Source organism: Neopelma chrysocephalum, unplaced genomic scaffold (genome assembly GCF_003984885.1).
Source record: "Neopelma chrysocephalum unplaced genomic scaffold, ASM398488v2 Primary Assembly neopelma1_98, whole genome shotgun sequence".
Classification (NCBI taxonomy): Eukaryota; Metazoa; Chordata; class Aves; order Passeriformes; family Pipridae; genus Neopelma; species Neopelma chrysocephalum.
The window spans coordinates 2,554,165-2,621,815 of NW_020897761.1; the positions used below are offsets into that span (position 1 = coordinate 2,554,165).

At 46.1% G+C, this 67,651-nt stretch overlaps 5 protein-coding genes across 8 annotated transcripts; 3 read left to right on the forward strand and 2 right to left on the reverse strand.

The window, feature by feature from the left end:
* Positions 1 to 1,557: 1,557 nt before the first annotated feature.
* On the forward strand, positions 1,558 to 19,961 carry TMCO1 (transmembrane and coiled-coil domains 1). Of its 2 annotated transcripts, XM_027694550.1 has the most exons (7): positions 1,563 to 1,720; positions 3,053 to 3,130; positions 6,389 to 6,448; positions 9,638 to 9,684; positions 10,293 to 10,360; positions 13,912 to 14,056; positions 19,626 to 19,961. In XM_027694550.1, exons 1-7 carry the CDS (start codon positions 1,651 to 1,653, stop codon positions 19,722 to 19,724), a joined length of 567 nt encoding a protein of 188 aa, XP_027550351.1. In that variant the 5' UTR covers positions 1,563 to 1,650; the 3' UTR covers positions 19,725 to 19,961. The 2 variants fall into 2 exon arrangements, with proteins under 2 accessions (XP_027550352.1, XP_027550351.1); XM_027694551.1 differs by lacking the exon at positions 13,912 to 14,056 and having other exon boundaries at positions 1,558 to 1,720.
* A 129-nt stretch (positions 19,962 to 20,090) lies between these two features.
* On the forward strand, positions 20,091 to 27,990 carry ALDH9A1 (aldehyde dehydrogenase 9 family member A1). Its single transcript, XM_027694548.1, has 11 exons — positions 20,091 to 20,307; positions 21,009 to 21,154; positions 22,251 to 22,380; positions 22,674 to 22,808; positions 23,284 to 23,480; positions 24,282 to 24,422; positions 25,132 to 25,320; positions 25,803 to 25,890; positions 26,248 to 26,389; positions 26,911 to 27,023; positions 27,128 to 27,990. Exons 1-11 carry the CDS (start codon positions 20,127 to 20,129, stop codon positions 27,220 to 27,222), a joined length of 1,557 nt encoding a protein of 518 aa, XP_027550349.1. The 5' UTR covers positions 20,091 to 20,126; the 3' UTR covers positions 27,223 to 27,990.
* A 205-nt stretch (positions 27,991 to 28,195) lies between these two features.
* Positions 28,196 to 33,910, reverse strand: MGST3 (microsomal glutathione S-transferase 3). Its single transcript, XM_027694552.1, has 6 exons — positions 33,820 to 33,910; positions 31,150 to 31,273; positions 30,184 to 30,257; positions 29,496 to 29,553; positions 28,756 to 28,828; positions 28,196 to 28,420 (listed from the first exon to the last, which is right to left on the reverse strand). The coding sequence occupies exons 2-6, from the start codon at positions 31,264 to 31,266 to the stop codon at positions 28,293 to 28,295; spliced, it is 450 nt and encodes a 149-aa protein (XP_027550353.1). The 5' UTR covers positions 31,267 to 31,273; positions 33,820 to 33,910; the 3' UTR covers positions 28,196 to 28,292.
* A 111-nt stretch (positions 33,911 to 34,021) lies between these two features.
* On the reverse strand, positions 34,022 to 39,163 carry LRRC52 (leucine rich repeat containing 52). The gene is made up of 2 exons (XM_027694549.1): positions 37,707 to 39,163; positions 34,022 to 35,384 (listed from the first exon to the last, which is right to left on the reverse strand). Exons 1-2 carry the CDS (start codon positions 38,341 to 38,343, stop codon positions 35,134 to 35,136), a joined length of 888 nt encoding a protein of 295 aa, XP_027550350.1. The 5' UTR covers positions 38,344 to 39,163; the 3' UTR covers positions 34,022 to 35,133.
* Positions 39,164 to 39,580: 417 nt separating this feature from the next.
* Positions 39,581 to 53,315, forward strand: NUF2 (NDC80 kinetochore complex component NUF2). Of its 3 annotated transcripts, none has more exons than XM_027694841.1 (13): positions 39,581 to 39,776; positions 40,713 to 40,806; positions 42,176 to 42,252; positions 42,900 to 42,961; positions 43,868 to 43,965; positions 44,381 to 44,454; positions 45,657 to 45,753; positions 46,658 to 46,720; positions 47,502 to 47,639; positions 48,548 to 48,688; positions 49,466 to 49,641; positions 51,637 to 51,772; positions 52,439 to 53,315. In XM_027694841.1, exons 2-13 carry the CDS (start codon positions 40,759 to 40,761, stop codon positions 52,586 to 52,588), a joined length of 1,260 nt encoding a protein of 419 aa, XP_027550642.1. In that variant the 5' UTR covers positions 39,581 to 39,776; positions 40,713 to 40,758; the 3' UTR covers positions 52,589 to 53,315. The 3 variants fall into 3 exon arrangements, with proteins under 3 accessions (XP_027550642.1, XP_027550641.1, XP_027550643.1); XM_027694840.1 differs by having other exon boundaries at positions 40,713 to 40,787; XM_027694842.1 differs by lacking the exon at positions 42,900 to 42,961 and having other exon boundaries at positions 40,713 to 40,787; positions 42,176 to 42,198; positions 43,923 to 43,965.
* The last annotated feature ends 14,336 nt before the right edge of the window (positions 53,316 to 67,651 follow it).

Sequence of the window (67,651 nt, forward strand, 5' to 3'; positions counted from 1 at the left end):
ACTGACGTTCAATTCTCAGTTCTCCCCTGATGTTGCAGAAAGCTCCCCGTGCCCAGGGACAGCGCTGGGACGTTCCTTGGGTGCTTATCTGCAGCTTTCAGTGACTGACTCACTGGCAAGCACCTGCACATGTGTGGCTTTCATATTTCCTCATGGGCATGTTACCAGGCTCTGGAGGGGTTGTTTTGCTGTCTAACCTCATGCTCTCACTCATTGCTTGCACTGTCTCCTCTGAACTACAGTTTCTTACTCTCCTTCTGAATGGAGTGTTTAATTTAAGGGTGATAGGCTTTTTACCTTCCCTATTTTTCACTCAGCTCTGCCTATGTAATCCCACAGCGCATCACTGTCACTGATAGCAAACTCCTCCGTTATGTAAGGACAGGCACAAACCTGCCCTTCCCTGCCTGCCCTGTTTCCTTTTCTGTATTTCTGCTTTCTAGGTCTCCTCACCCCATTAGAACCCGTGGATTTGGTCTAGTTCTGCTGCTCCAGGTGTAACCGCTGGAGCCTCAATAAAAGTCAATTAAGTCTCTCTGCCAAATCCTTGCCATTACTGCACTGTCCTTGTTAACGTTCTTCTTAGTCTCATGCCATCCATGAATATTTTACACACACAGAGCAATGGGAGATTTAATTCCCTGCTTCCAGCCCTGTGAATCAGGAAATGCTGTACTGCACTGCTGGCTGTACAGGGGACAGCAACAGCCCCTGGTATAGGGCAGATTAGAATATTCCTAAATATTTGATCACAAAAAATGCCTCCTGGTGGGCTGCCTTAACAGGATATTCATAGAATCATAGAATGGTTTGGGTTGGAAGAGTCATTAAACATCATCTTGTTCCATGGGCAGGGCCACATTCCACTAGACCAGGTTGCTCCAAGCCCCATCCAACCTGGTGATGAACACTTCCATTCATGCCACTGGCAAATTCACCCAGGGCAGAGTTTTAGAAACCAGGAAGGCTGTTCCAAGCCAAACTCTTTGCGAGGGGTACGCTGAACAAAAGCAAACGCCTTGTGCACCTTCCCCTCCGAGGCACCACATCCCACCAAGGCGCAGGGAGGGCGGCGCTGGCTGCACAAACCCGGACTTTATAGTCTCAAACTGCACCAGGGGAGGTTCAGGTTGGACATTAGGAGGGATTTCTTCACAGAAAGGGCGATAAGACGTTGGGACGGGCTGCCCAGGGAGGCGGCGGAATCACCGTCCCGAAGGCGCTTAAGGAAAGACTGGACGCGGGTCTAGTTGACAAGGTGGTGTTGGGTGGTGACAGGCTCGGCTCGATGATCTCGGAGGTCTATTCCAACCAAACTGATTCTGTGTTTCTATGACCCCCACCCCACCGCGGGCACCACCACGCCCCGGTGAGCGGGACTCGGGGAGCGCTGGGGCAGAATCACACCCACACCGCCCCCGCCGCCATCACAGAGGAGCTCCCTCACCCACCGGGGGCGGGGCCCGCGATGTGATTGACAGCAGCCTCAGCCAATCGGGCAGCGCCATCCCGAGCTTCCCCCGCCCCTCACCCTACCCGGAAAAGCGGATGGACATTTCCGGTGGTTGCTAGGCAACGCGGAGGGGCAGCTTCCGGGTGTCGGGTGCACTTCCGGGTGCGCGGCGGCGCTGCCGGGGCGGGGGCATCACCATGAGCACCATGTTCGCTGACACCCTTCTCATCGTCTTCATCTCCGTGTGCACCGCGCTGCTGGCCGAGGGTGAGCCGCGGAGCCCGCGGGAGCGGCTTCCCGAGCGCCGGGAGGGAGCGGCTGGAGGGGGGCGGTTGGGGGCGCCGGGGCTCAGGGACTCGGGGCCACCTGAACCTCACGGGCACCCTGGAGGACAGCGGTGAATGAACCCCGAACAGCGCTGGGTTGTGGTGCAGAGGAGTTGGGTTTTTTCCCTCTCGCAGGAGGCGGGAAGGATGAAGGAGGACACGGTGGTTTTCCACCGTAGCTCTTGTGGGAAGGATGTGAAGAAACCACCTGAGCGTGCGACGGTGGTGGCTTAGGCTGCTTGAAAGGACTTTTTGTCTTTAAATGGTTGAAATAGGTGCAGCTTTTTAAGGATGAGTCGGATAGGTGCCTGTTTGGGGTAGTCACAAGCCAGAGGCCCCTTTCCTGATGCTGAGCTGTATCCCTAAATCCCCTTTATCCCCTCTACCCCCAAACCTTCATCCCAGAGCTGCAAGACACCACCTTTGTGCATCCCAAGGGAGAGTCCCCAGAGGAATATGGCACTGGCCCTCTGGGAGCCCTCCTGGCACTAGGGGTTGCATTGTGTACACGTCCTCTGCCTTTCACAGCACGGAGCTGTGTTGACCTGGGAAGTGTTTACAGGGTTCCCTTCCCTGCAGCTCGTGATTCCAGGGACTCAGCAGCACAGCCCTGCTGCCAAGACAAAGCCAGAAAAAAAAGGGGCCAAGAGTTTTATGTAGGGGCTGATATTGAGCTGCTCACAAACCACTTGTGGCCTCAACTTCTTTTTATCATGTTTAAGTGCAAGAAATTTAGACTGGAGAAACTTTTGAGGTCTCTTCTAGTCTAGTCTAATATCTTAATTTGCCTTTTCAAAATGTGATGATGCTAATGGACAGATGCTGGTAGGAGCAGGAATTATTCCTCAGGCCTTAATTAGGTGGTGTGAAAAAGCAGAACACAAACATGTTTATTTCCTTAATCAATTGCCTTTGATTTTTAAGGTGAGCAACAGCTGGTAAATATGAGCATTAGGGAACTGAAGCTGGTCAATTTCTGAAGACATTTATATGTAGTTCACATATAAAATTAAGAACTAAACAAGTTTTTTTTAGTTTTATATATAGCTTATTTCATAGTTTATTTTACAGTTCTATTTTACGTGAAACATGAGAAGGGGATATGAAGGAAAGGGATGATACCTCTTGCTGGTGCTTTGTGCTGCCTTGGCTATGCTGTGACGTGGTTTTGTAGACATAGTGTTTAATTTTTGCACGTGCATTTGCTCACTTGTGTCACTGTTATTGCAGGAGGCCTTTGCTTACCTGGTTACTTGCTGAGTGTTTGTTTCAGGTATCACTTGGGTGCTGGTTTACCGGACAGACAAATACAAGAGATTAAAGGCTGAAGTGGAAAAGCAGAGCAAGAAATGTAAGTACCCTTCAGACATCAGAGAACGTGTCCTGCTGCTCCTGCTTTAGCAGGTGTCAGACTGAGTAATGGCTGTGCTCTGAGAAATTTCTGCAGGAGGTGAGAACTTTCTGCAGCTTGGATTTCATAGGAGCCAAATTCTACAAGTTACATAAATCTATAGTGAAGGGACTTGTTTCTGTCCTTAATTCTTGTCTTTTGCTGGAGGAAGCTCAGCACAAAGACCTGTTGCCTTGTCTGAATTGCCCTTCCTGTTAACGGAGTAAGAGATTGGTACTGGCATCTTTTTCTGAACAGGAGTGGCTAATGTCTGAAATAAATGCCTGAAGTGTGTTCAAAGATGCAATTTCTGCCTTTCAGGGGTGAAAAGGTGAATTTGAGGTCTGTTGTGAGAAAGTTCTGGGGTTGAGTAATGAATAACAAGAGAGGAAAGCATTATGTGTGAAGATTAGGAGTCATAATTAATGATGGGGGATGAGTAAAGGCCAAGTCATCATAGAAGGTCTGAGCTGTCAGCTGATGTAAAAATAAGTTATACTAATGTAAACTGAAAACTAACAGAATTAATTAAGGAAATAAGCTCCATTTTCATTCCATAGGGAGGACATCAGAGAGACCTGGGAGCAGTTGAGCAAAGGACAAGGGAGGAAAGGGAAAAAGGAGCTGAGGGTGAGCAGTCAGAAGATGTGCTTTGGATATTAAGAGGAATGGTAAAGGAGAGGGGCTGATCGTGGAGTGTTTCAATGGACCTGTCTGTATTGGAACCAAGGAGCAGAGGAGAAATTCATCTGACCTTTCAAACTCAACTATGTGAACCCTACACAGGTTAGAGCAGTAGGAGACACCACACAACAACTGGAGCCAAAATAGAGCTGGTTTTACCTTAAAAATATTTCACTGGGGTGTGAGTGCTCCTAATGCACGAGAGAACAATATTATCACTTATTGCTCTTGCCAGTCCAGCTCATTCCAGCCTTTCCCGGGGCAAAATAAACTGAGGAGTTCAAGTGTAGTCAGGCTTGTATCACAGCTCCTGCATTAGGGGCTTTTGTCACCACGGCAGCAGCAGACAAGGATTGCACCTCTGCCTGCCTCACTTTAATCCCACTTGTCCTATGTGTACGATGGAATTAGCCCCAAAAGAGCGAGTTAGAGAACTAGCTGAAACCCAGCTGAAAACTTGTCCTTGTGTGTTTGTGCTGTTCAATTCCGAGGGCAGTTAGCAGGGCTTAATCTCTGGGCCTTAATGACTGCTGTAAGAGTTTAATGCTGTTTGTTTTTATAGCTCTCCTGGTATCTAGGCTATCATCTGTGAAGGGAAAGACGTGAGGTTCATGCATCTCAATTAGTTTCTGATCTCCTTGTTCGTTTCCCCACCCCCAACAAAAAAAAAAGGTAAAGCTAAATAAGGAGTCACTAAAAATTCAGCTTTGCTTTTCTTTTTCCTTCCCCTCCTGTTCTGAGGACAGCTGGCTGACCTGGTGGCTTACAACTTGCTAAGTGGACCACTTGAGCCACACCTTTCAGCTGTTATCTAACACATCTGAAACAGGAAAAAACACATTTGAGATCTTTAAGCTCTCCCATGAGAGTCCTAGTGATCCTTAGCATTTGCAAAAACAAAGGGGCCCGAGTAATGTGCTTAAGGAGACATTGTTACTCCTTAGTTTCATCTCTTCCTGTCCTCCTAGGGAGGAGGCACAGTTGTCTGAGGCTGCTGCAGAGGTTGTAGTCAGTGTTCTGGGGGTAAATTTACAAGGCTGGAGGCCATCCCTGGAATTTCTGCTGTGTTGTCATGTATGTTCCCATGTCTTTAGAGACTGCTTGACACTCTTTGTTCTGCTGGAACCATAGGGGAATTGGGGCTGTTCCTTTGGGTTGGCATAAGGTGTCTCGAGTTTAGAGTCGGGGGCCGTGGGGTTATGTGGACCAGGGTAGGGGTGGACTGATCAGGTTTCCCCAGCTGGCAAAAGGAAAGTTATGGAGAGAGCTTTCTGTGACTGCTGGGTGTGTTGAGTCATCTGGCACCTCTCTCCAGTATTCCCTAGAGCTCAAGCTCCCTGTTTTTCCCCTTGTTTCAGCCTGCCTTTCAGAGATACACTTTTTCTTAGGAAAAAGCAGTTGTCTCAATACATTGCCGTGGAAGAGATGATGTTCAGGTAACTTGTCTGGGCCAGAGTGGTTTTCTGAGCAGTTGTGACTGACTCACAGGCATTGAGTAGGGCAGCTCTGCAAATCCTTGTGTGGTTTGGAAGTCTGGTTGGTCTTTATTTCCTTTGTGCTTTGAAATCAGGGCTAGAAGGTCTGTGCTGGTCCTTCATATGGGAGGACAGTCCTAGTGCTCAGATATCTGTGAGCTAACAATGATCCAAATCTCTGTTGGTAAGGTAGATGTGGTAGATGCAGTTTACATAGATAGAGTAAAAAAAGGGCTGCTATCTGTTGCTAGATCATGGTCATGCTTTATCATCCTCACTTCTTGTAGTACTTTTGTTATAGTTCTTGAATTAAAATGTCTCTTACTTCCTGGAGAAACCTTCTTGCTGTCAGCAGAACATTTGCAGATGAGCAGCACATTTACCATGTTACAAGTGCACTGTGCTGACTCTGTGTGAGCCTTGCTTGCTGCAGTGGTTGGTAGTGGGTTGCAGATGCCTGGTGAGCGTCTGATTTGGGGTTTTATACCTTTGAGCTTAGGCTCCTACTTTAAAATATTGCAAATACTTCAGTACTAATTAATTGAAGAATGGAGAGGCTGTGGCTGACTGCTTGGGCAGCGTTTCCCCTGAGAATGCCGGCCTGTGGAGAAGGGATGTGCGAGAACACAGGCTGTCCTGTATTCTGCTTCCCACTGCAGATAATTGTGAGCAGAGCTGGCCACAAAGCTCTTTTCATTGCACTTGCTGAATCAAAAGTACTGTCTAGTACTAATGACAAATCAGCAAGGGTCACTTGAGCCAAAATTGTCCCCAGACTGCTCAGTCTACAATGTAATGGGCTCTTGACAGGGTTCTAAATTAACCCTTTAAATATGTTGATATCTTATCCAGGGTTTTGAATTTATTAATTATTGTTTTTAATTGATTGGTGTAATCATCCCTGATAGTTGATAACTTACTGATTCTGAGTATGTTCTTAGTCATACCTAGTTGCTTTGTGCCCCACTTCTCTATAGGAATAAAACATTTTGTTTGGTGTGTGGAAAAGGAGTGGTGGTATCCCTGTGTAGAAATGATGGAATATCTTTTCATTTGGCAGTGGAAAAGAAGAAGGAAACGATAACTGAATCAGCAGGACGACAGCAGAAAAAGAAGATAGGTAAGACTGGTGCCTCAGAAATGGGGGAAAGCTGAGAAACTTATGTCATGATCCTTTCAAAAATATTTACTTATTTGCCTTGCTCTTCCAAGGCAGGAGACATCCAGCCTTCTGATGGCTTTGGTCACATGGGCAGATCACTGAGAGGAGCAGCACCACTTGCTGAACTCATTGACTTTCTCTCCCATTTTAGCCATGATTGTTATTAATTTCTCTTGTCAAAGCTCTTTGCAATGCACTGGCAACTTGCAATAGCTGTAGGACTCTATGATTGTAATTTTTGGATCTTTTTTTCCTCATTTGAACACTTCAGAGCTGAAGGCGTTTATGTTGACTGTAACTGTCCTTAGATTTATTTCAAATTTGATAAACTAGTTTTGCTCAATTTTAGGCAGTGATTTATTTTTCCATTCTTTTTCATTGTCAATAAGCTGAAGTCTTCCTGGGTGAAGGTAACTCTTTAAGTACTGAACTAAGCAAGAACAAGGTGAATAGATGTTAAAGGGATGTGAGCTTTAGGAAGTTCTGTTATCTGCAGGACTTGCAACGTGCAGCAAAGCTCAGTTAAGTTATTACAGAAATTGCGGCAGGAACACTTCTGAGAGCTCCTGGGAGTTGGTTTCCTCATTCCTCTGTAACTCCAGGTAGCTGGATTAGTCATTTGATCTGTACAAAGCTTGAGAATTATAAACACATCTTCAAACAGTTCTTCCTAGGTAGAAAACCTGTTGTCATTAGATTCCTGAAGGGACAGGAGCCAAACGCTTCCTCTCGTGCGTTTTCAGTTCTTCATCTTGAATAATCCCTGTGTGGGATGAGCACTGCCTGGTGGATAAGGCAACTTTGAAAGTGACCCTATGTAACAGCTACACATAACATTAAAAAGTGTGACAGTGGCTTTTTTTTGCAGGGCACCATCCAAGCTATGTTCCTAGCAGACAATATTGTACTTGTGCTTGGACTAAACTAATAAACAGTAGAATCTGAGGAATTCAGATGCTCCACCAATTTTTTTATACACTGAAATAATCTTGTTTTGCTGATGAAAAACAAAGCACAAAGGGACTAAGATCAGAACTTAGGAAGTGACCACTGATTTTGTTTGCTGTGATGCTTGCTGGCCAGACCTAAGATACTGAGACTGTTTTTTTTATTTTTCCAAGTGCTGCATAACTTCAGTGTCTCATTTGTTTTCAGGCAAAGCTGAATTCTTGATGTTTCTGAAAAATTAAGCCCTAAATGTCAAGCTGGACTTCCAGAAAATGACTCACAGCTGTTAACTGCTTTTGAAATCTCTGATTTCAGTAACTACTGGATGTCAAATCACTCTGCAAGATGTGGCATTGTTGTAACAGCGAATTTACTTGTGCTGGAGTGCCTCTGAATTCTACCATTTTAGTTAACGAAAAATAAATATTGACTGAGGCTTTATGGATAAGTAGCAGCTGTGGTACAGACCTGCCTCAGTTGCCATCTGTTCTGTGCACAGAATAAGACAGGAGGTGTGTGGATGATATTTCTTGGTTTCATAAGGGGTGAATCATGCATGTGCACAGGGAGGTAGGGTGAAAGTTGCAGGAGAAGGCTTAATTTGCTGCTTCCTACTTATGAAACTTCAGTTCACTTTACACTTAAAAATTTCAGTCACATTGTGTCTAAATCACCTTTTGATGCTGCTGGAACAGGACACCTTTAACATCGTGGTGTGGCTTTTTGTCATTTCATCTTAAGAAATTAATTTTTTAGCTTAAACTTTGCTACTGCTTTCTGTTTCCATGTGCCCCTGGAAGGAAAGACAGTGACATTATCAGGAATCCACGTGAGTGCTGGATGAACAGTAACACCCAGAGCCTGTTTGTTTGGAATTTGTAGAAATAGGTGACAGACAGTTCAGGTATATTGGGGGATCACGGCTGTGTTCTTTTCCCTGTGTAACCTTTAGCCCACCTAAAAAGATGGCTAGTTATGCAGGAAAAAACAAGTATTTGTGCCAAACGTGATTCCTGAAGAACTGGCTTGAGGTTGCTGAAATGTCCCAGAACAAAATTCTCCACCTGGGTCAGGAAGCAGGTGTCTGGAAAGTTCCTGCCAGAGTGGATGGTTTGTAGTTAGGAGTGACTGAAAATAGCCAAGAAAATTCTAAGAAATTGGGTAGAGGTGTTGCTGTTGCTTTTCATAACACTTACTGTGAGTCTCTGTGCTTAGAGAGAGAATTGTGGAGCTTCTGTTTCATGGGCCTCTTGTACTGAAACTTCAGTGGGATCCCTGGAAAATCACACTTGACAGTCCTTCTGCATCACTCCCTCTTCATTCATGCTGTTCTTTTGATATTTCTTCATCATCCACATCCTTACTTCAGCTGGGTGTTGCTTCCAAGCCCTGGCTGCCCCTCTAGATCCTCAGTCTGAGAGGAGCACAAGGGATGATGGGGACATGGGACAAGAAAGGTGACAGGTAGTGGATAATGCTCGAGGCCAGAGCAGTCCTCCAATGAGGGGCATGGAAAATGTCCTCTCTGATCTCTGAGTATCTTTGAAGTTTGTGGTGACTTAAGGACAGACTAAATTTCCAAAGCAGTATTTTAAAGTATTTTCTGCAAAGCACAGTAATACACACATTACTGAATTTCATGTAGGAAATCTCTTCTATCTTTGGAGAACCTCCTAGGTGTGACAAGAGTCCAAAATTCATTACTGAGACAAGCAGGATGTTGGCATTGCTGAGGTGCAGCTCTCAGCTCTTTGTATTGTTTCAAAGCCCCTTCTGACACCTCCAAAATGAAATCCTTACACAACATATTTACAGTGGTGTATGGCAAATTGAGACCACTTTCTTTGGGAACTGTGATATGAGGGCACTGTCTCTGTTCTCTGGCAATGTGTTCATGCTACTGTGTCGGTTGGTTGAGTTAGCAAATCTGACATTGGGTGCATTTCTTTCAGAAGTGCTGAATGTGTGATTCCAGCCACCTCCTCTCTTTGTGCCAGCCTTGCTGCATGTTGCTGTGGTGGAGAAATGGTTGGCTATGTACAGTTTTTCACTTTCTACTGTCTGGCAGAGAGAGCTGGGGTTGATTTTGGAAGTGTTATTTGTTTGCACAGCCAAAAAGGTTAAGTCTTCCTGGAAATGAAAACACTCTGGTTTCTAGGTTGACAGAACTGATTATAACTGTTGGTTTTGTCTTTGCAGAGAGACAAGAAGAGAAGCTGAAGAATAACAACAGGGACTTGTCAATGGTATGAAAATTAAACCCAGTTCCCAACTGCTGGGGATTTCAGTCAGTTTTCCAGCAGAAAGACTTTGTTCAATTGGCAGACATAGCTGCTTTTCTTCCTGAAAGGTCCTTCTGGGTTTTCTCTAATAATTCTCTACAGATTTTATTGTGAGCCACAGAGTTCTCCAGCAGTTCCTGCCTCATCTCTCATGCCAAACCTTAGCCATTTTCAGCTTTATAAGTCTCCATGATGTTTTCAAAGTAGAATTTGTCTGACTTCTTGTAACTTCAGTCATTGTAATGATCCCCTGCTGACTGGTTGTGTAGGCTTAAGGAAAAAAAGAGCCTGTAGAAGGTAACAGGAAAATTCTAGAGCACTTTTTGGTTTTGTCTCCCTGATGCAATTCCTCACATCAGTGGCCTATGCTGTGCCTGCCTTTGTACCCAGCTGTTGACCAGACTTATCTTTGGGAGTTCTTCAGTCACTTTTATAATCCCTCTGCCTTCTGGGTCATCATTTTACCCTGTAGATTTCGGTGATCTGTACAAAGCCTGTTCATGAGGGTGTGAGCTCATAATTCTTCAGTGTAGGCCTGTTGTTTTGATTATCTCTGACCTTTCTGCTTGCAGGTTCGAATGAAATCCATGTTTGCCATTGGCTTCTGCTTTACTGCCTTGATGGGAATGTTCAACTCCATGTAAGTATCAACTTCCTGGATTTTTTTCTTGAATTTTTATGGTGAATATATTCTCCACCTTCCCTTTATCACCTCGAGTGTTGCAGTGACAGAATCCACCCAAGAACCATAACTAATCTGTATAAAATGGATCAATATTTCATATGAAGATGGGGTGGTTTAGTCACCACATGCACGTTCTGCTCAAGAGGGAACATTGAATACTGAAGACAATCAAGCTGAATAAATTGCATTCAGTCTAGACACAGCTCTAATACCCTTTCTGTGTGGGAACATCCTGATGAGGGCAAGTTTGGGAGATGTCAGGCAAGCAGCTTCAGTCTTCAGCTACTTTGGCTTGACTATAATAGTGTGACCACAGAATTCTCTTGCAAGCAAAACTGGGTCAGCTCCCTTGTCCTTAGAAATGAGCTGTAATTGCAGAGTTTGTTGTTGCCCTACTTAAGGTGATCAGAGTCCAGATATTGGGAGGTCCAGGCATGGGCTTCAATCTCCCTTTGCTTTAAAAGTGACCTGGGATAGGTCCAGTTAAAAAGAAAAACCAACCAAAGATAAAACCCCCCAAACTGGTTTACACGGTTATAGAAAGCTTTGTTTCAGATATGCAAATCTGAAAGACTTGTGCTCGACTTTTAAAACTTGCTTCACTTAAAATGTGAACTGTTGGCTGTTAAATCTGAAGATGACATGAATATGATTAGGATAACCTTTGATTGATTGATAACCTTTGGTTGCTTGATATCTGGGCAATATGCTTGTCCTCCAAATAGGAATTTACATCGTTGGGCACCAGGGTCTTTGGCCTCTGTGCTGGCAGTCCCTAGGATACAGTCAATTGTTATTTTACTGGAGATCTGTGGGTGGATAAATTGCAAACTTGGGGTAACATAATAACAGAAGTGCCACTGTGTGGATTCTTTATTCAGCTTAGTCAGACTTCATCATCTAGCGTTCTCTGGGTACTGGGAAGCTGAGCAGAGCAACACGGCACTAAAGGACTCTAAAATTTGGGTACAGTCTTGAGTCACTGATGTCTCATTTCACTGCAGCCCTGAGCAGGGCTGGAGGTGCATCGTGAGTCATATCCCCAGCAACAAGGTGTCTGAGGGGGGATTTATAGTGCTGCACTCGAGGCCTTCAAGTGCTTGCTGTGCTATTTGGGTGCAATACAAACATCAAGACCACCCCTGCACTGAAACAAATGGAAAAACAAAATTAAAAGGCTTTACCCCACTTTCCTATAAGGGGAAGAGGCAGTTGTTCTGAGTATGCTGTGCCCAACTAGTATTACAGAACTGTAAATTTATTAAGAGCTTTAGGGAGGAACTGATTTGGGTTAAATCCTTTGTGTCTCCTCCTTCCATAGATATTAACCTTAAAAAAAAAAAAAGAAAACAAGAAATCAGCAAACTTAAAACCCACCAAGTTTATTTGTCTTGTTCCTCTTTTGAGGATTCCTGCCCACAGAGATGATGTTACTAGACAGAGGCTTTATGTGAACCTTTGGGCATATCTTTCATTTAACTGCCTCTTTCTGTAGAGGGAGCATGAACAGCAGGAGTATCCAGAGACCTCACTGATTGTTAGAGCTAGAATAACTTTCTTGCTAATAGCTGAGGCTGTTGAATTAAAATCTAAAGATTTGACTGCCTGCCCTTTGGGGCTACATAATTAAATCCTTGCTGCTGGTCTCAGTACAAAGTAGCCAGTGGACCTGAATCAAATGGCAGCTTTGGTGGGTGGTACCTGCACTGTCTGAAGCTGACAGTGGTTTGGTAGAGCTGGTTCTCATGTACTGCCAGTCTCTTGACATAGTATAAAGAGCAGCTGCTTGTTGCAGGAAGAGCAGCTCAGTTATGGATTTAGGAGGCTCCTAGACTTCCTCTTCTCTCTACTGCTGGTTCATCCATGGAGGCACTGTGGGTGTGGTACGAAAAGGAGAAAAAAGGGTGGCTGAGACTTGCAATGGCTGCAGCCACATTTACTGCTTTTCCTGGTCTTGAATGAGGTCATTGCTCCAGGGGACAAAAGGAGCAAGGAATTGTGTGGAAGCAGTATGTTGTGCCACCCTTTGGACAAGTACTATGCAAATGCTGCTACTCTGGCTGAGCACCTCACATTTGCCAAGTGCCAGCTCAGCCAAAATGGAAATTACTGGGATGAGCTGTTCTCTCTTAGCATGTCAGTAGTAATGGGGCAGCAGGTTGGACCATGCTGGAAGGAAGCGTCAAGAAGGCTGATTTAAACCCAAGGAGCAGAATGCTGTGCTCAAGACAAGCAGCTGAATGACTGTTGTGGCTTAAAAGGCAGCGAGATGTGTAGCAGTGGTGGCCTCTAAGCCACCAGGGATTTTTCCTGGGAGAGAAATTAGCTTCCGTGTGTCTCAGTTCTCTCTTGCCAGAAACTTTTTAATGCAATCAATTCTCTGCCTTACTCTAGGAGTTGTGTGTTTCAGTACCTCTTCATAACTGTGAAAACCTGCTGGAATTAAAAGCAGGTACCTCGGGGTGCTACTGCTGAAGTACTTGTCATTCTCACAGCAGGAATAACGTAGAATTTGAAGCCACTGGGGGATGTTACAGGGAGATAAACATCCGTTCCGAGCTCCTTTGCCAAACTGCCTGTGAGATGTAAACAAAGTTGGCGTGTGTTTGAGCTGTAGCTGTGTGAATGCATCTCCACAGGAAAGAAGGCTCATTTAGGATCTCTTGAAACAAGAAACACCTGTTCGAAAATCAGCACATGCAGAGAAAATAACATCCAAATATGCACATGCTGATGAGGCATCATACACACTTACTTCAAAAGATTGGGTTGACTGTCTGGCTTGGGAGAAATCTTTGCAAACTGGCCAGAATTCACACTCTGTCTGATGCCCTGGAATGTGGACCTGGAGGAATTCCAGGAGCAGGACATGCCGCTTGGAAAATGCACTATCATCCTGCCTCTGCACTGCCTGTCTTCAGAGCTAATGCAGAGAAGACTGTGGGTATTAAATGTGTTATGTTGATGGGCCTCTTGTGCTGAGGAGTGTGGTTGCTCCAGGAAAGAAAAAGGTGTCTTTTGGTTTATTTTCTGCTTAAAAAATGCTCTTTTGCTTAAAGAAAGAGTCTGTCTTGTTGCAGTAACTGCAATACAGCAGGGTGACATTCATCCATCTTCTGTTGAAGTGCTGACTGGGAACTGATCTGCTAAATTTGACTGTTCAATAAAATGCACCAGAAAACTGCAAAATACCGACCAAGATTTTATGAAACAACAGCTTGTCTAGTCCATCTTAAATCACTGTGAACTTTGACTGTGCCAAAACTGTTATTGAGGGAAGCCTCCTTACCCTGTGGATGGTTGGGTGTGGAGGGCTTGGAGAAAGAGGCGTGCTCAGTCTCCTTGGTGGAGCGTATGGAGAGGTGGGCTGGGGAGGGCAGCAAGGCTTCTTAGCCTTCCATGTGGTCTCATCTGCTCTGGTGGCCCGTTGAAGATGCTCACTTGTTCTTCCCATATCCAAATGCTCTTTTATGTCCCCAGTTGTGATCCAGTGTTCTCTTTTCCAGATTTGATGGCCGAGTGGTGGCAAAGCTTCCGTTTATCCCCCTCTCGTACATCCAAGGTCTCTCCCACCGCAACCTGCTGGGTGAGGATTACACCGACTGCTCCTTCATCTTCCTCTACATTCTCTGCACAATGTCAATCAGACAGGTGAGCACATTGCTGTCTCTCCTATGTGCCTGGAGCAGGGAAAGCACATCTCCATCCATGAAGAGGAATCTACTGCTGCAGTCCAGTATTGCACATATGATCTTTGATCTGTTGTTTGCCTCCATTCCTAGGCCTCATGTTCAAAGCAATTCTAGGTTGATAGTCAATATCCTGGACTGGCCTGGAGGACTTGACTGGAGACTTGCACCAGGACTCTAGGACAGAGTTGGCAGAAATGGATTCCTGATTTGTATGATAACTTTGTGGATTGCCATACCAAGAGATTGTCTCCATCAGAAGCCAGTCTGAATCCTACTTTTTAGTAATTATGACTTTTACAGTAATGTGTACATCTTTACAAACAGTAGCAACTTTAGGGGAAATTTCCTTGGTGACTAGTAGTTCTATAAAAGTGAGGAAAAAGTTAAACCTGCTCTTTTGGGTTTGTCCTTCCTGTTTTTGCTGGCTGCCTGATTTTTTTCAGAGTCTTAAGAACTTTACCTTGGATGTCAAGTCTCTCCCAGTGTCAGGGACTTGACAGAGACAGAGAGGGTCTGGTATGATAAGCCAAGAGTAGGATCCACACAGCTCTCCAGATTAGCTCAGTAGTCCCATCTTTTGGAAGAGGGTGAGGATATCAGTGAGGATAAGAGAAGTGCCTGTTCAGGAAGGTTCACTGGCAGCTTAAGTGGCAGAATGGCCAATGAGGATAAGAGGGCCTTCTCAGTGCAGCCAGAAGTTTACTTTGTTTTCCAGATTTTCCCAGATTAATAGACTCTAGGGGCTGGATGAATGCTGGTGCAACTAGCTGCAAATTACCTGCTCTTCTGTATTTTGTTTCCCTTTTCTTCGATTTTCTTCCTGAATTCTTGCTGCTTTCACTTGGGGGGTGGCAGGCGACTTAAAAAGACTTACAGCAGATCAGCAAAGGGAAGTGATGTGTTATGCCAGATGCTGTCAGAAGTTGGGATGAGCTTCGTGGAGCAGCTCCATAATAGAGACTTCTTTAGTCACAAAGCACATGCTAGTAAATGGAATTCTCCATAGCTTTTTGTATTGGGTGCTTGTGTTGAAATGGATCTGTGTCTGGTCCTGTGCAAAATTCTACATAACTGTAGAATAACTTCTGTTGAAATGATCACTTGGAGTTCATCTGGCCCACCCCTCACTCCAGGCAGGCGCAGCTTCAGAGTACCAAAGGCCAGGGGATTCCTGACTGTTTGCTGCAAGACAAACTTTCACTTCCCAGTCATTTGTGAACTGGAGCAGTGTTTGCTGCTTTGAAAGAAATGAGACATTTTGAGCTCTTAAGATCACCTTGCAGAATTCCTGGTATGCTGTGGTCTGATGCTGTTCCTTCAAGCAATCTTGTCTGGTGCTGCTCTGTGCTACTCACCTGTTACATGGGAAGTCGTCTCTTTGCAATGTTGCAAGTTACATGAAACTAAATAGCACTGCCAGCAAGATTTTTCTGCACCCATCTGGTTGATTGGGGAACTCCTTTGCTGAAAAATCCCCCATTTTTGTCCAGAAATATAATTCCTGTGGTTAGTTCTAGTCCTGGGAATTTCCTGCTGTTTCATATGGTGAAATTGGTGGATGGCATGAACTCAGAAATGCCGAGCTCTTTGCAGTGGTTTGGCCTTTCAAGAGAAGTTCTGGGAAAAAAATTGCCCCTGTGCTTGAGAGGTCATGCTGGAGGAGCTGTGGAGGAGGGAAGTTAGTTTATTGCTTTGGAGAAGGGTGTTTGTGCTCCAAAGTGTTAGACTGCAGTCTGCATAGTGCTGCCTTATCTACGTGATCATGGTTAGCATGGATTAACATGGATTCCTGCAGTTCTCCAGCTGTCAGGCAGTTTCTTCCTCCTTGGCACCTGGAGGGAAGGGCAGGGGCACTCTAGTTTGCTCAAAAAGTAGGAACCAAAGCAGTGATTGCTGCTGGCATCCTGCTCCTGGCTTTATTGCTATTTGAAAGAACCTAGGTGATAACAGCATTGGGAAGAGGACTTTGAAGTGCTGTGAGAGGCCAGGGGAGAGGGCATGAAAGTAATTAAGGGCTTAAAATGGTGCCAAAGACTTGCACTTAGTGCTTTTCAATGACCTTGGGGGTGAAAGTTTTGTGATCCTTTGTATTTCACTGTGTTCAGAAGGGCAAATCTTGCCGTGTTGGCTTCAAAACAGCTGGTAGCCCAAGGGAGGAGAACTAGTGTGGGAGTTGTGTCTGGCTTGATGCTGCTCACACAAGAGGAGGAGTGGAGATGTACCAAAAAGTCAGGGAACAGGTTACAAACAAACTAAGAAGATCATACATCCTTCAGCCTTCCCTGGAGCTGCCTGTGAAGGGATCAATGGCAGGGAAGAGAGATGTTCCTGTGGAGCTCAGAGGTGGAGGAACTCGTGTGTGTGTGAAAAAGCAGTGACCTGATGGGAAATGCAGGGGAGTACGTGAGGTGGTTAAACTGACATTAGTGGGACAGGCAGGAGCAGCATCAGGCACTCTCTTCATGGGGCCCTCAGGCATGTGGGGGTGATAAACTCTTCAAACACTGACTGGGAAGCTTGCTGCCTGTGACCTGGCCAGCATCTCCCAAAATAGTCACCTCACAGTGAGTAACTTCCTTTGCGCTGTTCCCAGCTCTCCCTGGCACGTAAATCCTGTCTCCTAGTTCCTCCTGCCTTCCTGTTTGGAGAGAGGAGGGTTGCTGGGAGAGGCCTTCCAAGGGTCCTTGAGCTGTTGGGTTTCAGCTGGGAAAGTCTGCTGGGCTGGGTGGGAGGTGTAATGTCAGGGTTACATCCTCTGTCTCCGCTCCTGGTTCTGAGCTCCCAGCCTTCACCTGTGCTGTTTGGGAAGAGGGATATGCTGCTGTTCCTCGGGCGTTTGCTGGTCTTCACTTCCTTTTCACACGCATCTGAACTGTAGATTAGGCTGCTTCTCACTGAAATGTGTTCCCAGTGGGAAGGGGAGCCAGCAATTATCCCTACTGCCAGGAGTGCACTTTCCCACAGAGCCTAGTCTTTAGGGCAGGGAGCCACTTGCTGCCTTGAGGCCCCTTCTGGGTTTGAAGACAAAAGCAGGAGCAGATCCTGTCCTTCCTGCAATCATTTGAGGGAAGATCAGAAGAGCTCAGATGGGGAATTTGGATTTTTGGTCTTCCCTCCCTGCTTCTGAAGGTAATGGTTGTGTTTGTGTTGGAAGTAGACTCTGCAGACTTCCTTGTGTAAGGTGTCCCACAGCAGACAGGACAAGGTTTCTGCTGAACCTTGCCCCATCCCTGGTGTTTCCAGCTGTGTAGACTTCAGGATTGCTGCCCAGAAAAACTTGCTTTGGAGCTAGTGCATGATGCTATCTGCCTTCCACAGCGTGGAGGGGACTACATGGAAGGATAATGCTGGAGACTGACTGTGGTCTGGAATTCACATACAGACTGTCATCTCCCTTCCTCTTAGAACTGTTCAAGCAGTTGGAGTAAACTTTAGCACCACAGTTCTCCTCTCCCTCTATGCTGAAAGGAACAGGTTGGAGGCAGTGCACACTTCGGTTCCATGGATGCTCTGCTAGGATCTCTTCTCCGCGGATGAGCCGGTAGGAAGATCCCACGATACTGGTCCTGCCTGCTGCTGGCTCTACAGCACCCTCTGGTGTTACTGGATCTGTCCCTCGGCTGCTCCCGTTTCCTCCTTTTTGTCCATTGCTTGACTAAGGAAGTGCCGAGGGGAGCAACCTGCAAAGGAGTTAAATGCTCTCGTATATATTCAGTTGCTGAACATCAGCCAGTGGCTGGGTTATGGACTTTTGGACCTCATGTAATTCCTCTTCAAGTGTTCCCCTCCTTTACTGTCATGCTTCTGTGTGGGCTGAAACCTTCCTTTTCATAGTCTCCACCTGGAATGATTCCTGATTGTTTTATTTTAATGTAGCTACTGTGGAATTAGAAAACTATCTGCCTTTTATTTTCTTTTTTTTTTTGTTTATTCTCCTTCCTGTCTGACATATCCTGACAGTTATTTTGCAGAGGACACTCAGGTTTGAAGAGAATCCTCCTTCCTCCTTTTGTTGTCTCAATAGCCAGGACTCAGCTGGTGACATGAGGAAGACACAGTTGTTTTCTTCTTTCCCTTGCATAAGATGTCCCTGTTGTGCCAGCACTGCAGGAGCAGCATCTTGAGCTGGAGTTCCTTACAGTGAAGCATGAAACCCAAAGAACTGGTGGCTCTTTGTAGTCACACTGTTGTGAAATTTAAAAGAAATTTCTCAAAAATCAGGAAAAACATAAAATTTAAATATTCTGCTGTGATTTTTTTTTTAAAGCTTATGCCTGGCTCTGCTAATTAATTCTTTCCCTGTTTGTTGTTTTCCACTGAAACACCCTGCTCGGATGCAGATGAGGTCATCTCCATAGTCAGGTTTTGGGGTTTGCCGCATACGTCCTGTTATCGTGCATGTCTCCACCGCCCCATTGTTCTGTCTGCAGCACTAGCATTCATGCTAATTCTGTGCCTAAGCTCCTGACTTGGGCTTGGCACACGCTGTGGTTGCCATGCTGCTGACCCAAATTCCGGCTGCATTAGGAGAGGGCCTTCCTCGCCAGCTTGCAGACCCTCTGGCTCTGAGGGCCACCATCAACAGTGCTTTCTGGAATTTGGGAAGACCAAGGGCTGTGTGGTGCTGCCCGTGAGCAGCTGTTGGGAACCTGCTCCTGAGTGTGCACTGCAGTTAAATTGCAAAGATATTGTAGGTTGATTTTAAACCAACACTGCATAAAGACACTGACAAGGCACCTGCCAGCTGACTGTGGGGTGTATAACTGCAGGTGGAAAAGAACCCTCAGCCAAAATGTGGATTTGGTAACCAGAGGCTTTTTCTGAGGTGGGGAAGAGTGGCCCAGCTCTAAATGTAGCTGTTGGGGATGGTTGTCTGGCTCTGTGCTAAGCTGGGTTGAACATACAGGGATAGAGGTCCAACATACAGTAGCCAGATGGATAAGGCTGTGTGCGTGAGAACCTGAATCTGCTGAAACTAGTCTGGAGGTTTTACTTGTACTACTGGAGAGGGTCCAGCAGAGGCCACAAAGATGATTTGGGGTCTGAAGCATCTCTCTGATGAGGAGAGACACTGTGTGGTTGGCCTGTTTAGTCTGGCAAAGAGAAGACTGAGAGGGGATCTCATTAACCCACATAAATATCTCAAAGGTGGGTGCCAAGAGGATGGTGCCAGACTCGGTTCACTGGTGCCCAGTGACAGGATGAGGAGCAGTGGATGTAAACTAAAACACAAGAAATTTCACCTCCACAGGTGGAGGAAGAACTTCTTTACATTGAGGGCAGCAGAGCACTGGAGCAGGCTGCCCAGTCTCCCTCTCTAGAGACATTCCAAACCCACCTGGATGCATCCCTATGTCACCTGCTCCAGGTGACCCTGCCTTGGCTTGGGGAGGTTGGACTGGATGATCTCCAGAGGTCCCTTCCAAACTAACAGTTCTGTGACTCTGTAAGCAGAGTTGGGATTTCTTCCTCTTTGTCTCCCTCATCATGGTCTGACACTATCCTGCTCTTTGTTCTTGTTTCCACAGAATATCCAGAAGATGCTCGGTCTTGCTCCTTCCCGAGCTGCCACCAAACAGGCAGGAGGCTTCCTTGGCCCCCCACCTCAGGCAGGGAAGTTCTCCTAAAGCACAGCCTTCATGGAAGGCCTGGCCAGTGCACTAGACTGCCTTTGGGAGGTAAAAGATGGGATTCTGCACCAGGCATCACCTGTCCAAACAAAACCAGGCTATGCAGTATTGAAATCATCATCCATTTGGAGTGTTCCACCAGCAGTTGATCGCTCATCAAACCAGGAAACATCTCTGAGAAGATAACTCGACCTTTTGTTTCTGAGAAATAAACGGCATGGGCATGTTAATTAATGAATGTGTCTTAATTGGGTGATGGAGCGCCGCCCGGAGCCGCGGGTTCGGCTCCATCCCGGCGGGCACGCCCCTGGATGGGGCGGGACCCGCGGCCCTGGCAGGGGAAAAGCGTCGGTGGAGGAGGTGGTGCCTTTCGCCGCGGCGCCTCTCGGGATCCCACCGATGTTGGCACAGACCCGGCTGCCCACCCTCCTCCCCCGGCTCTGCGCACTCGCTCCCAGCCGCGCCATGAGCAGCGCCACCGGCACCGTCACCATCCAGCAGCCCCTCAACTACCGGGCGGGCGCCCGCGTCCAGCCCGCCGACGGCGGCCAGGTGGAGGAGGTGTATGAGCCGGCCACAGGTACCGCCCGCAGCCCGCTGGGGTGGGGGTAACCCGGACCTCGAGGGGTCGGTGCACGGGAGAGCCTCCGCGGTACCTCTCTGCGAGGCCTGGGTGCGCTCTGCTTCCCCCAGCTCGCCCGGGTGCCGCCTGTGCGGGTGTCTTGCACGCCCTGCTGCTCCAGTGCCACCGTGCTTTGGTGGCCCTTCTGCCTCCGGCGTTTCCCCATCGACAGTCTTTGACAGCAGAAGCCAGCTCTCGTTGTCAGTCAGGCAAAAAGTTCAGTGGTGCTTGATCTTGGCAAAACTCCACAATTTAAATATCTCTAAAGTTATTTATTTTTAGTTATCAGTGCCTAGGATTCAGCGGAATCACTTCAAGAGTGTCTGACGACTCTGAGGAATGTGTAACAGAGTCCTGAAGATGGTGGTAGAAGTGTAACAAACGCCACTGGGAAACAGAGGAATTTTGTAACAGCTGGAGCTAATAATTAGTAACTAGAACATGGCTGCGGAGGGTGGCAACTCTTTTAATTCAGACCAGCTGAATTACAGCACTTCTTCTATAGCAAATTACAAATCAGTGGGAATCATGGGGGAAGTTGTGTACCTGGTATGGGTGGCTGGACTGAACTATTTGGGTTTTGGTGCAAGGTAAACCATGTTCTGAGCTCCTTTTCTGAGACTTCCATCTTATTTATTCCCTGTTTAAAACGTGCCCAGGTCGTGTGCTATGCAAGCTGCCCTGCTCTGGTGAGAAGGAAGTTGATCTGGCTGTGCAGAGTGCAAAGGCTGCCTTTAAAATATGGAGTCAGATGTCTGGCATGGAGCGATGCAGGGTGATGCTGGAGGCTGCCAGAATTATCCGGGTATGTCGTGGGAGACAGCTGCATTTTTTGGGAAGGGGTGGTTCTGTCTATGAGCTTCCTTGTGGGTTATTGTGGCTGTTGGGGCCTTCCAGCAGGACTTCCAGAGCTCCAGGAGAAGCTCAGGAGTTAAAACCCACCTTTGGCCAGAAGAGACAGGAGGCTCCCTTGGGCAGGGCTTTGCTCTTATCACTGAAATCAGCGCCCATTTGTGCAGCTTTGGTCTTATCACTGGATTCAAGGCCAGTGTGTGCCATCTCAGCTTAATTCTGTTGGAAGACATATAAAACTGAAGCCATCCAGTCCACATCTTGCAGAGCTTGTGCTTCTTTAAACAACTCCAGAGATTAACTGCACAAGATTTCAGAGCTAAAATTGCATAACTCACATTGTTGAACTTTTGGCTTGTTGGAGGCTGTTGTCACATGACTGGAGTGTGTGTTGGCAGTAAGAGAAAGTAGGAATACTGGCTTTTATCAGATAATACATATAGGAGAGGATACACTTAAGTGAACTTTATTATAAACTTCTTTGTGAGATAAGGTTCTTGAGCATCAAAGTTAATCTTCATCAAGGCACTGATCTGTGAGAACCCAGACCTCCTTTCCGCAGTGTGTATATGTCATGAGAAAACAGTTTTCTTTCTGCCAAATTCCTGCTCCTGCCAGACAGCAGGATAATGTTTCTGCCTGGGAGCTGGTCTGTCCCTAGCTGTGTTGCTTTGCCTGTCCTTCACTAAATCCTCTGGTTCCATCCTGATCTTGCTGTTTGCTCTTCTTCCCAATTTAGTTCTGTGAACTCTAATCGTTGTTTGCTAGCCGGTTTCTAAGTTCGTGTTTGTCCATGTCTTAGATAAACAGGGATGTTAAGCAAGACTGGACTAGCAGTGAACCCCAGCACCTTTCTCTTTGATGTTCCCCTGTGCTCAGTCACCACTGGGAAACTGATGTATAGCATTTGGGAATGTCCCTTTTGGGGATGACAGTTTCCCATGTCAGAGTCTCCTTTGGGACTCACGTGCTTGGGAAGCAGCTGTCTCCTTGTGGAGTTCTACTATGGGCTTCTCTAATGTGCTGTCTCTGTCCTATGCCTCTTACAGGAGCAGAGAGAAGAAATTGCCACCATGGAAACCATCAACAATGGCAAGTCCATCTTTGAAGCCAGAGTGGACATCGACATATCCTGGCAGTGCCTGGAGTATTACGCAGGGCTGGCAGGATCTCTGGCTGGTGAGGATGTTGCTGGAGTTTGCTCTTTGTTCTCTGTCCCACATTCCCTAATATCTCTGATGGCACAAGGCCATCTTTGCTGCTGATTTCTCTAAGAGATGGACCATTCCATTTTCTGAATATCTTTGAGAGATCTCTACCTGATGCTGCTGTGGGCACTCGCACACCTTCTGTGAGCTTGCTGGGGTAAAACTGTGTGTCTGTTCTCAGGCAAATCCAGGTCTGACCCCTAAAGCTCTGGTAAGAGAGGAAGGGCCTTTGCTCTTTTCTACCTTCTGGCTGTTTCTTTGCAGGTGAACACATCCAACTTCCTGGGGGATGCTTTGGGTATACTCGAAGAGAACCACTCGGGGTGTGTGTTGGGATTGGAGCCTGGAATTACCCTTTCCAGATTGCCTGCTGGAAGGCTGGCCCGGCCTTGGCTTGCGGTAATGGGGACCTGCCCACACAAGCATCTCTTCAAACCAACTCATCCTGTGGGGAAGAGTGATTTGGGGGATGAAGTCTAGGATGACCTTGAAGTGTTGAAGGATTAGCAGAACCTTCAGGCTGTTGCTCTGGCAGGAAGGGAAAGGAAATGAAAGCAGGAACATCTCAGATGTCAAGAGGGTGGGAGTGCATCACAAAAAATGCTGATAGCTTGGCTCTGTACCAGAAGAGGAAGCTCTCTGGAAATGTCTGCAGGGCAGGACCAGCTGTTCCATCTCCCCCAACCCTTCCCAACAGGAAGTGCACCCTTTTGCTAGTTGGCAGTGATCAGCTGAAAATGTTTCCTCCTCTTTTGGGGGAAACTTCTGGCATCTGTTGAGACAAAGTCATTGTGTGTGGTGGGGATTTGTTTTGTGTTTTACCTAAAGCATTTGGGGTGTTAATTCTATTTTGCCTCTTTCTGGCTTCCCTTAGGCAATGCAATGGTCTTCAAGCCTTCTCCCTTCACCCCCGTTTCTGTGGTGAGGTTGGCAGAGATCTTCACAGAGGCCGGGGTGCCCAAGGGGCTCTTCAATGTGGTGCAGGGTGGGGCAGCCACAGGCCAGTTCCTCTGTCATCACCCAGATGTGGCCAAAATCTCCTTCACTGGCAGTGTGCCAACGGGCATGAAGGTAAAGGCGCCTTTGCACTCGAGGACACAGGGGGCCTGTTGTCAATACTTCCTTGAGGTTTTCCAAATGAGGCTTGTAAAAAAGGGTGCAAGTTGGCATTTTTGGGACTGAGCAAGGAGATGGCACGTACAGAGTCATGCTGGGGGTCCGGTCAGCCTGCTGGTCTTGGGCATTTGATCCTTTCAGAGGAACCTCTTGGTCATTTTCACTTGTTTACCTGTGGTTGCAGTGAAGTCTCTGAGCTGCCTAAGTGGATGTTGATGTGGGGAGGAGGGTATGTAAAACAGCAGCACTGGGAAACTGCGTGAGTGTTTCTGGCAGTAATAATTCAGTTCAGCTGCATGCAACCTACTGTTTTTAAGCAAGAGGTTAATATCTGTGAATTTGTCACCCTCAATTTATTATTCAAAAATTAAAAGTCCCTGGAAGGACATCTAGAAATAAATTCTGATTTTGAAAGAGGGGAAATGTCCTTTGAATGCTCCCTACGTGTGTGCACGTGTGGGTTGCAGTGACACAGGTGCAGCTGCAGCTGCTGGCAGCTTTTGCTGAACACGAGAATTCCTGCAGATGCTTCCCCAGGTTCTGTTGGTTTTATCTTTAAAAGAACAAAACCCAGACTCTCTGAGGCTGTCCTGAGTCTGAACTAAGCACATCTAGAAACCCAGCTTACCCTTCATGCTGCTTCTCTTCTGGTGAAGGGCCCTGCATGACCTCCCCCTTTGGGTCTCTCTTGCCTCTCTCCACCAGCCTCTCCTTGGCCAGTGGGTCACTTGTTTCTTCTGTCCTTGTTTTCCTCAGATCATGGAGATGGCAGCTAAAGGGATCAAGCCAGTCACCCTGGAGCTGGGGGGCAAATCCCCCCTCATCATTTTTTCAGACTGTTCCCTGGAGAATGCTGTGAATGGAGCCCTCATGGCCAACTTCCTTACACAGGGCGAGGTGTGTATCCGTGGTGCAGGAATGGCCCTTGCCAGAGAGGCAGGGTGGTTTCACAACTGGGCACTGGAGCCAGCTCATGGTTTTCCTGGGGAGGGATGCCCTAGAGCTCCTATCTTGACACACATTTCCCAGAAGGGATTAGAAGGGATGCCCTTGCAGAAGCCAGGGCAGGGTGTACCAGCAGAGCGTGCCTTAGCCAATGCTCTGTCCTTCCCAGACCTGGAGCCTCCCTGGCATCCAGTACCCAGCTCAGCACAGCTGCTCCTGTGTCCTGGGCTCTGGTCTGGTACTGCCGGTGTCCTCTGGAGGGGCAGCAGGTTCCAGTCTGGTGTGCTGAGCTGCTACACTGTGGGGGTCTGTCCTTCCTAAATTTGGGATATCCACATGTGCTGCAGGTTTTGTGTAACCCTTTGCAAATTTGCTCAGCGAGGTCATTTCTGGGAACTGAGAAGTCAGCTCAAGGTCTCCTCTGCTGGTGACCTGATGCGTTTTTGCCACCTGGTGGCATCAGAACCACTATGTCCAACAAGGACTGCTCAGTGCAGCCCAGGGCTGCAGGATAATCTTGTGTTCCTTGTTCCCAGGGACAAGTTAACTCTTGTAGCAGCTGTGGAGGGGCTTTTCTGAGCATCTCTGTAGCAGGATCCAAACAGGGAAGGACCGTGGAGTGCTGTGTTTCCTATTCTGAGCAACCTGTCCTGTATCCCAGGTGTGCTGCAACGGCACGCGGGTGTTTGTGGAGAGGAAGATCCTGGATACCTTCACAAAGGAGGTGGTGAAACGCACCCAGAAAATCAAAATTGGAGACCCACTTCTGGAAGACACACGGATGGGAGCCCTCATCAACCGGCCCCATCTGGATCGTGTCCAGGGCTTTATCAAGCAGGCCAAGGAGCAGGTGAGGTCGTGATGCTGCCTTGACTGCCCTGAAAGCTCTCTCTCTGGTTAGACAAACAGGTTGGCAGCTGCTTTCCAGCCCCATGCTTTCCTAGTTAAGCTGTTTTTTTTGTTGATGGGTGTTTTGGGCCACTAGATACACAAGTCTGTGGGACCTGAGGATGCATCCTAGAGTCCTGAGGGAATTGGCTGATGTAGTTGCCAAGCCACTCTCCATGATACTTGAAAAGTCAGGGTGGTCAGGTCCAGAGGAGGGTCACAAAAATTATCAGAAGGCTGAGAGTTGGGGTTATTTGGCCTGGAGAAGAGAAGGCTCTGGGGACACTTGATTGCAGTGTTTCAGTTCATAAAAAGGGCTTATGAGAAAGATGGGGACAAACTTTTTTAGTGGGGCCTGTTGTGATAAGGGCCAGGCAGAGCTGCAGCAACTGGGCAGGGTGCTCCTGGGTATGCCTGCCTACCTTCCTCTTGCCTCTTTCTCAGGGGGCTGAGGTGCTGTGTGGCGGGGACCTGTACGTGCCAGATGATCCAAAGCTGAAGAATGGCTACTACATGCGACCCTGTGTGTTAGGTATGATCCCTCCTGCTCACGGTACTGTGGTCTTGCGTGTGGATGTGACTGAGTTTCTTCTAGAGAAAGCTGTGTTCAGCATAACCTGGCTCTGTGTGTGTCCCCAGTGTGGACAGGCACTTGCATGGGTGTACTAAACACCAAGAGAGGCTCCCAAGAGCTGCATCCTTCTGCTGTCAGAGGGTCTGACAGGAATTGTGCAGTTAGTGGCTTTTGAAATGCAGGATGGGACCTGCTCCTCTGCAGGGAGGCTGTGCAGTGCTGAGCACTGTCTCAAAGGCTGTGTGGGTTGTTGAATGCACAGGCTGTGCTGGTAGCTCTTCCTCCTGAGGCACATGTCCTCTGCCATGCTTCCAGGGAACTGCAAAGATGACATGACATGTGTGAAGGAAGAGATCTTTGGGCCCGTCATGTCCATCCTGCCATTTGACACGGAGGAGGAGGTTTTGGAGAGGGCCAATGCCACCAAATATGGCCTGGCAGGTGGTGTCTTCACCAGGTATGACTGGGTAGTGTTGCAGGAAGTGTTCTAGGGAGGGGAGGAGAAGGGAAATACTACAGCAACTTGATGCTGCTCTTGCAGTGCCTTGGTATGGGCATCTTCTTCCAGAAAAGCTGGAGCAACAGATTGCCAAAAGGGAAATCTGTAAATGATGTATCTCTTAGTTTTTCCTGAAGTACTGGGTGGGCCCAGCTGTCCTTTGGACTCCTCCCAGCCTGTGCTGGCGTGCTGCCAGCCTTCCTGCATCTCCAGGATGCACCAGGAGCCTGCTATGCTGCTCCTGGCCACTTGCCCTAATCCACAGTGCTGGTGCCCTTGTCCTGTCCTCGCAAATCAAACCAAATTTTAGTGTCCTTGGGAATAGGTGCTACATCCTTGGAGCAGGGAAAGACAGAATAGGGCAGGTCAGGCTCCAAACCCCACTGTGACCAGCTGGCCTTTCTCTAATGGGATGTCATCTGTCAGGGAAGGGGGGGATGAATGGGAGTGGATCCAGCTGAACTGCTCTTTTCCTGAAGGGATATCCAGAAGGCTCACAGGGTAGTGGCAGCTCTCAAGGCTGGGATGTGCTTCATCAACAACTACAATGCCAGCCCTGTGGAGCTGCCTTTTGGAGGATACAAGTCATCAGGTGAGCTCTGTCTGACCTTCCCTGGTACATACCAGTTACAGGGGCTGTGAGTGGCACCTGGCACTGCCTGGAGCCGTGTTCTCACTTCTGCCTCTTCCCTGCAGGATTTGGGAGGGAGAATGGACGGGCAGCCATCGAGTACTACTCGCAGCTGAAGACTGTCTGTGTGGAGATGGGTGATGTGGAATCGGTGTTTTAGGGGCTCTGGGTCCTGCTCAGGGGAGCATCAGCCAGGGATGTAGATCACATACCCAGCAATGAAGTACTCTCAAATTGTCAGTGCCTGGGGGGAGCAGTGCTGGAGCAGCATTTAGCCACCCTGCTCCTGCAAGGGGGAATGTACACACAGGGCTCAGTCTGGGGGCTTGCTGTGTCCTGCCTGGTGGACAATGGGAACCTTGGGACAGAAGACACCAATATGGCTTTTGGCAGCAGCTCTTGCAGCTATGTGATGTTATCAGAGGCTTATCAGTGACCAAGGCCTGGCCCAGGCTGCTTCCTGTGCTGTGTGCCTTGGTTTCCATTGCCTTCCACCCTCCGTCAACTTCAGTTTTGGCTTCTTAACAGGTTGATAATACTCTATGCACATATAAGCTCTTGGACAAATTGATATCCTGGAGCTATAGGCTCTGTCTGTTGTCTGACTACATGAAAGCCTTAGGGTAGGACTGTTTATTCCCTCTAGTTCCCTTGTAACCACAAGTTTTGTTTTTTCTATCTGTACCTTACTTACAAGTGGGACAAAATACTGTGGGAAGGGTTGGCTGATGCTGCCTGGGACAGGCATGTCCCTGAGAATCACCTCCACACAAGAGTGGTAGCAAGCTCCAGCATAGGATAATGAAAGCTATTTTACTTCCTCCCTGTAAACTTACTGTTCTTTATAGACATGATGAAGCAAGAACTTTAAATGTTTGCCTATGTCTTTTTTTAACAATCAAAATAAATACTAATCTGGAACATCTTAGCACAGAGTGACATAAATTGAGGGGTCCAGAAATGGGGCTGCTGCTGTGTGGGTTAAACAAGTTCCAAGGTGGCTTTTCAGTCACTAAAATCATAAAATCTAGAAAGAACATCTGTGCCTGACAGGCAGATTTCTGTAGTCCTGCAAAACCAGAGTCACTTTAGAATTCTGCAGAGCTTAAAGGAAACACTCTAAAACTTTAGAGTGAAAATAGAGAATTGAAAATTTCATTTTATTGAATGAGACAAGAAAAAATCTACAGGAAATGAAGTGTTTTAGAAGAAAACAGAACAAAACTCCCTTTAGCTTCTTGGGCAGCCCTGCCCTTGGCAGATCCAGCCCAGGTGCAGGCAGGCTGAATGCACTCCTGTGCCCAGTAGCCCAAGGAGTGCCACTGAGCCAATGGCCCCTCTCCTTCGGTTTTTGGGATCTGGAAAAAAGGCAGGTTTTGTCAGTTCAGCAGCCCATCACTGAGAGACCAGCCCATCCTGGAAACTGAAGGGGGAGCAGGAACTAAAGATAAATCCCGAGGCAAAACAGCAGGCACCAGCCCAGGCCATGTACCTGCCCTCATAGCATAGCTATCCCTATTGGATGAGTGTTCTTCCCAGTGTTAGCAGCCTGTGGACCTGCACCCTTTCCTCCACACCCCACTGGAAGCTTTATGCTGCCTCCCTGGTGTAAGCTGGAGCAAAGAGCCCCAAGGTCACTGTAGGAGACTTAAGGTTCCACACACCCTCTGTGTGCTACAGGGTAAAGACCTACCTCCTGTGTAGTAGCCATGGGCATAAAGCATTCTCCCGATGATCCAGGTGATGCCAAGCCCTGTGGCAACCCGCTGGAGAGAAAGGAAAAGCGTTAAAGTTTTGGAGACTTGAGCAAAGTCGTGCAGGCAGCAGGTGCCAAATCTCGTTTCACCACTGTCCAGTTGGTGAGCCAGACCAAGGGCCAGGATCTTGGAGGCAGCTGCTGCCCCAGGTCAGGAGGTGTTGCAAACTTCCACTTTGGCTCTTAATCTATAGCTGGCTCCCATTTTCCAGATGTGCCTATGCTGCTTCTTTCCCTCTCCAAAAAGGAGTATTCAGGAAGGGCCTGGTTTGTCTTTTGGGGGCAAAGATAAAGGTGTTGGCCTCTCCCACACACTTGCTTCCTCCTGAGTTGTCTCTATCTTTCAGTTAAAAATAATCCAGGCTTTTTTGACCTCCTTTGGCAGGGCTTGGAAGAACCAGGCAGGGAGGGATGGAGGGACCCTTCCCACTTGTGGACTGGAGGCTGTGAATGCTTCCCTTTTGTCCAGCAAGGCACCCTTAGGGAAAGGAAAGGGGTCTAGTAGCTGCAACAGCAGTAATGAGTTTATTAAATACCTGTGATTCCCCTGCACAAGTACATTTTTAGAGGGGGCACTGCTGTGCTGTGGCCAGTAAAGGGGCTAACTGGGCCTCCTGCCCAAGTCAGGCAGCAAGAGCAGAGTTTTGTCACACAGACCTGACCACAGTGTCACTTACCGGGTGGTAGAGTCCACCGGTGGCTAAAAAGAACAGGAAGGCGGGGTAAACTTCCAACCTGAAAATAAAAGTGAGGAGATGGTGTTTGTGCTCAAGTTGCTTACAAGGAGGACACTCCCGAAGGGCAGAAGCTGCGAACATCCCCTCCCAAGGGCTCTTTGGGCCTGTTGTGAGTCTCTGTGCTCAATGCTGTGACTGAGGAAAGAAGGGATCTGAGCATGCACAGGCTTTTAGGGACTTTCCCCAGCCTGTGCACGTCTCCAAGGCCACCCACCCACTCTTTCAATTTTGTGCCCTAAGCCACAGCTAAACGCTACCCAGGAGTTGTGTCTCCAGCACCCCTCTGATGTGCTGTTGCAGCCTCTCCACAGGAGCAGGGTTGACTTTGGCCTCTCCCCAGGGAGACCCGGGCAGGCTCTTCTGGAAACAAGATTCCTTGTGTCCTAAGATCCACCCATGGAAGCAAGTTGCTGGGAACTGGGGAAGAGGAGGCTGCTTCACAACCCATCTCACGGTTTAAGGCACGGGAAGGAGCCAGCACAGCCTTTCTGCTAAGCATTACAGGGCTGTGTGTTGTACTCTAGTGCTGAGCCTGAAACTGGAGCACATGGCAGCTGCACCTCTGTAGCTGTGGGCCCTGCCCAGAGCCCTGTGTGTCTCTAGGCCTGTGTTCATGCATGTTACTCACGTGTTCTGGTGTGCGCGCTGGATGCAGTTGAAGATATGCCCGTTTTTAGGGTCTGTGCTGTACATGGTTGGATACTGCCAAAAAAATAATACCAGCAGCAAAACATGAGCAGGCACAGTCTGGGCTTGGGAGCCTGTTCTCCAGCACAGGGAGTGTGCCCTGCAGCACCTCTCCCCAGGGCTGCCTGGGTGCTTGCTGTGGCAGGTTAGAGCCTGTCTCCTGCCCCATGGCCCACAAAAGCTGTGTTGAAGGTCACTGCCTTCCTCACCGCTGGAGCTGCTGCCTGGCTGCAGAGGCTTCCCCGAGCCTCGAATCCAGCCCTCTGTGCACCACGTGCACTGGGTACATTTGCTACAATCCTGACTTGATGTAGTAGGAGTGAGATCACCCCAACAGGCACCCGGGGCTGTCCTTGTGCCCACTCCCGCTTGCCATTTCCATGGTGAAAGAGCAAAGGAGCTCGAGGGTTTGCGCTCGAGCCAAGTGGCACAGCAGCTCTGCATGCAATCGCCCTGACTCACAATAGCACTGGCTGACCCCACCCAACCCACAGCCCTGCCTGCTTAGAGGCTCCTCAGTGGATGCTGAGGAAAGGTCACCTTGAAACACTTCCTGTGACAGGACTCACATGCTCCCCCTGAGTTTGAGAAACCCTCCTATCACTTTGTTCCACTATGACTCCTTTACCCCCCAATGCTGCCTCAGCCATATTTGCAGCCATGTGGTTTCTTGCCCACTAGTGTTGCCAAGCTGTCTCAGCTTGGTGCCAAGTGCCTGATGTCCCACATCCTGAGCTCTGTTGTGCTGTCTGGAGAGCCATGACAGCTCCATCCCTTCTGCATCTGTGTGGTGGGGCAGGAAACTTCAGCAAGTCACCCCAAAAGAAGCAAGGTATCACCTAGCCTGTCTGCAGCACCCCCAGCAGACAGGCTCCAACCTCCCCATCCCCTCAGCCTGAGCACTCACATCCACGTTGTACTTCTTGCGGGCCTTGCCCACCTTCACGGCGAGGTGCATGACCAGGACGAAGCTGGCAGCCCCAGTCAGCATGACGTAGCCATACTCCTTGGAGAGAACAGCCATCCTGGTGCTGTCAGAGAGAGGGAGCAGATTAATATTTTGGGGTGTGACTGGAGAATTGGCAGCGTGCAGCGCATGGATATGCATGCGTGGAAGAGTTGCTGAGCATGGATCCAAGACCTCCCAGCACGGGGACTGGCTGAAGGAAGAGAGAAATGGTGAGTGGGGGAACTTTCAGCTCTTGGAGCCAGCTGGGCGTTAAGTAGCACAAAAGCAAGAGCTTTCTGCACAGTTCCTGTCAAGCAAGCCTTAAAATCACCTAAGCATTGGTGGCAGGTGGTGTCTGGTGGACACTAGTCCAGCCTGTGGCTTTGAGCAGGACAACAGCCAGCAGTGTGTCCTATCAGCTCTGACTGTGCTGGTTGTGTCCCATCAGCTCACACAGCGCTGTGCTGCAGGGATACTCTGGAGGCAGGGAGAAAAAACTGATTGCTCATGAGCTAGGGGACCACCTTCCAACCTCAGAGCTGGGGGCCACCAAATGAAGTCAGGGAACAAACTGGAAACAAACCAAGACAGGTGTTTTCTCATGCAGTGGGAACCAGACCTGTGGAACTCCTCGCTAAGGCACAATGTGAATGCAGGCAGTCCTCATAAACTCAACAGGAAACTGGGCAAGCTCTGGGAACAAGAGGTAAATTGGACATTATGATACAGAGAAATACAAACTAGCTCAGAAACCCCCTGAGCTGAAAGCAGCTGGGCTACATGAATGGTTATTTTGTACCATTAAGGTGAATACTAATAAACCGCACCACAATGGCAATAGTAACCGAACCTTTTGGGTAGAGAGGCACTGGCCAGACAAGCAATGCTCGGCCCCACAGTTCCCAGGAGCCCTCTCAGTCACAAAACAGCTGCTGGCAGTTACCGACATCTGCACAAACACCTCTGTGGCAGGAGATACCAGGGCCTTTGTGGCTTTTGTTAAACAGTTCTGTGCTTCCTCAGGCAGCCTGAGACAGAATCAGAGCATGAGGAGCATCTTGCAGCCTCTGCCATGCTGCCCAGCATTGCATGTTCTCCCTGTTTCCCGCTCCCCGTCCTGCCATCAGCCTGCCCTGCTCAACACGGAGCGCTCCGGCTCTCTCCCAGTGCAAGAGAGCACAAGGGCCCTTCCCCACAACCATCTCGCACAATTCCAAACCTCAGAGGTTTTCTGGGTGACCCAAGAGGGTGCTGCATGACACAGCTCAGCAGAAGACAGAAGAGACTTCCCTTCAGCACCAAGATAATTCCCTCTCCAAACCAAACACCAGTTGGCGCCTGTCTCCAGACGGCGACTGCACGATATTGTGAGATTTTGGTGTCTTCTGCTCTCTCCCCCCAGCACAATCTGTCAGTGAGGGGGAAAACAGGCCACCTCACAGAACCAGTGCAAACAGCCTTCCTATTGCAGCAATGTCAGTGCCTCTCACAACGGATCTTCGGGGACTAGAGAGCTTTATTTCTCGTTTGCATAGAGATTATTATGGATGGAGCAAGGTGAAGACAACAGCTGGCTTTGTCCGCATGAAGTTTGGTAAAAAAATTATCAGTAAGAACATTAAAAGCCTAAAGTAATAAAGAAAAGTCAGCGGCATGCACCTGTAATTGAGGTTAGCACTTGATAGATGACACACTGAAAATAGAACATGTTCCCACCTAGTAGAGCAAGTTGATGGTCACATTTCCCCCTTCAAATTACAAGGTTGTTGGAGAACCAGGCATTTTATCTTCCAGCATTAGATTATAATCTGGGGGTTTATTCCGGGAGCAAAGAGCTCAGCAAAGCATTAAGCCAGTTGAGTCATAAAGTTGCTATTCCTACACTAGTGGTATAAAAGTGTACCTCAAGCCTTTGCACTATTGATTTGGACCCATATAGAGCACTCCAAAGTCACCCAGGACTTTCTGTCTCTCCCCCATGATCGTTTCCGGATTCTGGTGCCCGGAGCGTTTCTGAAACCTTTGTCCCCAGCTGCAAGGGCTTTGCTGACATGCACCGTCACGGGCACAGGACTCGATTTCTACTTTCCATGCAGCGATGTTTCAGGCTGGAGCCACAAGAACAAGAGATTCTGGAGCACGACAGGGCACAGAGCGGGAGCAGCAGTGCTCCCAGAGGTGCTTTTACTGCAGAATAAGGGTTCTTCCCAAGTTTACCATAACACTGCAGCTACTGTGAGTCAGCAAAGCGCATTAAGGCTCCTCGAGCAGACCCACGCGCAGATTCTGACAGGATTTCCCGTTTTAATCCCAGGCTTTCCAGGCTTTCTCTCGAGCCAGGAGAACCCCTTGTCGTCCCGTCCCCCCGTTCGCTCCCAAGGCTGAGCCCTCCCAAGCCAGGCGGGGCCAGGCTCAGCCTAACCCGCCCGTGTGGGTGGGCAGGCAGACCCCCGCGCCCCGCTCGTCCCGCAGCCACCTTCCCCCGGAACCTCCCTCGGGTGGGAGGATGTCCCCGGCGCTTCTTCCATTTTCCTCACCGTCCATCGGGATAACCTGCATAACCAAGCCCTGAGAGCATCCCCCCCGTCCCCCCGACCCCGCTGCCGGGGTGCCCGGCCCCGCACTCACCCTGGGCGCGCTGCGGGACGGAGCCGGGGACGGAGCTGGGGACTGAGCAGGAGCGGCGGCGGCAGTGGGAGCGGGGCCGGGCTGCCCGCGGCACCGCCCGCAGGCGGGGCCCGGGGCTCGGCCAGGCACGATCAGTCTCACTGCGAGAGAAGAGCGGGATAGGGATCCCTGTGGCTCTGCAGAGGGATTTGCCGTGCCGGTGTCCCCCGGCAGCTCTGCGCGTGTCCCTAGCACACGCAGACATCGTTATCCCGCAGCGCTGCCCCGCCCGCTCCTCGCCCTTTTTGCCATACCCATTAGAGCTTAGACAGATCTCAGCTCTCGTTCTGAGAGTCTGCAGTTTAATGGCTCTAAGTTTGGTAATTCGTACGGTGCTTGCTGAAATCTCCTGCTTTTCCCTTTCATTTCACCAGACCCAGCTAGTGCCGGATGGAGCAGCCAGTGTTTCACGCGTGGAGATGCCATGCTTGGTTGTGTAAGCAGGTACTTCCCCTGGCAGTTCCCAGTGCTAGTGATAAGAGGGAGCTTGCTTACATCTCATTTTATCCTGGTCTGTAGATGCAATCCTGGCATTTTGACATTGACACACAAGCCATTTCCAAGAATACTTGGAGAATGTGTAAGCAATATTTTTTACTTAAAAAAAAAATAAATCCTATTTTAGGGTTATTTGACACCAAGCCAGAGCTGGACTTTCCAGTGCTGTAAATGCACATAATTCAGCGGAGGAGGTACAGGGGGTCCGGCTGCAGAGGGACAGAGGGTTCTTCTGCTGTCACTGGTGTAATGGGAAAGAAAGTAGGAACCAGTGGGATTCTGGACCCCTAAAAGTCCTGGTTTTAACTTCTCTGCCTTTCCACAGCAGAAAGTTCTTGGATTCCCTGGGACTCCGGTAAGCTCTCTAGGCTGCTTCCAGTAAGCTCTGCTGGTCTTTCTGGCCAGGAAGAAACTGGTGACATCCCTAACTACAGCACAGTGCCAGGGCCCTTCCCGTGTTTCAGTCAAGCCAGTGCCTGTGTCCCTACTTTTCTGTGGTCTCAAGGTAAAGTAGGAGTAGAAATGCCTGGCACTGTGCACACCTCTCACTATTCCCTCCAAAATGAACATTATGCTCATGTCCTGAGTCCCAGTGGCAGAAGAAAAGTGGAGGTAGTAGCACAGCAAGTGAAAGTGAAGCACAGAGACTTCCTCCTCTTGCAGTTTTATTCCACTACCAAAAAAAAAAAAAGGCATCTAGAGTGGGACATCATGCGGGAAATCAGGCAGGAAGGGCCTGCCTTTCGTTCCCACAATGGGAGTTCAGAAGGGCTGGTCCTAAGTGGCTGTTTCTTCTTCCTCCTCTTCCTCTCCCTTTGAAGCATGGATTTTGTAGATAACAGCACAGATGCCGGCCAGCCAGGCTGTGATGGTGCCAGCAAGGAATATGCAGAAGCCAACGAGGCACAGAAAGACATAGTCTGTCTTGTGTAGCTGGGTCAGGCAGGTGAAGTGAAGCTGTGCCTCCACTGCCTGCATCCTCAGGGCTCGCAGGCCTTCTGGGGTGTAGCAGGTGATGTTGTCAGCATCTGCAGAGGGAGAAATAGAAGTAAGACTCTGCAGCCTGTGTCTAAAGCTTTAGTGAACAGGAGTCCTGCTGGAGAAATAGTGGAGGAGTTTGCTTGATGCCTGAAAAATGTATACACACTTCACACCCCTCTGTCTCCGTGGCTTGGGTGAAATCTGAACAGCCAAACCCATGCCAAACCACAATTCCTGGGTTGCCAGAATGATTTCTGTGGTGTTGCCTCCACAGGAAAATATTGCCCACTGGATTATGCCACTGCAACAGACTGCTGTCCCTGCACTGCTCATCTCTGCTGATTGAGCACTTTAATCTTCATGTGAGAGCACTTGTGTGTGTTGGTTTTCTCATTCTCAAACACATTCTCAAGTGATACAGCCTAAATTATGCCAGAATAATGAGGCTGCTGCTCATTTGACAACTAGGGTGGTTTGCAGTTAGGCACAGCCTTGCCTGCTCTGTGAGAGAGGCAGAGGCAACTCATCAATGATTCAGTTCCACTGAAATAACAACTATACCCTGTCATATTGAATACCTGCAGTGATAAAACAGGTGCTGGCTGTTCCCTCTCAGGTTAGTGAAGGGTGAGTGTGGTGCCTTATGGAAGCTGGGTGTGCCCTCAGACATGGCCCCCTCCTTCCTTTGCAGGTTTGGAACCCCCCAGACATTGTGCTGGACATAGGCTGGGCACTGTGTGGTGCACGGGATGGAAGAGCCTCAGGGAAAGGGAGGAGTGGAGGGGAATGAGCCACGGGAGACTTATATCACATGACGTTATATTGTATATGGCCGAGTGACATCACTGCTGTTCACACTGATCTCACTAATTGTCCTGGGTAAAACTTGAGAGCTCTTATCTCTCTTTTACCCAAATCCATCCAAACTTGGGCAGCTTTGTGCCAGCCCCCAGGCTGCACAGATCCAGCTGAGCCCAAAACATGGGTGCACAGGCGTTCGTGAAGCATCAGTAGCTTTTTGAAGGCCAAGGTGGGGATCTTCTTGCAGCAGATTCCAGGGCTCTGTCCCCATGTCCCTTTGTACTGGATCCATCAGCTCCTGGAACAACCCTCGGTTTAGGGCTGCCTTTCCCTGCCCATGTGTTTGTGATACAGGGTGTCCATCCTGTGTATGCTTTCCAGCAGCCCTCCTGGAGGCACACAGCCTCCTGTGGACTCTCCCACAGCATCTCACCAGGACAGAGCAAAGCTCAATAGAGCAGGGAAGTGAACCAGCCTCATTGGCTTCCTTGGTTTCTTTGGCTTTCCTGTTTTCCAGAGCACAGGGTAGGGATCTATACTCATACCTTCCAGTCTTTGCTGTCACTGCCTTTCCTGCTCCTACCCTCCCCAGTTGGCTTCAATGAGCTTTAATCTCCTGTTGCAGGGTTCAGTGGGTTATCTCTAATCTCACTGCGAAGAACTGTACTTTATTACACTGTTCCATAACTGCTTGTAACCTGTACATGGAAAAAACCCCACTTTAGTGCAAAATAGGGAGCTTACTACATCTAATAAAGACACAGAGATGTCTTTAATTTGGTTCTTTCCTAACATCAGCTTCCATTTGCCCTTCCTATTTGTCCCCTTGGACTCTTTCGTGGCCCTTTCTTTTTCAATGGACAGACTTTCTCAAACAATTTCTCTCTTGCAGCTCTCTCTCACCATCATGTCCTGCATTACTGAACATGAAGCTTTCCTCTTTTCTTCATGTTGTGTTGTGTTTCTTTCCTATTTAGAAAAACCAAGTTCATGTGCTGCAGCTGCAGAACAAAGCTTTGCCCTTGGGACCACCGTTTTTCTGGGAAAGGCAGCTGGTGATCACCCTGCCTCAGCCCGTCCATGGCCCAGTTGTAGAATCATTCAATATGATAGGAAATAGCTGATTTTGGGATGGAGATAAAGCAGCAAATTCAGAACAGCAGTTTTCCCAGTGCATATTTTCCCGGAGCTCTGTTGGTATCCTCATCCTTGGCACTGCAGCCATGGGATGTGATGACTCACAGGGACAGGGACACCTGAGGCTGGATCCAGGTGTTTTAGAGCAGTAGGAATATCCCATCTACAGACTACACCTCCCTGACTGCCCTGAGGATGCGAGCAAGTGTGATTCCCCATATGTGGAGGGCATTTAATGAACTCTGGAGGGTGTGTAACCCAACTGCTCCCACCCCTGGTTTGTGCAACAGCACAAGATGGAGCCCTCAGATGACATGCAGTGGCACAGCCCCATAAACTGAACTTTGGGCGAAGATAACAGAGGGCCCTTTCTGTTCCACACAGATCTGTGGGAGCAGGGAGGAGAGAGGTTCTGCTCACACAGCCCTCACCTGGAAAATGAACGTTGCTCTCTGTCATCCAGGTGATGAAGTCCAAAAAGGAACAGTTGCAGTGCCACAGGTTGTCACTGAGCCCCAGAAACCTCAGGTTGGGCAGGTCCCGGATGGTGCTGGTGTCCAGGAATGTTAAGCCTGTCCGGCTCACATCCAGGTGCCTCAGCCAGGTGTTGTTGGCAAAAGCATCCTTCTCGATGGCCACAAGGTTGGGATTGTCCGAGATTTTCAGCACCACCAGGCTGAGGAGGTGTGAGAAGGTGCTGAAGGTGACCTGGGTGAGGTTGTTGAAGCTGAGGTCCAGATAAACAAGCTTGGCCACACCAATGAAAGTGAAATCCAGGTCATCCCCCAAGAGGTTCTTGCTGCAGTCCAGGTACACCAAATCAGCCAGGAAGCTCAATTCCACTGCCGGCAGGTACGAGACATTGTTTGCCGCCAGAATCAGCTGCCTGGTGTCCAGAGGGATGTCTGCGGGGAACTCCTGGAACTGCTGCCCAGTGCAGTTCACTTCCAGGTACTGACAGCTACATCTCCTTGGGCAGTTGATCCTCCCTGATGCCATCCCCATCCCCAAAAGAAACATGAGGCTCAGGGGCCGCGGTCTACCCAAAGGAGACATGGTTTGAGACATTCCAGGCCGCTCAGCCCTTTGGGGGCTGCAAGCCGCCCTATGAAAGCTGCGCTACCCTCACAGCCATGCCGAGGAGGTGTCCGGCTGCAAGGCTGTTGGGAAGCACTTTGTGTCCGTGTTTCATCTGACCCCTTGGCAGAGTGCCCAGCTGGAAACTGAGCCCGGTTTTTACATCGGCAAGTGTGGAACAGTGGCTGGAGCGTCTCTGCCAGGTGACACCTCCGTGATGTCAGTGGCTTGCAGAAGCTGCCTGGTTTCAGGGACAGTGCTGTGACCTTGCTGACCTGCTTCCAGCTGAGTGGAGGTGTGGGAAGCTGTGTGTGAGATAAGAGCGCTGAAACTGTGTAAGGAGAGCAGTGAACAGTGCAAATTTTGTCAGAAATGGTGTCACACTGCAGTAGGGGCTCACTGGTTACTGATTAGGACAGAGCCCCATGCAATGCTGCACTGGATTGGCATCGTCTTATTACAGGAGCCAGGAGGTTCTTGTCCCACCTGGGGTACTATGTCCAGCTCCAGGATCCTCAGCACAATGAAAATGTGGACCTGTTGGAGTGGGTCCAGAGGGGCCATGAAGATGCCCAGAAGGCTGGAGCAACTCTGGCAAAGGAAGGGGACAGGATGAGAGAGCTGGGGCTGTTCAGCTTGGGGAAGGTTATGGGGAGACCTCATTGCAGCCCTCCAGTACTTATTACTTAAGCCTTATCCAGGGCTTATGGAAAAGAGGGAGTTTTTACACAGGCAGATGGTGATAGGGCAAGGGGGAATGGTTTTAAACTAAAAGAGGAGAGGCTAAGATTAGATATTAGGAAGAAATTATTCTCTGTGAGGGTGGTGAGGTGCAGGTTGCCCAGAGAAGCTGTGGCTGCCTCATCCCTGGAAGTGTCCAAGGCCAGAGTGGACGGGGCTTGGAGCAACGCGGTCTAGTGGGAGGTGTCCCTGCCCATGGCAGGGGGGCTGGAACGAGATGATCTTCAATGACCCTCCCAACCCCAAGCACGCTGTGATCCTCCACGACCGTCCGCTGCAGCCGCGACCGAACGCACCGCGCTGGCCCCGCCCCTCCCCTCACGGCCAACGGCCGCGGCGGGGGCGGGGCCTCGACAAACCACGCCCCGCCCTCCCGCGACAGCGCGGCCACGGATAGGGCTGGGCCTCCCCAAGCCCCGCCCCTCCGTCGGCGGCGCGGCCGCTGATAGGCCGGCGGGCAGGGCGGGGGCGGTGCGCGGCTCATTCAAGCGGCGGGCGGGCGGCGGCGCGGCCGTTGTGTCCGGGGCTCGGGCTGTCCCTCCTTCTCCATGGCCGCCGCCATGGAGACCATGACTTTCCCCCGCTACAGCCCCGACGAAATCATCAACTCCCTCCGCACGTACGTCCTGACGGGCGCCGAGGGCCGAAACCTGGTCAAGACCGACCTGTTCGGCACCCCCAAGGTGGGTGAGGCGGCGCGGGGCGACTCCGTGTGTTCCCCCCGCTCCATCCCCGGGTGTCATAGGGCGCTGCCCCGGCCTGTGTCACCGCGGGGTGGGTGCTCCGGGGTTGGTTTGGAGTCCCGGGGCTCTCCTCGCCTCTCGGCCCTCGCCAGGAAGTGGGGGTGGTGTCATCACAGTACCCGCCTGTCTTTCCCAGTTCTGTGGGAACTAGGTTAAAATAGCCGCAGTGGTTTGTAAAGTCTCATACTTCCAACAGTTTGGCTGATAAATCAGTGCTTTCAACCGGCCCCGGCTTCTAAACCCATCCCTGCTTCACCCTCTTTCTTCTTGTGTCGCTCCGACCATTAATGTTGCTGTTAATGAGTGTCCTCAGCGGAAGAAAAGTGGCTTTAAAGTGGAATTGATGCCTCAAGGTGGCTCCCTGTGCTTGTGCCTGTGGAGGGAGGGGTCTGGCCCTAATTGCTTAAGAAATGACAGGATGATGGTTTTTAAGAAACAAAATTGATAATGGATTAGAGCTATAAATGAAAAACTATTTGGCTTATAGGTATTTTTTTTCCCGTTCATTTTAATATTGTGATGAAAGGCACTCTTTGCTACAAGATTATAGCTTCTGTGACCTTTTTTTTTTTTTTTTTTTTTAGGTTTTTGGTGTCACTTGGTTTGAAAACTGCTCAGTGAGCAATAATGTAATGAAAACTGGGCCTGGCATACATAGTCACTGTACTTGTCTGAGCTGCCTGCTGTCCCTTAAAACTGAATCATGAGCAAGTATTGCTTGAACTGCAAAATATTGAAAAGTGAAACTTATTTGTCTTGGTGGCTCAGTGAAATCGGCCTCCCTGTGTTAAAGGCTGAGCTAGTTTTATGGCCTAGCCTGGGAGCCCTGAATAATCAAACATATGGAATACTGATTCATGTCCTTTCTTCCTGCAGCTTGACGTTTTACACCTGATTTACATGAGAATCCTGCAGAAAGTGTATGCAATCAACCTGGAGCACTTCTACGTGGTATGGCTGTGGTGGCAGGGTAATGGAATGTGAAAGGAATATTGCCTTTAAGAAGTGTTGAAGTTTCTCACTAGCAAATGGCAAGCAGCCTGGTATTTTGTGTGTTGTAATTGCAGCAATGGGTGCTTAGGAATTCTGCCTCTGTTGCAGAAAACTTGTGTGTGAAGTGCCACGGGCATTTGAGTTTGTGTTCAGGGCAGTTTCTTAGACAGGAATGGGATTGCAGTACTGCAGTACAGCCATCTGCATGGCTCGTTAACCAGAGGTAAATGAACCTGGGAGCATCATCTGTGGGCTGTTGCTGAGGCCTCAAGAAGTTGGTCATTGCTTTGGTCATTGCTCCTCATCTGGATATTAATTTCAGCTCAAGATACCTGTAGGAATAATGGTTTTGTGGCTGTGCTGCCTCTAGGTTTGCTTTTTTATTTTTTCCATGGAAAGTGGCTCCCTGCTTCACTACAGGAACTAGTGAGCATGAGGAGGAGCTCACTTACCTCTGTAGGCTGTGAGGACAGGCTTTGGAGAGCCCTCTCCTTCTGTGGTTAAGCTGTGAATTTTGTTATTTGAGATGCTGAGGGTGCCAGAAAGGTCTGTAAAGTCCAGGAAGAACTGGACAAGCTTAAGAACGGACACCATGTCCAGCCTTGAAAATACATACTGTGTCCTTGGGCAACTGCCTTTGGCCACAGCTGGAGGAGGTTGGACTGATCTAGGAGGAAAGTAAGTATTGCTTTTAATGTTTGATCATCTTCATTCTCCATTAACTGAGAGGAAAGTAAGGGGAGGCTGATAACTCGTAGTGAACAAGGTACTTGGTCTTCTGTCTATGTTAGGCAGGAACTGATGCCTGAAAATGAGAATAAATAGTGTTGTCTCATGGCATTTTTGGATATGCTTTTCCCTTTCAGTTTACGTGTGCAAGGTAACTGTTCTTCACAGGGCATGACATTACCTGGGATACTGTATCGTGAGATTTAAAATATAAGAAAAATGTGACAGTGTACCACTACTTTCTCATTTTGACTTCCTCATAAAACAGTTGAGTGTGTCAATTTTGGTTTGTTTAAAGAAAAAGCTTCTTGCTGGTAGGTGTGTAATGCAGAGACTGTTGTCCTGCACCAGTTATGAACAAATGAAAGCAGAGTTTAGGTTGAATTGCAAAGTTTGTAATGTTGCTGCTTTAGTTATTGTTGTCTTGTATGTTTTTTGGCCAAAAATGACACTGATTAACTTGATGACACTTTTCAGCCGTTAATATATGTTCCCTGTGCATGGGAAGACAATCCTCAGGGTGTGTAACCTATTGAAATTATCTTATGCTGTGGAAACCTGTGTAATTTTTGTTATAAGTATTCTCTACTTATGCACTGACTCTCTCTACTCTTTAGATGCCAGTCAACGTTGACATAATGTATCCAGAGTTATATGATGGCTTTCTACCTGTCTGCAATTTGTATATTCACATGTAAGTAAAAGATGCTGTATCGGTTCAGTTGCTATTTTTTGTAAAAGTCCAAGTTTTTAAAAGCTTTGGGGTTTTATGTCTTTGTGCTGATGGTGATTCCACTGCTTGCTGGCTTTGAGCAAAGTGAAATTTGCAAATGAACAGGGGGCAGCAATATTTGATAGAGTAAAATTCCTATCTTGTAAAAATGAATGGGTTAAATAATCCAGCCTCACCAAGTTGGAGCACAAATCCATACTTGGAGTGGCTGGAGGGTCATCATTACCTAGAGCAGAGATCTTATGTTCCTGTTGTGTAAATTTGCTGTCTGAGGTCTGTTGGAATCATGTGAGTATTAGACTTTAAGCTTTATTTCAGTTGTAAGGGGAGAATTGACTAATAGTTAGGTGTAGGAGTTCCCTAATTAAGCTGAAAAGTTGTTCTACAGGCAAGTATTTTGTCAATTGAAATATCTGAGGTGCTGTAAGAATGCAAACTATTAATGCTGATCAGTGTGTGGAGTCCTGCTGTGTTACTCTCCTGAGACTTGTGCTTGTGGTGCAAATGCTCTGAGATGAGAAGACAAGATATGTTTTGTAGTAAATGGTTATGGCACAAAAACTGAGTAATGGTCACCACAGATGAGGTGTGTCTTGTTTTCCTTGCAGGGAGCGCTTGCTGCCGGTGTGCCGGATTAATGATTTCCAAATTGCTGATGTTTTAAACCCAAGTAAGCAAGTGCATTATAATTCTTGGGCTTCCTGGGGTGGTGGGTGTTGCTTAATATCCAGGTGCTTTTTCTTATTTGGCATAACCAGATGGATATCTAGTATGGTCCCTGGGTTCCAGCTCCTCTTCTGACTCTTGTTGTGGCCCTTTGACAAGTTGGTTCTACTGAGCAGTTCTTATTCCTTTTGTAGGCTGATCCGGGTCAATAACTGAGGGCAGCTTTAAATGCTATGAGTCTGTTGAACTGCTGGTCTGGAGAGTGGACTGTGACACACTTAAAATAGTGTAAGAATAGATGGTAATGAAAATTACCCTGACAACTTTGGAACTCTGTAGGATTTCTTATGCTGATGCCTGTGTAGGAAGTGACTGGATTTTTGCTTCACCCTTTTAAATACCCAGCTGTGGTGACTCTGCAACAACACAAACAACTTGGAAAAGATTGTTGGGAAGAACTCTTTCACTTCTGGATCTGTCTTGAATAAAACATATTTGTAATAATCTTTCACATTGCTTGGAATAAACACAAAAAGTCCCTGCAGTTCAAGTTGCTGCCTTCAGTTAGTCTGAGAGTTACAGAGAGGTTCTCTCCTCGGAGCTGTAGTTCAAGATTGACACTCCTTCTCCCTACCTTCTGTCTTAATGGGAGGCTGTGTGTTAACAGTCTTTTTCCCAGTTGCCATTTTTCATTTGCTGAATTGCACAGAATTGCTAAGAGTTTCCAACTAGCTTGGTGCTAGTTTTTGTGTAGTCTGAAATCTTTCCAAGGTGAGCAGGGGAAGAAATAATTTGAATTCTGTTTTGTAATTTCTGCCTCTTCTCTGAATTATATTTTGCCCAAGTTTTCATAAGCAATTGCAATGCATATGGAAACCAGCACAGTGATACCTTGCAATTCCTATTTCAGAAACAAAGAGGACTGTTCGCTTCTTGAGTGGCATCCTTAACTTTGTAAACTTCAGAGAATTCCGGCGTCAGGTCTACTTGGAGTTACAACTGAACTATGTAAGGCTGGGTGCTGTCTTACTCCAGATACCTATTTCAGTATAATTAATGTTAACCTAGAAATGGGAGCGTAAAGGTTGTGGTTTAACTTCATGTTTATGTAACACGTCAGAATTTTATATGTAGCCAAGTAGTACAGGAAGGTACCAGTTACTATTTAGGATATTTCTGGAAGGGTTTTTTTTTTCTCAATAATTATTTGATAGTTTAGGCTGGTAAGTGAAGGAATGACACTTTGCATTGTTTTGAGAAAAGATGGGTGCAACGGTCAGTGGGCTGAATTGTAGGTGGCTTCTCTTCTGGATATCTCAGCAGTTCAGAGATAAATTTCATGTGAAATAATGATGAGCAAAGCTAACAGAAGCTCAGAGAGAAGCTATATTCCTCTAAAATAAATATATTTGAAAATTTGCAGAAAACAGCTCTGGAGAGACACCAACAACTGGAGGCTGCGAATCGTGAGGCAGCAATGAAGGTGGAGAAACTGAAGTGAGTATCAGGAGTAAGCACCAGGAGAGGCACTACTTGACTTGCCTGTTCAGGCTGGATCAATGGGACAATGCCAGTTGTGTGAGGTTCAACAAGGCCAACCAAGTTTGGAGTCCTGCTCTTGGGACATAATAACTCTGTGCAATCCTACAGTCTTGGGGAAGAGGGGCTGGAAAGCTGCTGGACAGAAAAGGACCGGAGGGTGCTGATCAACAGCAGATGAACATGAGCCCAGGTGGGCAAGAAGACCAGTACCTGGTACCTGGCTTGTGTCAGCAAAAGTGTGGCCAGCAGGACCAGGGCAGTGATTGCTCCCCTGTGGTGGGCAGTGGTGACACCACAAATCCTGGGTTTAGTTTTGGGCCCCTCACAACAAAGACATTGAGGGGCTGGAGTGTGTCCAGAGAAGGGCAGTGGAGCTGCTGAAGGATCTGGAGTGCAGCTGAGGAAGCTGTGGGTATTTATTCTCTGCAGGCAGAGAATGAAAATGAGTTTGAGAATATATGGCGGCTTTGAGAGAATCCTGTTATTTGTATATAGGGTGAAACTTTTTGCTGTTACACTTAGTTTCTAATGATGTCTTTATTTCTTCAGTAGCTGTAGGAAGCCCATTTTTGACTTAATAGATGGGTAAAGTCATCTTCCTTAGTTATTTGACATGTTTGCCACAATCTCTGTTTCAAGCCATTTAGTCCTACTGCCTGTGTCTTTGCACCATTAAGTTTTGTTTTTGTTTGTGAGTAATAGGATGAAGAGATGGCTAGTTTCCAAGATAGCTTTCAAAACAAAGTGTTTTTTCTGACAGCTGCTTTTGGTGTGTGCTACACAGGAGGTTTTCTAGCTAGTATAGGTCTACCTTGATACAAGCTGTTTCTGTGGCAGGTAACATTATTCAAATTTCATAAATGAAAATCACCACAAAAATTGATATGAGTGTTGTTCTTTTGTGCTTTGCTTAATGTGATCTTTGAACTTAGTCCTCTTTTGTGCTTGTTCAACTTCATGCCAAAATAGCCCTTTGGATTATGCTTCAAAGTCTTGCAAGCAAAGGAATATAAGATGTACTGACTTGAGACTGTCTTGCTCTGTTTACTAAAGTTACTGACTGTAAACTCTCTGGAGAGAGTGATTGTTGTATCTACTGTACTCTGGCTTGACCGTAATGATGCCGAAGCTGTGCAATATCTTTATTTCTCACTTAGCACCGTTCCAGCTGAACATCAAGAAGAGGTCAGGCAGCTGACAGAGAGCATTCGGGACCTGGAGCACCTGCTAAGGCAAGACTATCGCCGGAAACAGGTACCATCTTGTTATATATTTCTCTGAAATGCTGCTATGACTTTGGGTTGTGGCTGTTCCTCACTTCTGTTGGTTTTGTTCCCTTACCTGGAACACAGAAGATAAAGGAGACTTTTCTGACTTAAAGGTCATTGCAACACAATGCTGTGTCTGGCCCCTCTTCATTTTGCTATAGGGAATGTGAAACAGTTTTGAAATCAGATTTGGGGAATACAAAAGTATATTTGACTCTTTCTTTTGGAAATGACTTGGGAGATACCTGTGTTACTATTTGGAACTGTGATGTGTGTTTTTCCATCTGAATTTAGAGAATTGGAACTGGAGGTGAGGCATGGAAAGAAATGAGGCCTAAGAAGGGTTACCCAAGGGAATGCCTGGCAAAAAGAGTGGGGTTAATTGCAGGGGTGACTTTTCAGCAATGGAAACTTGCCTCTAAGGTCTCATGTGTAACCTTTTCAGCTTCTTTGGAGAAAAAAAAAATAATAATCTGTGGTTAGGGTTTTTTATGTCAAGTCATGTCTCTCCTATTAATATTATTAACCATATGCTTGACTTCTGTATTATTTGGAACCTTAAATTAGATTTTTTTTTTCCTGAAGAACAGGGCCTCTGTCAAAGAAGGTCGTGGGGGTATAATAATGCTAGGGTCAGTAGGAATAGAGGTAGTCAGTCTTATCCCTGTTCCTAGTTACCTACTGCTGGCTACATCCCTAATGCTCCCAGTGGCATTTGCAACAACATCCTTCTTTCCTGTCTTTGAAGTCTTATAGACTGCAGTTTTGTCTGCTGGTTATGACACTCCAGAGGACCCATAAATGGGATTTCTCCTGTAGGGAGGTCTGATAGAAAGGTAAAGCAGGTAACAGTTGCAGAGATGCTTATTTAAAGCTTGTTGCTTTTTTAGACAGCTCTGCAAGAAGTGATTTCACAAAAGAAGATGGATATTGCCGAGAGTACCCGAAAACTGGTGAGTACAGCTCTGTGTAGGTGCAGGATGTAGCTTCCATCTCAGATCAACTAGTAGATCATCTCTCTTTCTAGGATAAAATTATTCTTGGAGCTAGGTAACTTTCAGGTGGTGATCATTAATTTTCTAAAGAAAATGATTCAGCTTAATTTTTCCCTTCCATGGGAGCTTTACTGCAGTAGCTGGTTTTGTTGTTAACTTTAAATACACATCTCTACAATGTCAAGCTCTCTGTGTTCAGGAAGCTGATAAAGGGCAAGAAATCTGAACTTCTGAGATGCCATGGGCTTACCTTAAGTGCACAAAGTGGGCTAATGAGGCAGCACTGGCCTGGTGGAGACAAAACAGGCTTCCCTAGGTGAGGTATTCTGAGGGAGAGTTGCTAGTAATACACCAGGCTGGATGGGGCTCTGAGCACCCTGGTCTGTGGAAGGTGTCCCTGCCTATGGCAGGGTGTTGGAATGAGATGATATTTAAGGTCCCTTCTAACCCAAACCATTCTAGGATTAGCTGGCAGACTCCTTGTGGAGTACTAGTTTACTGCAGTTCTTGTGACTCAGTATTTGCACCCCTGTAAGCAAGTTAGGGAAGCAAAATGGACTGTTATCTGCTTTGAAATGTTAATGATGTATAGAGGAATTTTTTCTTAAAAGCTCTTAATGAGGAATGACTACAGAGCAAAGAACCTGTCTAGTTATAAGATCCTGACAAACAATGCTATACAATTCCTCTTTGTTCACCTAATTGCTAATATTGAAAGTGTGTTTGTCTTGTTAACCAGAATGACCTTAAAGTGACTATGGCTACTTTGAAAGAAGAACAAGAGCAGCTGAAATCAACAATTGTGGAGAGTCCAGAGGAACTGAAAAATTACAAAGAACAGATGAAAGAGACTGTTAAGAAACTGAAGAAATCCAAGGTGAGGTCTTCCTCTGTCCACACAAGGAGGTATTCTATTAGAAAAAGCACATGTTTACTAAACTGTCATCATCTAGAACTGCTTCTTGAATGACATGTAGTAAAACATCAACAGTACAGTTGTTAGTCTGAAATGAAATCATAACTTCAGAGAACTGAAGGTTCATGAGGGAGTTGGTTGTCTATTTTTGATTTTTTGTTTATTTGTTTTTGGGGTTTTTTTTTTTTGCTTGTGCTGGTGGCTTCTTCTTTTAAGCAGGATTGCAGTCAGTGCTGCTTTTTCCTCAATGAGTAATTGTTTATTTGTGAGGCTAGATGTTGAACTCTTGAATCTGTAATGTACCTGTCTGGCTGTTTGCTCTCAAGAGATGACAATATTTGATAGCTCCCAAATGCCTTTGGATTTAGAATATGTGCTTGGTAATGGTTCTGTTATCATTCACTGTTTCTGGAATTGATGGCTGTCTCCACTAGTATGCTAATCACTGAGTTCCCTTCCTAGCTTTTTTAATTTTATTTTAATGTCCAGTCTTTCAATTTTTGTGGTTCATGATTGTTCATACCTCTGTAGGTATTTTTGTTCCAAAGGTGTAAACTTTATTTCTGTAATTTGAGGTATCTGCTCTTATGATACTTTATGAAAGTCTAATTTTACCAGTATAGAATTTCTTCACTGTACTAGTTAGTTTGGTGTAAAACACTGTGATTCCAAATGTTTCTGGTTTTTTTGTTTTTGTTTTTTTTTGTTTGTTTTTTTTTTTTTACAAACTTAATATCTCATTTCAGTAACTGTTAAATGTTACTTCTAGTGTCTGGTAAACAATGAGGGTATGGGTAAGAAGTCAGTATGCTTTAATTCTATATAAAAAAACTCCAAAGCTGTTTATTAATAGTCTTTTCTCTTTAAAGGAAGAAATTATTCAGAAATATGAGAGTTATAGAGACTTAGTTGAAATTCTGCCATCATGCCAACTGGAGGTGCAGTTATACAAAAAGAAGGTGGAAAGACAAGGAGCAAATGTGGAGAGACTGGCCAGTGTATTATCAGAGGTTTGTATTATCCAAAATTACATCTGATTAGGGTAAATTTAATGTCTCAGCAAGACAGGTGATCATCAATAGATGTCTGTACTGTGAAAGTTTCCATCTCTCCTCTTCCCTGTAAAGAAGGAATTTGGAAAACTTGAAGATGTCATTCTTTATAATGTCAGTAAAACATTGCTGCTGCTTTGCTGTGTGGCACTAGCTAATGTACTATGCACTAGCTATTGACCACTTTGAATAGTCAAAGCCTTGGTTGCCATAGAAACCTGACCTAAAATAGTTTGAACTGTCTTGGGGTTGTTGGTAAGAAATGATGGAAGAAGAAGAGTGAAATCGAGTTTCTTCTGCCTCGAGAGTGGAAACTAAGAGCAAAAAAATTGCTACTTCAGGAAGAGTCATGTCTTAAGTGCCTTTATTAATATTACTGTTACAATACAGTACTTTGCTATTTGCTACTTGGTTTTGGGAGAATGCAATTGTTAGGAGCATTTGAAAAATGCTGTGGGGTCTTTTTGGGTATTTCTATATCATGTGTTCCAATTACCCTTGGCAAAGAGTTAGCAGAAGTCGTAGTAACTTCTGAAAGTCATTTTAAGTAATGGGATCTTGTCCATTTGGATGTATTTATAATCAGATAAAGAACTGGTATTTCACTGGGAGAATGAGTTAGCAGTCATATTTCCAAAAAGCAGCCACCTAGTTCTAATCTTAGCACGCTAACGGGGAATGTTGTCTTGATTATTTTTCCCTTATTGAATTTATTTCTGTCCTTATGTACTCCAGATCACAAATATTGAGGACCAGAGTGATAGTGCTCAGATAGAGCTGAAAAGGTTGAAGACAGATGAAATGTCCCTAAAGAGACTGGTCACTGCAAAACGTGAGGCGCTGGCTACGATTGAGCTAAAGATACAAAAGAAGTGTGAAGATGCTGAGCAGCACAAGTGCACTATGCTTGAGTAAGGATGAGTTGATGTTTCTGCCTGATGCTGCTTTATGTCTTCTTTATGTGCTGCCAAAGTTCATGTCTGGTACAAACACACAGCTTTAGCAGTAAGAAGAAAATGAGCAGTGTGGGACAGCTTTGTATGAAGACCAGCAATGCTTCAGGCAGGGACTTGGGGTCTCAAATCAATAATTGCAATGTGACTTGACAGCAATTCTTTTATTGGAGCACTAATTTAATTTATAATGCTTATTCTTGATTCTTTTATCTTCTTAAAGAGAATGTCACATTGGGATAATTTTCCAACTTATCAGACTTCAACAAAGCCCCATTTGCCTTTCATGAATTTTTCATAATTTCCCTTGCCACTTTTGCTCATTATCAAAGATGTTCGAGACCCATGGGGAAATGGGGCTCTCATCTTGGAGGAGCATTATCCTGACATGATGCTTCTAAAACAAAAGGAAAAGTGTCATTTGATCAAAGCCTCTCAGCCCCTCTTCCTTCCTACCGTCTGCTAAAGGCAGGTTGCACGGCCGTGTTTGCAGCACGTCAGTCACTCCTGCACAGCAAACTGCAGCCTTGGAAGGTCGTGGCTTCACTGTGAGATTAGAAGAGCTGAACTGTTATAGAGGATTTATTATATAACAGGGTTTTTTTTGTACATGGATAGGAAAGGGAATGTGGAAAATTATTGGCAGAGTAGATTAACTGTGACAGAAGAGAGCTTCTTCCACAGAGCTGAGAGAGTCAAGGCAGATTTAGTCATGCTTAAGGTTTGTGTGGTCTGTAGAATAGCAGCAAGATTCCCAGGCTGCCTTTGCTCCCTATTTAGTGCGTTGTACCAGCTAAAGGAGATTATTTGGAAGGAAAAGAGGTTGGACATTAGGAGGAATTTCTTCACAGAAAGGGTGGTTACGAATTGGAATGGTCTGCCCAGAGAGGTGGTGGAGTCAGTGGCCCTGGAGGTGCTTAAGGAAAGACTGGATGTGGCACTTGGTGCCCTGGTCTAGTTGACATGGTGGTGTTGGGTCAGAGGTTGGACTTGATGATCTCAGAGGTGTTTTCCAACCCAACTGATTCTGTGGTTCTGCGATAAAGAACAAAAATAATATAATCTAATGCTTCTTTATGTCAAAAGTTGCTGCTGATTTCTGGTTTTAATGTGTTAGGTATTTCCCTTGAGTGATAAAGTTAGGTACTTTGATAAGCAAGAGGGGAAAGGAGGTAACCTTAGTTTGAAGATAAGAGGTTTTTTTGGTGAATAAGAGAATGTGTCCTGACTGTTCCCTTGAGGTGGGAAGGTGTAAGTGGGCTCTTGCTAAGTACGAGTTATTTCAGCCATTCTTTACAGAAAGCTGTTGCTACAATTCCAGCTGTAATTATTGTACAAATGCTTAGAGCAAACTGGTAGGTGGTTTTTGCACTGGAAGTCAGAGTAGATCCCCTGTTCCCACACTCACCCTTTGCTGCTGACGTGGCAGCTCACAGCTGGAGCTACTTGGATCTACCTGCATGCTGGGGAAATATTATTTGGTCCTTGGGGGACAGTGGAATGATGATGGACTGGAAGTTGCAGGTAACAGAGGTAGATGTATGGGATTAGAGTTTGGGATGGGATCTAGGGCTAAGGAAAATGTGTGACATCCAGTTATGCTGAAACATCAAGTGCAGCTGTGTTGCTTTTAACCTGCATCACTCAAAGACAGGAAGGCAGTGTCCAGCTGCCTGTTGGGTTTGCTCCACTGAGGTCACTTGAGTTGCCTTGGTTGGCAGCAACTGAGGATCTTCAACATCCTCCTTTAATTCCACTTTGAATTTCCCTTCTTGTACATAAGTTGTTCTAGTTTAAAAATTGGAATAATTTCCAAGCAAGTAAATTCTATACATTGTTTCTAGAAGCTGCTAGTTTCATGCTCCTAAAATGAAAGCTTTGGTCCTGGTGGGGTTAAGTTTAATCTGGAAGTAGTCAAGTGGCTCAGTACTAACTTTTTTCTCTCACCTTTAGAGATTGTAACAAAGTCCAGGAGAAGAGGGGTGCTGTATATGATAAAGTGATGGCCATTCACAAGGAAATCCAACAGACGAGGTACAAAATTGAGGAGCTGAAGGAGAATGCTGCGAAAGAAGCAATGAAAGCCAAGGTGAGGTTTTTTACCCCCTCCCCACAAAGGAATCCTCTTTTTGATAAAAAATCAAAACTGATTTTTCAATTTCAGCTGTGTAGATAAAGGGACAGTTACTGTAGTATGGGCAGTACAATAATCCTCTCAACAGCCTCTCTCAAACACAGGACCACTTGCCATATCACAAATACTTTCTTCCTAGGGTTTTATTACGATGTCTGTCCAACTCAGCTTTGAAAAGAGGCAGAAATCCTGATGGGTTGAGAGTAAGGGATCACAGTTTGCCTGTAGCATCTCATCCTATCTGTTCATTACTGAAGTACTGTCCATGCTGGGAGGGCAGTGGTAGCAGTCACAGTGGCACAGACCTTGGTGACACAGGTTAACACAGAATGGGGCAGGAGTGGTGTGAATACTGGGCTAGTGATGTTTGCTTGACCATCTTAGTGTTGTAACCACTAGAGTTTCAACAAAATCGCAATAATGGGATTTTGTTTGTGGCTGCTCTTATTTTTCTGATGTTTTGTAACTCTCCTGTGTTCTGTGAGTGCTGCTTCTTAAGCCAGGGACTAGATATCTTTGAAATCACTTGAGTCCACAACATCACTCACTTAACATTTATGCTTGATAAGGATTTAACTTTTGCTGATGGATTTTTTTTTCTTCTTTATCTTCTCTTTCCAGGAAATACACCTAATTTTGAAGGCTGCATTGGAGAAGTGTCATGAATCTCTCATTAAGACAGCAAAGAGATTCGAAGCCTCAAGAAAAGAGAGAGTTGCTGAACTAAAGAAAGGGCTACTTAGCATTCAGTCTCCTGGAAGTAGCCACTAAGCCTGTCTGCACTTGTGTTCCACTTTCATTATGTTTGTCCTCGTACCTGAACTCAAGAGCTTGTGCTTTGCATGGGGTGGATAATGATTCCAGGCAAAAGCCAGCTTTCTCAAAAACCATGTCAGAACACGTTTAGCTTTGTAGGCAGATCCTGATGTCATGAGCTCACTAGCATGGATAAGAAAACACTCGGTTTCTATTGTTTCAGTCAGTACCTGGTTTTAGTGGTAATGTTGCAATTCTTGCTAACCCCAAATTGCTCAAGACTTTAGGCAGAATCCTGATTTTTGTAGAAACTGTTCTGTAGACTTTGCTCTGGGAAGACCTGGTGCCTTAGTCTGGCCTGAATGTATGATCTGTTCAAGATAAGTCAGTAACAGGTGATATTCCACTACCATTACTCAATTAAGATGAAATCCTGACAGAGCAGTAGCATCCATGTAAATGCCAAGTTGCTCTCATGACAAATATTGGTAACTGTAAACACACAGGAGTATCATTTTAGTTAACAGTACAGTCCCACTCAATCCTTAAACTTATTTCTGCTCTGTGGGATATTGAACTGTGTTTATTAAAATGTCTGTGTTAGGGCGCTTAATTCTTTAAAAAATTTTAGATTGATATTTTGTACCTTAAGTTGTGATGGCACCCAGTGTGCCACAGTGGTTTTAATTATTTTTAAAAATGTTCCTTTTTACAATAGCTGATAAAAGGATATTTAATCCTTTTTCTCTTGTCTCTTCTCTACTCCTCTAACTGACTTGGCATAACATTTCAATTGAAAAACTTTGCTTTGTACATTTTTAGGAATGTGTGCTACACAGCTTTTTATGATGGAAGAGGAGAAGGATTCAAGCCATCTTTCTAGTTTTAAATCTTCTCCATCTCTTATTAACTGGAGGTGCTTGCAAGTCAGTCAGGGACAGCAGGTGATCCTTGCTTCTAAAGCTCTCACTGAGGCATCAAACCCTCCTACGGTTTTGCTTTGAGGTTTTTTTTCCTCACACTGTAGCATAGAATTGCTTAGATTGGAAAAGCCCTCGAAGATTGAGTCCAACCATTAACCCAGCACTGCCAGCTCCACCACTAAACCATGTCCCCAAGTGCCACAACTACACTTTTAAATACCTCCAGGGATGGGGACCCCACCACTTTCCTGGGTGTGGGACATTTCAGAGGAAGACAGTGTTAATCTGCAAATTTCAACCTAGTAAAAAGCTTCTCATAGTTTTCCCATTTCCACCAAATATAGTCTGTGTGATAGGGGTGTATGTGGCAGCACTTTGTTTTTAAGTGAGCATACTCTTCATCCCAGCAGTTCTGTTGTGTTGTGCAGAGTTTAGGGAAAGAGTAACTGCTAAGATGGTTGATTTCTTTCAAGAGCTGAAGATGTTGAGTACATAAAAGGCACAGAAAAATTCTTTTTGGGCTTCATGCCCTAGGCCACATGTGGAATAATTACATTTTGGGTATTGTACTTCAGAAGTGAGTTTTAAATGAATATCTCCTCTTATGCTGTGTATTATAGATTGTTCTTCACATGCTCCACTCCTTTGCCGTAGCATGGATTCTAGTGTAGCATGGATACTATCTATGGGAAGATATGGCTTCTCATTGCAGTACTTACCAATGAACTTGATGCCTGTGCAAAATGCTGTGGTAATTTCTAGGTATCTCCAGCCTTACAATACTATGACATTTAAAGACAGATGACTTTGTAAAGTTTTCCCTGAGCTTTCTTGTGATATCCCTGCTTCTCATGTCAGTGTAGCCTATATCCCAGCTTGACAAGATGCTGGAAGCCAAGCATTTCTTCTTTTAACTTCCCTGAGAATTTTGGGGTGTGACTTAACTTTTTTTATTTGGTGATGCTGTAAAGATTAAAAGTGGTATTCTATAAATATTGCAGTAATATCTCCTTGCTCATAAATACTGTTTGGAGGCTGCACTCCACAGCCTGGATATTGCAGCAGCTCTTGGGAGATTCCCAAAAGCTTCCAATAGATACTGCAAGGGATTACTCCAGCCAGCAGATGAAGATTCCTAGGCTGGAGAGATGATGCCTGTGTATCCCAGTGACCAGGAGTTTGCAGCACAAAGAAAAAGCTGGATTCTGGTTCCTGCTCTCAGGAGATTTGCAGCTCTGGCTGTTGGGTAAAATAAAAGGCTGCAATTCATGAAGAAAGAAAACTATTGATTTCCAGGGACAGGTTTTTGTATTTCCAATAGGCTCTTCTGCCTTCACAGCCACCTGTCTATTTTTACCTAAAGTACTTATAAATAAAACATAAGCAAAGTGTATTTTATAAAGAGATAATTGATTCCTAGGTGTGAGTCTACTGCTGCTTTTCAAAAAACTTCTATCCACCATGAACCATATGGCAGTGAGGGGAATTTAGTGTGGCCTGAAAAGCAGTGAAGGAAGGATGGCTTTGCTAAGCCAATACAGCTCTCTTTCCCTCAAGAGGGCAGTGTTAGTCAAAATTTTCTTGGTTTTTTTTTTTTTTTTTTAGTTTTTCTGCCTAAACTACTGCTTAAATGTGCAGTTTAATTTTTTTTTGCATATGCTTAAGTGTAATACATAATATACGACATAAATTGTAGCACATTTGCATTGTACTGCTTGGACTGGCCACACTTGTTTTCAAATAATATTGAGTTGTAAACAGTATTCTGTAAGCGGCTTTTTAAAAGAATTTAAGCCAACGTTGGTATCTCTGCAAATAGAAAAAGTAGTAATGGGTAAGATGGGAAGTGTCTGCGAAGCTTAGATTATGGCTTGGCACAGCAAGTGAGCACAAAACTTGAAGACGCTGTGTGATACCTTTTCCCCACAATGCTGCTGCTTTTTCCTTGGGAAGGAAGGAATCCTCTTTATCACTCCTCTGTTTTACCTTTATTCCACAGCGTGGCTGCAAAGATCTTTAGAGCTCTGTCTCTGAAACCTGATTTCTGTTAGGCTTTGGGTGAGGCGAGCGGGGCTGGGTTAGGTGAGCAAGGTTTGTATTTTCACCTCCAAGACCCTCTTGCTGGGGTATGGGATGAGCTGGAAGAGGAGCTGGTGTGCTGGCCACTTGGTGGGGATGTTGGCTCGGAGAGTGGCTGTGGATTCATGTTCCATTTCTGCCATGCGAAGCCGAAGGAAACTTGCTGAATCTGCGGCTTCAGGATGACAGCTTTGCAGCTCGACACTCATATATTCTAGGAATGGCCAGGACCAGGTAAACTAGAAGTTAAAGCTTCCTGTCATGTTTCCACCTAAGGATATGACCCTTTCTGGTGCCTGTCCCTGATGGACTTTGCCCTACAGTGCTGCTTTTTGGTTTGCTCTCACTTGCTACATGGAAGGTACATGAGTGGAGCTGTTGAAATTTGGAGGTAAACACTCCAGGCAATGCCTTGGGTGAGACAGGTCCTTACAAGTACCAAAACACAATCGCTAGAGGTGCATGTTGTTGACTCTGGGAGAAGGGAGGTTGTAGATGTGGTTTTTTCACCGAATAAAGCCTCAGTTTTATTACCATGAGACTTTGTCCCTTTTTCCCTGAGCAGAAAGAGAGCAAGGTGTTTAGGAGCACAGTGTCCTAATGGGTAGCACGTCATGCAGTACTTACTGCAAAAGAGTTTGGAGGTTGGAACAGTGATATTGTGAAAGGCAACACACTGAAAAATGTACTTGCAAAGAAAAATTGGCATTAGAGGAAAAAAATGTTGTTTTTGCAAGCTGCAAGTCCAACAGGAGAGGACTGGGCGAGGCCAGTGTTTGTAGAAAATGAGCAAACAAAAGGAGGGAAAACCCAGGTTATATTGAGGTTTCCATAGCAACACAATACTTTTCCTGGAAAACTCAAATGATGAGATCTAATCTATCTGCTATTTAACTCTTGCATGCAGAGCCCTCTCCTTTCTCGACTCACCTGTTCTCCTTCACAGCACCCTCTCTAGTGATGAGTGTGCTGTCACTATGCCATAGTGGTCTCCGGGGGGAATGATGTCCCTGGGACACAGCTGTTCCTGCTCTGTTCCCCTGTTCCAAAGCACATACAAAAGGAAAACCTTACGAGGCAGCTTGTGTGTGACGAGCTGTGTGTAGGAATGACTTGCCAGGTGTGCTGATCCTGGAGAGCTTCAGTTCCCTGTAGATCCCAGAGAGGATGGGCTAAGCTGGTGCTGGGAACTGGTACCTGCCAGGGGAGGCACATTGCTGAGGTGTTCCACAGCCTGCAGGGTTTCCTGCATAAGGATGTGTTCTCCATGGAAATGACACAGCTCAGTGTCTGCCTGAGATCTGTGGAAAACTTTCTGCGACCATTTGGAGAGTTCATCAAAGTAGCCTGTTTTAAATTTGTGCCTGACTTAAATTTATACCTAGTATGCTGCCATGAAAAGCCTCAAATCTGGGGAATGGGAATCCTTGATGGCAGGGGAGGTTTCCTGTGGAGAAAGGTGGAAGGGTGACAGCTTTTACCTGACAAAAAGGACACCTGAGAGAATCGGTAGCATGGCAAAAATCCATGATATTGCTATTGGTCTCAAATATGTAGAAAGCAGTGTCTGTTCTTTGTTGAGAGAACCGTCCTGGTACAATGGAGAGGGAGTGGATTCTATTCTTCACTTTCTGCCCCTAGCAGCACCACCCTTTGCTCTATCCTTGCCTCTGCTGTAGGCTCTGGCAGGCAAAAGGGACTTGTTCTTGTAGGGATAACGGAAGAGGGGGAATTGCCTCCCTTTGTACCTGAGGTCCCCTGCACGGTAAATTATTACAAAGAGAGGGTGGTAAGGGAAGGCAGGTATCTCAAATGGTTCTGAGGATCTTATCACAGAATCATGGAATGGTTTGGGTTGGAAGGGACCTTAAATATCATTTTGTTCCAACCCCCTGCCACGGGCAGGGACACCTTCCACTATCCCAGGTTGCTCAGAGCCCTGTCCAACCGGCCTTGAACACTTCCAGGGATGGAGCGTCCACAGGTTTCTCTGAGCAACTTGTGCCAGGGCCTCACCACCCTCCCAGGGAAGAATTTCTTCCTAACATCCAACCTAAATTTCCCCTCTGTCAGTTTGAATCCATTACTCCTTGTCCTTTCACTACAATTCCATGAAATGATGTATGTACATTTAACTGTGTCTGGGGTGGAAGAGCTCCAAAGGAGTGAAATATGGATACCAACTTGCAAGCTGCTCTTTTACCCCTTGCTAACACAGTACAAAAACTGAGGGCATACGAAGATTTGGGGAGGCTTCTACTTATTTCTGGGACCCCTCCTCTGCATTTCTGTTGGTTGAAGCTGGAGTGCTGGTCACGTGCTATGGCCTTTGTTTTCACTGCAGGTCTTAGGACTGTGGGTGCAGTGCTGGGGTGTGTGGCAGATGTGCAGAGTGGGATATTTTCAGTCCCTTTTGTTAGACCCACTGCTTGGGTGGCCCTAAGTGCAGCAGAGAGAGTCCAAACCTGTGTGATCTCCCTGGGTCTGTGGTGTCTGATGGCTTTGGGGGGAGAGCAGAGCCTACGGAGTGTTGTACACTGGATTTCTGTGTGTAGATGGGTGTGTTACAGCCTTGTAAAGGCCCTGTCAGTGGCCAACTCCTGCAGTATTCAGCAGAAACAATATTCTGTTTTAATTGGTGGGCTTCATGGTTTTTTTTCTCTCTGACTGGTTCTGTTATTAACCTGTTACTGCTTATCGAGCCCTGAAGATTTGTGGATAGAAAACAACCATCATTACAATATTTAAAAGAAAAACCAATTTGCAGGTGTTCAAAGAACAGTAATCCAGGTATGTGCCAATAAATAGGAAGCAGTGCTTTAATCTCTCTTAACAAACCATCCCCCATCTTTAAACATTTATTATATTTCCTCCCATTTCTCCTGAGAGCCACCTGTTCAACTTGTGACCTGTTTGTAAAAATCTGCACACCTTCTATCAGAGGGATACACGCACTTACAAACTTCTGTTCTGTGGGCATTAAGTAAATTATTTCTTTAAGATCATATGGCAGATCTATAATTAATTAAACCCTCCATGATATTAGCGCAAAATAATTTAGCCTTTCTAAAAAGGTAAATGTAATTTGCCGATCTGGTATTTGGAAGAATGCTTTCCCCAAAATCAATTCCTTTAGTTTCCAGAGAATAGAAATGAGAAGCAATCTCATTTTAATTATATCTCTTTATTGCTAACAAAGGAATGATTTATGCAATTAAATTAACTGGCTAGAAAATTATTCTCAGCTGGGCTGTCCTAATTCTTTGCTTTCTGAATTGCAGGCTCTTACACTTCTCTATGTAGATTAATTTTTCTGATATGCAAACAATGCTCCTTGTGTTCATTTTTAACATTTTTTATTCACAGCTCCCCTTTTCTTAGTGTCAATGACATGAGTAATATTTGTGCACTGCTGGGCTCTGATTCAGGCCTTTTTATGTAGAAAGATTGGGAAAAAATCTTTTCTTTTGAATCTCATTATTGCAGAGCAAGGTTTTGAAGTTTTCTTATCTATTGCTGAGAAACAGCAGCGGGAACATGGAGGGACTGCAAAGATGTCAAAGGATGCAAACTTTTGAAGGAAAATGTATCAGCACTGAGGAGACAGGTGAATTTACAGTTGGTGTTAAGTAAGCATTTTTAATGTATTCCTCTAAAACCTCTGCCTTCTTGCATCCAGGCAAAAAGCTGAATGCAAGGGGGAAAAAAAATAAGGCAGATTTATGCTGTACACAGGCATAATAGGGAAAGAATTTGGGGGTTTATTTTTGCCTGGGATTACCTTGCAGCGGCTGGCCAGAACGTTAGCGAGTGATATTTGGGCTGAGGGGAAAATTACCATGTAACAACACATTGTGACCATGTGCCAACACAGCCTGACATCCTCTGAATGGGGCATTGGTGTAATCTGCTGCTTTAAACCAGCAGTGAACATATTGCAGAGCACGTGTTGGCTCTGTCTGAGCTGTCCTGCCCTGTATCAGTGGAGATGTGTCAGCTGGTCAGGGTTTGCTGTGCTGGCACTCTGGAGATGCTATCAGATGGCTTTAAACTGAAAGAAAGTAGGTTTAGGTTGGATGTCAGGAAGAAATTCTTCACTGTGAGGGTGGTGAGGCACAGATCAGGCTGCCCCATCCCTGGACGTGTCCAAGGCCAGGTTGGACAGGGCTTGGAGCAACCTGGTCTAGTGGAAGGTGTCCCTGCCCATGGCAGGGGGTTGGAACGAGATGAACTTTAATGTCCCTTCCAACCCAAACCATTCTAGGATTCTGTGAAACAAAAAGAGTTTTTTTTCTGGGTTGGAATCCGGTGATTTGGGTGTGGAAAGGTCTGTGCCATTGGGATTCTGAAGGCTTTTAAAATGCTATAGGAAGGTTCAAGCCATGATGATTTGGATAGGACAAGGAAGCACTATGAGAAAGGGAATCTTTCTTCTGGGCTGTGTGGCTGCTGGGTGGGTGAGTGAAGGGTGGTTGATGCAATGCCTGTTGACTTGCAGTTGTTGTTATCCTTGAGGACACCACTGTAAAATCAGCACAAACTGAATTTGCTTAGAAAGTGGGATCACACTTATTGGAAGAACCTTTCTCAAAGAACAGTTGCCCTTGGCTTACTGTCAAAGAGTGATTTTTTTGTTTTAAATTTATTATTATTATTATTGGGTTTTTTTCCCCTAGACCTGCAAACTCTCTGCACTGTGTTCAGTTCTCCTCCCTGAATACCTTGGCTCATACAGGAAAGAATCCCTTACAATGCCTGAGGAAGATGCTCTGGGGTGTGAATTTACCAGCAGTCTGTAGAGAAGGCTTTGAGTTCAATACTATCTAGGCTGTAGGAATGGCTAGAAATCAATAAGATGAAATTCATGACAAATGCTACCTTTAGGGAGGAAACATCTGATTAAAAAAATGAGAAACAGCTGCCTAGGCAAGCAGTACTGCAGGGAAGGGTTTGGGTTCATAGTGAATCACAGATAAGTGAGTCAGGGATGTGCCTTTAAAAAGAAATCTTCTTCCTGGAAGCATTAATAGGAGTGTCATGAGCAAGTTGTGGGGTTGGAGGAGAGATATGACTACTTCTCTGCTACTTGCTGAATGTATCCAGCTTTGCAGGCTGCATCTCAAAAGCCAAAAGTGGGAAAGAACTGGGAAATCACGATCTGTGGGATAAATAATGACAAGTCTTACAGAGGGAGAAAATTAAACTTCACTTACAGCAGGGGAAAATTAAGCTGGTACCAGGGAAACCTTAACTATAACTTTCAATGTTCCCATATCAGCCTGCCAGTAAAAGACCTTGAACCCACTGGATGTCCCCTTTGGTCCCCCAACTCCACCTGCTTTTACTCTTAATTCCTGTTAAGCTCCTGTTCCCTGCTACCTGTTTCATTCTACTTTGGTAGCAGATTTCAGGGGCTGGTTCTGAAAGCCGCTTCTGTGATGACAAAAGGAAAGGTTTGAATTCCCAGTGCCAGAAATCCTTTTGGAACAAGCAATGTGTGTGTAAACATACAAGGAACAGAGCAAGCAGAAAGATGTGCTTGCAGTGGAAGGCAGTGAAAGATGATGAAGGAAAATAAAATGAAAAAAACCAAACCCGACAACAAACAAAACAAGCAACCAAATTGTAAAAAAAAACACCAACCAACCAAAACAGAAATCATCTCCTTTCATCCAGTTGATGGCATGTTGGATCAACTCTCTTAGAAAAAGGTACACTGGGACCACTAGAACACTTTAGATGGTGGGCAGTGTAAGTTACAAAACCAGATCAGTCCTTTGCTTTATCCTGTTGAAACCAGGGAGGTGAGGGTTGCAGTACCAGGAAATGTGCAGTTGCAGGTACATCTCCATGGAGCCACTATGGGAGGGGAGAGCTGGAGAAAGCCTTCAAACTTCCAAAATGTTGGGAAATGCAGAAGTTAAGGTCACTTCTCACAGGCACAGACACATAATAGTAACCCTGTCCATGACAGTGACAGTTTCAAGGAGCCACTCCAGAAGGAACACTGTTACAGTCTGAATTCTGGACTCTCTGTTCCTTAACAGAGGAAATAAGAGTGAGTTCCCTCCACATCCTCTAATAGAATTAATCACCTCTCCATGGACCATTTCCCAAATGTGCCAGGATTTAATTTCACAGCGAGTGATATCCAGATGAAAAGCTGTCTTTGGTAACGTAGGGGATTCGCTCCTTTTGTAAAGATCTCTATTGCAGGTGGCCAATGTTCCCTGTGCCTTGCTTGCTGATTTATCCTGCAGAGCTGGCTGCCTGGGAATGCCTTTCCACTCTGGATAAGGTTCAGTGCTTTATGAAGATACGGTAGATGTGTTCTCAGCAGGTACTTTTCTTCCAGATGAGGTGCTGTTCAGAGAGTAGTAAAGTAAAACTGGGTGGAATGTGAGAGCCTTGTCCATCTGCCCACAGTTTCCTTAAAATAGGAGAAAATCACTAGAAAGCCCCATTTTGCTACTGCTTCATACTTTTCTCTTTGCTGTTATGTTTTGCCCAGAATTTTGTTTTTGAAGTGTAGTATCTTCTACTTTTATTTCTGCTGAGGTTCTCAGGAAGCAGGACCCAGTGAGAGATGGAGTTTGGACTTGCTATCATCGGAGTAATATTTGAATAAAACCAATTTTCATGGGGGTTTTTGTTTGTTTCATTGTATAACATTAAAAAATTTAATGAATATTTTAATAAGAACTAAGCAAACAGTTAATATTTCATTTTAAGTAACATACTTTTGTTGATAACCAATTCTAGACATCTGAATGCTGAACTCGGAAGTTATTCTGGTTCACTGCACTGAAAGAGATGCAAGTACTTGGAAAGCTTTATGTTGACCTTGTGTCTTCATTTCTCCTGACTTTTCATTTCTAGTCTTTCCTATTTCCCAGTAAATTACTGAGAGATAGCTTGCGAGCAGCTGAAGAAATGAAGCAGTGTAAAATATAGATAATATATACTGAGCAGTCCTGTATGTAATTAGACTGTATAGCTGTGCATGTCTCTGCTCTGTCTCATTGCATTTCAGAGAGAAACACTGTGGAACAACAAGCTCGGGGGTTTTACACTCTGGCCTTTTATAATCTGTTTTGTTATTCTTGTCGAGAACCAGTTTGGAGCTGGATGATCTTCTTAAAGGTCCTCTCCCACCTGAACTGTGCTGCTTCTATGATGATCCGTGTGGCCATTGTGCCTAAATTGGCAACACCTGCACTGCTTGTGTGAGAGACAAAAGCCAAACAGCTCAGTGAAGGAATTTGTCTCTGAATGCCATGAGGTTCCTGTCAGCTATCCTCCAGCACACAGCTTGCCCTGCTGTTTTGGTGTTCCCTACCTGCTGAGATGCTCTGTCCCATCATCCTGGTCCCAGTGTCCATCCCTTAGGGATGCCACTGGTAACAGACCATCAAAAAAAATCACCTGGAATTTGTTCTGCTGATCACCAGGCCCAAATGGTTTTACGCCCATCATATTTCTGCCCACCCTGAATTTTGTTCTTCCCCTTTCTGATCCAAATGAACTCTTCCTGCAGAAATCTTGGTCTCTAGAGCTATCTTGGCAAAGACTTGGCCACTCCATTGATTCTAAAGGGCTTTAGCAAAATTTTAAATATGCAAATAATAATAATAATTATTGCTGGTAATAACAGGAGCAGCATGGGATTTCTTTATTTTTTTTTTTTTTTAGATTTCTCTGTCCTCTTCAGATGCCACTTTAATGCAAATCAAACTTTGCAGATTGTGTTACCTATTGAAAAATAGTTTCAATTAGAAATTCAATTACACTGTCTTGGGGGGGATGGAACTGACAGTTTCTTTGAATTTTGCACGTTATAGAGGGCTCCAAAGTGCCATAAATCTGCTAATTGATTTCTGTACCTGTAATGTTTGATTAGGTGTATTTTATTGTCTTCTCGGTTTTAATTAACCCCAGGCTTGTCAAAATGCTTCCACTGACAAAGGATATATGATGAACCGAGATAAACTCTATTAACAGAGGCTGACTTTTGTCAGTAATTGCTATCATGCCTGAGAGTTATTAGAAATTATCACACACAAAGAAACTGTACTTTTGGTAACAACTTTTATGGGCTGTTATAAATCTGTTGATTGCCCCCTACACAGAGGAGATAAGCAACTGTGAATGACAAGGGGTCCGAAGGAAGATCAATCATTTTCTAGGTGTCTTATAAATATTAAGAGTGACAAAATGGGAAGAGTTATGAAGTCTAAGTGCTGAAAATTGAATGGATGCTAATGCACCTCTACCTGTTCCCATTAGGGATGGTGAGGACCGTTGAGACAAGGGCACGACCACCTCCGGATGCTCTTGGTTTTGGTGAAGCAGAACATCTTACCTTGGAGCTCTGAAAGGCAAACCTGACAAACCATCTCTTAGACAAAACAGGAGAGAAGGGTTAATATGAGAAGGGTTAATGTCCTCATTTTTAATAATGCACCCATCTGTAAGGACCTTGTTTATGTAAGGTCTTTAGACAGAGATGTATATAGACTTACACAGGAGTCTGTACATAAATATTTTTGGGCGAACTGCAGCTTCATTTGTTGCAGATCTCTGCCCTTGTTTGGACTCTTGCCTTGATGTTTGTTTGGAGTTCTGTGTGAGGGGAGCGTTGATGCAGGTGCAGTCCTGTGGACACAACTGAGATCACACTGAGAGTATCAACAGAGCAGCAATTCAGCCACACGAAGTTGTAAAAAAAAAGAGACAAACTTTCTCCTAAGTATCTGTTAAAGTTGATGTAAATACTTCCTAGAAACACCAATACAAAACAATTATTTATAGTTAAGGTGATGTTTGTAAATTTTTTTAAAAAAATATATCTAACTATATCTGAGGTGAGCACATACAATCTTCAGGAACTGCAGAGACCTTTTTCACTGTTTTCTGCCAACTTCTGTGCAAGCTTTGGACACTCTTGACTGCAGCAATTTTCAAGTTGCTTTATAGATCCTCTGTCTTACTCAAAACAGTTATTTTAGCTTGATTTTTTTTTTTAATCTACAGCTGAGAGGGTATTTTAAACTGACCTTTATTTTCTTAGTTGCTTTTTCAAAGAATTATCACAATGACTTATGGTACAATTGTGTGAATGGGCTTGGAGAAAGGAGGAGCAGGGTAGAGCTTTCCCATGCAGAGCTGTTTTACCCAATACCATTAGGATATTTAGCTTATTATTAATATTTTGGTGAGCTTTTAAAATATGTCTGGAGCTTGCAAGGTGTGGATTCTCCCTTTTCTGTCCTAGCTTAGCCCAAAACTGAGTGAGTTGCCGAAGTGAGAACTATCACTGATTTCTGCAGCCTGACAGAGGATCTTAATGCTGGACTCCTGGCACAGCACAGGAGGGATTTTCTATGGGATTCTCCCCTCTCAGCTGCTGTGAGAGTGGGGAACTCCAGCAGTGCTGAGAGTTGTGATCTGGCTTGATGTTTTGTGGAGTGTCAGAAGAGTCCTGGACTTTCCATAGCTTGTGATGTGGGAGTTGTGAGTTGAGACCAGCAGAGGAGGGGGAGCTAAGGATGCCCTCCTTGGAGAAGCTGTGGCAGATCTTTTAGCCTTGGTATACTGGGAATGGTTCTGCAGGCTGGAAAGTTCAAACTGATTTGCTGTATGTGGTATCTGAGTGCTGCCCCCAGCCTTCAAGGGGCAATTGGTAAGTTTAGGAGCTGCACCCTTCTTCTGGTTTGTCTCGGTTACATAGCTCTGTGCAAGAGATTCCATGCAAGTCTCGTGTGTGTGTGTGTGTGTGTGTGAGAGAGAGAGAGTGTACATATATCTATATTCCCTCTTGGGGTATGCTGAAAACAATCCATTTAGAAACCAGGTGTCCTTGTCTCTCTTGGCATCTGGTTAAATATCAGCCAAGTAGGAGAAGGTAAATCCTAGGCTGCTTTAACAACTGCTGGGGCTGTGAAGCCCTGGGCTCCGTCTGATGGGATTTGAAGGTCACGGTGGTTGCCCACGTGTGAAAGATGTGTCCTTATTCCCCATAGGTAAAACAGACCAAAATGATCTATCTGAAGGTGTCCCTAAACTGAGCTATGAGCTGAGACATCCGCGCTTCGGGCTGCTGGGAGCAGAGGTCGCTGTTGAACTGGAAATGGAGCCCCTGTACCTCTCCAGGGCCGCCTTCTTTCTATTGTGCCCGTCTCCGAACCCGCTCTGTAATACCTCGGGCTGCTTTTCCCCTGCAAAAAGACTGTGCTCTCAGAAGCACAGCACTAGGGGCTGAAGAGGCGCAGCCGAAGGAGAGTGCAGGACAGGATGGTTGAGCTCTGTTTCTCTGCAGTTCACTCTCGCCCTGCACTCCTGCCAACACGTCCTGCAAATAACCTTAATCTGCAGCTCCTCTGTTTCGTTCATTCCTAGTCCCTGCACAGTCTTATCCATAGCAGAATTCTCTTCGTTTAGCCCTGGAGACTGCCTATGAAAGGAGAAAAACTTGGTCTGAGTAGCAGCACTGCAGGGAAACCCATTTTTATGTTTTTTTTTAATGGGTTAATTAAGCCCCTTTTGGCTGTTCTGGAGGTTAAAATACTGCTGCTACACACAGGTGCATTCCTGCAGTGGGGTAACATCCTCTCCTGGGCAGGGCTCTGGCAGGAGGCACAGAGCTGAACACTGGGCCCAGCTGATCCTGACCTGGCTGTGAGAGTGTCTGCACTGAGTCCATTCCCAGACAAGGAGAGTTGGATGAAAATGCTCAGCTCCTTTTATGGATCTCCATAAAATCCCATAGGTCTCGACTTGCTGCAAGTTGCCCAGGTGAATTCACATCTTATGCCAGCATTCCTTAGTGCCTGAAAGCACCTTGGCTTTTAACTTCACTGCTCCTCTCTGGAGAAAAAGCAAATGAGAGCTTCCAGCAGAGACTATGGATGCCTGTGCCTTTCTTCAGGAGGATGATCAGGAATGCTCGGCAAGGTGGGACACCCACGGCAGCAACAGCCTGGGAAGTAAACAAGCTGTGCTTCACATCACTAATTCAGTATTCACAGCAGCCTGAGATCCAGCAGTATGTTCTCAATTGGTTTATTATAGTCAATACTTATTATTTATAGATATGAAAGAGACAAGATCTGAGCCTTTTGATGTTGTAAATCGATATAGATCTGTTCGCTCCCTGAAACTACAGTTTATTCTCTGCAGGGCCACAAATCCTTAGTTAAAACTTCAGCCTTTTGCCTAGACCTGTAAACTTTTTTAAACTGAATACCTTCATCTTGGGGGAACCAGGGCTTTCATTAGTCCAGCCATTCCAGTACATCTGGGAATAAGCTATCCAGCATAAGGCAATATTTGGCTAGAGAGGTTAGCATGGTGTGGTTATTTTGGCAAATTCCATGCACATAGCCAGGACAGTCATGTGGAGCATCACTTGATAGTTGGGTGGACTCGAGCTGTGCCACCCTTTTCTTGGGAGCAGAACTCTGCATTTGTAGAGTGGGAGTGCAGGAAACACCGTGGTGTCTAAGTAACTCGCAGCATCGTGTAATGTTACTGCACAAAAGGTCTGAGTTAATGATCCGGTTGATCTACAAGTCAACTGCATGACAATAGAAATTAATATTCACTGATGAGCCAGACTGAGAGGCCTTGAATTATTTTTTTCCTCTCTAATGGTTTCGTGTCAAATCTGTGGGTGACTTCGTGTACCCGTGCATGGGTCAGGGGATATCTGGGGATAAAGGAGCATTTGATAAACTTCCAGACGCTCCTGCAAAATGCAGCGTAAGAAATCTTGTGTGAAACTGTCCAGGCACTGGGCTGCTCTGAAAATGTCTCCTACTACCAGTGATGAGTAGATGGAAAAGGAGAGTTCTGATCAGATGTGCCTTTGTTTAGGGGAAAAAATAGAAGTAGCTGAGGCCAGATTCTGCTCTCTTTTGCTTCTGACTTATATTCAGCTGAGCTTGCACCATTGTGAAATCACAGTGAGAGAAAAGCTGTTCATTATTAAGGGAAGAAGGTGGCACTTTCTTTAAATTAACTGATTTGTAGTTAAAAACAGGCTTGCTCAGTGAAAGCTGTTGGCTGTGGCAAGTCC

What these genes read in the sequence shown, in the direction of transcription:
- LRRC52 (XM_027694549.1), bottom strand. Translation starts at nt 38,343, where the DNA reads ATGTCTCAAACCATGTCTCCTTTGGGTAGACCGCGGCCCCTGAGCCTC. An exon ending in GAGCAACGTTCATTTTCCAG is followed by an intron (nt 35,385 to 37,706) that starts GTGAGGGCTGTG and finishes CTCCCTCTGCAG; the next exon opens with ATGCTGACAACATCACCTGC.
- MGST3 (XM_027694552.1), bottom strand. Translation starts at nt 31,266, where the DNA reads ATGGCTGTTCTCTCCAAGGAGTATGGCTACGTCATGCTGACTGGGGCT. An exon ending in GCAAGAAGTACAACGTGGAT is followed by an intron (nt 30,258 to 31,149) that starts GTGAGTGCTCAG and finishes TTTTTTTGGCAG; the next exon opens with TATCCAACCATGTACAGCAC. An exon ending in CCATGGCTACTACACAGGAG is followed by an intron (nt 28,421 to 28,755) that starts GTAGGTCTTTAC and finishes CCTTTTTTCCAG; the next exon opens with ATCCCAAAAACCGAAGGAGA.
- TMCO1 (XM_027694550.1), top strand. Translation starts at nt 1,651, where the DNA reads ATGAGCACCATGTTCGCTGACACCCTTCTCATCGTCTTCATCTCCGTG. An exon ending in CACCGCGCTGCTGGCCGAGG is followed by an intron (nt 1,721 to 3,052) that starts GTGAGCCGCGGA and finishes TGTTTGTTTCAG; the next exon opens with GTATCACTTGGGTGCTGGTT. An exon ending in ACAGCAGAAAAAGAAGATAG is followed by an intron (nt 6,449 to 9,637) that starts GTAAGACTGGTG and finishes TTGTCTTTGCAG; the next exon opens with AGAGACAAGAAGAGAAGCTG.
- ALDH9A1 (XM_027694548.1), top strand. Translation starts at nt 20,127, where the DNA reads ATGTTGGCACAGACCCGGCTGCCCACCCTCCTCCCCCGGCTCTGCGCA. An exon ending in GTGTGCCAACGGGCATGAAG is followed by an intron (nt 23,481 to 24,281) that starts GTAAAGGCGCCT and finishes TGTTTTCCTCAG; the next exon opens with ATCATGGAGATGGCAGCTAA. An exon ending in CATGCGACCCTGTGTGTTAG is followed by an intron (nt 25,891 to 26,247) that starts GTATGATCCCTC and finishes CCATGCTTCCAG; the next exon opens with GGAACTGCAAAGATGACATG.
- NUF2 (XM_027694840.1), top strand. Translation starts at nt 39,642, where the DNA reads ATGGCCGCCGCCATGGAGACCATGACTTTCCCCCGCTACAGCCCCGAC. An exon ending in TGCTGATGTTTTAAACCCAA is followed by an intron (nt 42,962 to 43,867) that starts GTAAGCAAGTGC and finishes TTCCTATTTCAG; the next exon opens with AAACAAAGAGGACTGTTCGC. An exon ending in ATGAAGGTGGAGAAACTGAA is followed by an intron (nt 44,455 to 45,656) that starts GTGAGTATCAGG and finishes TTTCTCACTTAG; the next exon opens with CACCGTTCCAGCTGAACATC.